This window comes from Esox lucius, chromosome 14 (genome assembly GCF_011004845.1).
Source record: "Esox lucius isolate fEsoLuc1 chromosome 14, fEsoLuc1.pri, whole genome shotgun sequence".
In the NCBI taxonomy this organism is placed as follows: Eukaryota; Metazoa; Chordata; class Actinopteri; order Esociformes; family Esocidae; genus Esox; species Esox lucius.
This window is the reverse complement of record NC_047582.1, coordinates 33,989,380-34,061,468: the sequence shown is the minus strand read 5'-3', so window position 1 is coordinate 34,061,468 and position 72,089 is coordinate 33,989,380. Positions and strand designations below refer to the sequence as shown.

Here is a 72,089-nt window from a genome sequence, read left to right as displayed (position 1 = left end):
GGACTGTCACCAGGCAGATGTCCTTCGACCTGAGCAAGCTGCTTGTGACGGAGGACTGGTTCAGTGACATCAGCCCCCAGACCATGAGAAGACTCCTCAACATCGTCTCTGTCACAGGTGGGACACTGACACACACACACACACAGGCACACACACACACAGACGCACGCACACACGCACACAGACACACGCACACAGACACACACACACACAGAGACACACACACAGTAATGACTCTGTTTACCACTGCGCTTAGCATTGACATTGGTGTTGGTTTTTGTTCTGACCATGCTGTTGTTACCGTCTGCAGGTCGTCTGCTGAGGGCCAATCAGATTACATTTAACTGGGACAGACTGGCGTCATGGATCAACCTGACAGAGACGTGGCCCTACAGGACGTCCTGGCTCATCCTGTTCCTGGAGGAGACAGACGGAATCCCAGACCAGGCTGCCCTCAAGACCATCTACGAGAGGTAATGTAGTCCCCTTAAAACTAAACCTGATACTATACTAGAAGTAATGTAGTCTTAAAACTGCACTCAATACAGTATCAGAACTAATAGTCTTAAAACTACGCCCAGTATTATATCAGAGGTAATGTAGTCCCCTTAAAACTACAGCAATATTATATTAGATTCAATGTAGTCTAATAACTACACCTAATACTATATCAGAGGTAATGTAGTCTTAAAACTATACCTAATACTATATCAGAGGTAATGTAGTCTTAAAACTATACCTAATACTATATCAGAGGTTATGTAGTCTTGAAACAACACCCAATACTATATCAGAGGTAATGTAGTCTTAAAACTAAACCCGATACTATATCAGATGTAATGTAGTTACACCCAAGAGTATATCAAAGGCAATGTAGTGCACTTAAATTTACACCCAACACTTTATCAGGGGTGATCTTAAAACTTCACCTAATACTATCTATCAGAGGTGATGTAGAGTACCCTTAGAACTACACCCAATGCTGTTCATTAGAGGTAATGTAGAGTCTCCTTAGAACTACACCCAATACTATCTATCAGACGTGATGTTGAGTCTCCTTAAAACTACACCCAGTACAATCTATCAGAGGTAATGTAGAGAGTCCCCTAAAACTACACCCAATACTATTTGTCAGAGGTAATGTAGAGTCTCCTTAAAACACATTTTTAATAAAGATTCTTTATGTTGCATTTATTTTTTGTGAGTAATCTTTAAATAATTGTTTAACAGGAATCTTTAAATCTACATAGCAATCACTGTCCTGACCTGTCTTCATATTTCACATATCTATTCAATCTGTGTTCTCATGTTTCAGGATCTCCAAGAACATTCCCACCACTAAAGACGTTGAGCCCCTGTTGGAGATCGACGGGGACGTGCGAAGCTTCGAGGTGTTCCTCTCCTCTCGCACACCAGTCCTGAACGCCCGCGACATCAAAACCTTCCTTCCTTGTACTGTCAACCTGGACCCCAAACTACGAGAGATCATCGCAGGTAATGGAGAACATAGTGATGGAGAACATAGTCATGGAGAACATAGTGATGGAGAACATAGTGATGGAGAACATAGTGATGGAGAACAAAGTGATGGAGAACATAGTGATGGAGAACATAGTGATGGAGAACATAGTGATGGAGAACAAAGTGATGGAGAACAAAAAAATATTTGATCCCCTGCTGATTTTGTTCATTTGCCCACTAACAAAGTCTATAATTTTAATGGTAGGTTTATTTGAACAGTGAGAGACAGAATAACAAAACATCTTTCTGATTGACAGGGGATCAAATACTTATTTCACTCATTAAAATGCAAATCAATTTATAAAATTTTTAGTGGACAAACGTACAAAATCAGCAGGGGATCAAATCCTTTCTTTCCGCTCACTGTAACTGTGTTAGTTTCTCACCAAATGATCAGATTCCATCAGAGTCAGTGTGATACGTCTTAGATTTATTCCAGATGGCATCCTGGTCTTTTCCAATTGAATTACAGTTGTCTATGATTTGGATACAGTTTGGATTTAGCGGATGAATGACTGATTTGAATTATTTTAATTTCTTTCCGTCTGCTTCCCCTTGTCTTCTTTAGAAGGGCATGCCTCAGGTGAGGGGTTGAATAGCTAGCCGTGTCTGTGATTCAAATAATTAGTCTGTTTAAAACCTTTAGCGGTAACCTTTTCGAGTTAAGATGTATGTGTGCCATGTCCAGAGGCAGATCCAACTGTTTTCATAAAGAGGCAGACCACTTTCTTAAACTGGATTAAATGTCAACCGTGTCAACCGTGTCGACCGTGTCGACCGTGTCAACCGTGTCTTGTCCATCTCCAGACGTGAGGGCCGCCAGGGAACAGATGAGCATGGGAGCGATGACCTATCCCAGCATGCCGTGCCAGGAGGCCGCTCCCCGCCCGGCCTCCATGTACAGCCAGCAGTCGGGCATGTCGGGCTGCTCCCCGTCCGCCTCCTTCAACGGGCCCTTCAACCCTGCGGGAGTCGGACCTCCTCCACCCCACAGCAGCTACTACAGCGGCCTGGCCGGGCCCCAGCACCCCTTCTACAACAGGGTGGGTTTCAGGGAGGGAGCGCTCAGCCGCGGGTCCCTTCTCAGTCCTCCTGGGCCGTCCCTTCTCAGTCCTCCTGGGCCGTCCCTTCTCAGTCCTCCTGGGCCGTCCCTCTTCAGTCCTCCTGGGCCGTCCCTCTTCAGTCCTCCTGGGCCGTGTCTTCTCAGGCTGAGTTGTAGGTGGTCTGAATCGAAGCCTCGGTCATGTCAGTAGCTGATTCGGTTATGCGTTGCCCACTGAGCGATTCCCAGGTGGTGGAACAAAGGGATTTGGACCTTGACGCGTCACCTCACTATTCACACCAGGCATTTAGTCACCTTTTTATTTATTATATATTTTGGTTTGTCATCTGTATGTTATTTATAGTTTTGCATTGTTTCAGTTTTCCCAATTCATGTGACCCAAAACGTGTACAGTACATACATACACAAACAGACACATGAACAGATACCTACATGCACACTTACACACAAACACGCTCTACACACGTATGTACACCGCGTTCCAAATTTTTATGCAAATTATATTTTACACTGATTTTCCAAAATAGTAAATGCAAATGACAGTCAGTGTAATTTCCAAGTTGTCAACTGTCAAATTTCATTGAACAAATCACCCAATGAAAACAGTATGTTTTCCACAATTTTTTTTTTTTAAATGCACTGTTCCAAATGATCATGCACAACCGAGTTGCAAAACATTTTATAGGTTGTAAAGAACTGAAAATGGTCATCTGTTGAACTTGCAGCATTAGGAGGTCATATTTACTGAAATCAAAAGGATGGGGGCCACATCATGAGTTTCTCTCCTTTTATAGCAGCCAATGACACAGAGGTATTCTCTGCAGCATGAAATCGTACATTGTCATGCATGAAGATGATTTTGCTACGGAAGGCACAAGAAAGTGGTCATTCAGAAACTCCATACTTTGCCGAGGTCATTTACACACCTACAGGGACCCTAAAGGGGCCTACCCGCTCTCTCCCCATGATTCCAGCCCAAAACATGACCCCGCCACCTCCTTGCTGCCGTCACAGCCTTATTGGGACATGGTGGACATCCACCAACCATCCACTTCTCCATCCACCAACCATCCACTACTCCATCCACCAACCATCCACTACTCCATCCATCTGGACCATCCACCAACCATCCACTACTCCATCCATCTGGACCATCCACCAACCATCCGCTACTCCATCCATCTGGACCATCCACCAACCATCCACTACTCCATCCATCTGGACCATCCACCAACCATCCACTACTCCATCCATCTGGACCATCCACTACTCCATCCATCTGGACCATCCACCAACCATCCGCTACTCCATCCATCTGGACCATCCACCAACCATCCACTACTCCATCCATCTGGACCATCCACCAACCATCCACTACTCCATCCATCTGGACCATCCACCAACCATCCGCTACTCCATCCATCTGGACCATCCACCAACCATCCACTACTCCATCCATCTGGACCATCCACCAACCATCCACTACTCCATCCATCTGGACCATCCACCAACCATCCACTACTCCATCCATCTGGACCATCCACCAACCATCCTCTGGAGGATCCTACACCTTGATGTTCACGGGACTCCGGATGCACCAGCAGCTTCAAATACCTGTTTGCTGCTTTGTAATGGCAGTTTAGCAGCTGCTCTCTTAATCCAAGGAATTTGTCTGGCAATAACCTTCCTCATTGTACCTTTACCTGCACGAACCCATCTGTGCTCTGGATCAGCCACAAATCTCTTTACAGTAAAATGATCCCGCTTAAGTTTTGGTGAAATATCTAATGTTTTCATACCTCGTCCAAGGCATTGCACTATTTGACGCTTTTCCACAGCAGAGATAGATCCCTTTTCTTTCCCATATTGCCTGGAATCTGTGGCCTGCTTAATAATGTGGAACATCCTTCTTAAGCAGTGTGCTTTTAATTGGGCTCACCTGGCAAACTAATTATCACAGGTGTCTGAGATTGATTTCAGTGATCCAGAGAGCCCGGGGACACAATACCATCCGTGAGTTTGATTGAAAAACTAAATGTTTAATGTTTATGACGCTTAATTCCAATTTGCATAATAATTTGGAACGCGAGGTCCAATTAATTATGTGTTCATTTAAATGGGGCTATTTTCATTAAAGCACACCTGTGTAGGCATCATACCATCACATAACCAGACTCCCCAATCATTGCTCGGCTGGTTTCATACTGTTGTGTTTTTTTTATTAAATGTGTTTCCTTTCTCCCTGACATCCATGGCCATCCAGCCATACTTTCCCCACCATGTTTACCAGCTGCCGCGCCAATACATGGCCAGTTTCCCCGTTCATGCACCTCCGCCACGCCCATTCCCACTTAAAACTGGCTATCTCCGGGATCCAAGCAGTGGACTTGTAAGTATTAGACTTTAGCACCGGTGTGTAGAACATAGACGTAGTGCACCTAGAAACTATTCATTATTATTATGTCATTGACAAGTACATTACTATCCTGTCATATTCTATTAACCATACGATTTACATTGCGTGAACGTAAAAATAAAAAAATCTTATTTGTGTTCTAACGGAGAAGGCGGTTCCACTAGAAACACACACACCCTGTTGCAAAAACATGCTTCCGCTCTCTCTTTCTCTTTGCGTGTCAGACCCCTCCTCCTCAAACACATTCATAGTCACACTGAAACATTGGCTTTCCTACCACAGCCCCACAGCTGCCAAGACACTGAGCACTCTTTAAATATACAACATATTATAATTATCCTCACATTGAAGCCAAATGCCCTCCCTGTTTATGTTGTTTTTGTCTCACACTTTCCCACTCTCTCTGTCTCTCCATGTCTTTGAAAGTCTGTTGTCCTTAATGTCTCGTTCACCTCTGACGATGATGATGTAATCTGTCTGTCTTCTTAATGTTCTCTCCCATCTCTGTTAAAGGCCCTAATCTTTGTCCGCCCCTTCCTCTTATGTTCTCCTCTACCACTCTTCTCCTCCTCTCCCAGCAGTTTAAGGTAGCGTCTTTGACAAAGAAGCAGGTACTGAACACCCCTTGGGTCTTGTCCCTAACACCGACTTTGTACTCCTTCCACTAATGCTGCCCTCCTCTAACACCCACAAACTAACTACCTTCAGAAGTAATCTGATCTCTGACCTTCGCTTTCCCAGCATGCACCTTGGGAACATAGCCTGCCCTTTCAAATGGGAACTGGGAATTAGAAAAGAATGCTACACAGGACACGTGTATTTGCAGACAGTATGAGCCCCCGATTAATGTCTGTGAAACCTGGGGGTGAGCAGCGCCACCGTATAATATGACATCGTAGACTTTTCTAGATTTTTTGCTGCTCCTGAACCTGCTCCTCAAGTCACACCTCTCATATCATCATCGCTATTCTGGAAAATAGTGGTGACTACAAGGCATATTAGCTCTTCACTCAAGAGTGATACAATTAACTGTTACAATAACATGACAATAAGGCTCTATTCACTGCTCATTAGTACATGACATTCAGGCTCTATTCACTGCTCAGTATAACGTGACATTCAGGCTGTATTTACCGCTCAGTATAACATTTCATTCAGGCTCCATTCACCGCTCAGTATAACATGACATTCAGGCTGTATTTACCGCTCAGTATAACATGACATTCAGGCTGTATTTACCGCTCAGTATAACATGACATTCAGGCTGTATTTACCGCTCAGTATAACATGACATTCAGGCTGTATTTACCGCTCAGTATAACATGACATTCAGGCTGTATTTACCGCTCAGTATAACATGACATTCAGGCTGTATTTACCGCTCAGTATAACATGACATTCAGGCTGTATTTACCGCTCAGTATAACATGACATTCAGGCTTCATTTACCGCTCATTATAACATGGCGTTCATGCTCTATTCCCTGCTCAACATATCATAACATTCAGGCTCTTCACAAAAACAATTAAGTGTCGTGGGTTCTACAAAAGCGGTAGCTACGTGTCCAGTGTAGCTTCTAGAAATCTCCAGTAGTGTTTTGAGTGTGGCTATTTTGTGGCTCCCTCATTATGATACTGACTGATGCAAATCCTAAACGCCTTGTTAAACCATTGATCTGCTTATAGCTCTGCTGTCCTTGACGTTGCATTACTGATTTAGACCCCGTTTACAAGTACACACATTTTGTAACTTTGTAATACACACCATACATTAGTAACCCATTCTATTTAATCAGTTTATTTTTCGGTCTCAATAAGCATGTCAAATGTTGTATAATATCTGGTGCCTATAGCTGATGTCCTCTACTTACCGGAAACCGTCACACACCTGCTATGAAGACAGCGGTCCCTGTCAGAGTCGGTGGCCTTGGATGTGTAGCCTGTGGTTTCATAAAGACCCGAAACCAACCGTTGTGAATAGTGGATTAGTAATAATGTGCTTCGCTGTGCATTTTCTCCTCAGCCAGAGTGGCTTTCTTCCTGGTGTGTATCACTAAAACAAGCCTTTCCTCCATTCACCTGAGCAGTGTCACTTTTAACTGACAGAAATTGCTAGAGGGCACATCCTCATTCAAGTCAGTGCGGTGGTCCGAGGGGCTGTTTGTTCTAGTGATTTTATGTCTATGATCTAGCAATAGTTATTTATCAGTGATTGTTGGACATGCAATTTCCTGCCCCATCCAAGGTTTTTAAGTTCCGTAACAGTATTCCCCAATCGACTGACAGCTTGGGACTAGCGCCGCAGCCACCTGTTAACCTGGGGTCCGCTGTCATTCCAATGTGATGAGATCGCTCCACTCTCAACAACAATGCGTTGCAGTCCAGGTCCAAGTCTATGGGGGGTTTCACCAATTTTTTTTAGCTGTGGATTCTATTTCATTGCGTTTCTACTCATGCGGGGAGAGGTTGTGTACTGCTGAGGCTAGCACCCAATGTCACCCGAGACAGAGGATTAACCAGCAGGTCGCTGGTCACACTGCATTTGATTGTGGTTGACCCTCCGTCTGGTCGTTTGTGTTCTGGGCCCGCCCGTGTCTGACAGGGTCCGGCATCCGTGGTGTCTGCTGCCCCGGCCGTGCTGCTGAGCTCCATGAACACCGACGCAGTGTGCGAACGCGTCAAACAGATCGATGGCATCGACCAGAGCATGCTGACCCAGTACGCAGCCACCATCAAGAAGGTGAGCTTCAGCGAGGGAAGTCTCTGGCTGGGTTGTCTCTGCTATCAGCTAACCTGCCGCCTCTTCCTCCCAGGCCAATGTGAATGGTCGAGTCCTGACCCAGTGCAACATCGATGAACTGAAGAACGAAATGAAAATGAACTTTGGAGATTGGCAGCTGTTCAGGGGAACGGTGGGTTCTACACCTGGTCTCGCTGTCTTTCCATCTGCTGTATATTTGACACCAGCTTCACCTGCTGCTGCTTTGGTACATAAATCAGTCGTCTGTTCTCCGTCTTGTCCCCCTTCTTGCGCCTCCCCTTTCCTCTACCCATTCCTCCTCCACTGCCTGCTCCTCCCACTTTCTACCTCCTGCTCCTCCCTTCTCCGTCTTCCTCCTATTCCTTCTCCTCCTTTTAGGTGTTGGAGATGCGTCACGTGGAGAGCCAGGTCCTTCACGAGGAGGCGCCCAGCGAGGTGGGCAGCAGTGTGGCCGGCCACGGGGAACTGAGGCGGGAGGTGGCGCCGCCCCACGCTGGCACTGCCAGCCTCGACGTCAACTCGCCCATGTACAGCTTCAACCTGAGCTTCGAGGAGCTCAGCAACGTGGGTCTGGACGAGCCCCCCCGACACAGCAACAACACATGGATGGTGAGAGGGGTCTACGGGGCGATGCGTTAGGGGGGACCAGGAAGACTGGAACTGAGCTGTCACGCCTTGTGTGCTGAACCAGTATGTACAGGACTGTGAAGGCGAGTGTTTAATTACAATAACGCAGCACGGCGCACAACCTCCGGAAACCAGGTGATTACGGATGGGGTTGAAGGACACTGGGAACTTTCAATAAACTCCTTGGCTGTCCCTAAATCCTGCTTGAACGATTCCCAGACTCGGGGGGGGGGGTGTAAGACAAAAACATATAATCCTCCAAGCAGGGTTTCGGGGGAAAGCCAGGGACGTTCTCAGAATGTCTTAGCCCCCAGCTCAGGGCCTCGGCCCGCCTCTCAGCCTTGTGTCTCATGTCTCTGTTCTCCCCAGGCCCCCACCCACCGCACCCCCAGCATGTCCAGCCTCAACTCCCAGGAGTCGTCCAACGACATCGTCAAGCTGACGGAGAAGCAGCAGTCGGAGTACCGCAGCGCCTACCAGGAATACATCGCCCAGATGGCCACGCTGGAGGTGGCCGGAGGCGGAGGGGAGAAGCCGGTGCAGCCCCACCCCAACCAGTTCATGACCCCTTCAGAGGACAAAGCCAAGGACAAGGCCGTCATCAAGAGGGGCACCGCCAAGCCCGCCGCCGTAGACGCCCCGGACTTCACTGCGGCAGAATCGCCCCTGGACCCAATCACGGAGGAGGATGAGAAGCAGGACCCCCACGGCTCCTCCCGGACCCTGCTTGGGCGCAAGGCGTCCGGGTCCAGTGACAGGGGCAGCGGCCTGTTCCAGGGCGCCGCAGACCTCAAGATGAAGGCCGCCGGCGGTCTGCGCTACCAGAAGCTGACCAGCGACGACGAGGACTCTGAGAACTCCGACGCTCCGCTGCTGGGCGACGGGAAGAAGCCGGGCGAGCCCAGAGCGTCCTCCGGGACCGGAACCCTGGTCCTGGCTAAGGGGAAGGAGTACCTGTCCGACGCCCTGCTGGATAAGAAGGACTCGTCCGACTCCGGCGTGCGCTCCAACGAGAGCTCGCCCAACCATTCCCTTCAGGACGAGGAGGCCGACCTGTCCCAGCTGGAGAGGGCCAACCTGATCGAGCTGGACCGGGATGACAGCCAGGGCGTGGCGGCCAGGAAGAGGGGGCTGCCCAACAGTCTGAGTGGTCTCCAGGACCCGAACGTGACTCGCATGTCCATCTGTTCCGAAGACCGCTTCAGCCTGCTGGCGAGCAGCCCCGAAGAGAGCTGGCCCGCGTCCAAGAGCTACAACCTCAACCGCACGCCCAGCAACACCACCCTCAACAACAACACCAACGTTCAGCACCAGCGCACCGGACAGAGGGCCCCGGTCGGCTCCACCGACACCACCTGCTCCACCCCCACCTCCTCGTCCATCAGCGAGGTCATCCTCTCCCCGGGGTCGACCACGAGGCCCGGGCCGCACAACGAGAATGTCCGCGTGGTGCACCTGAAGAGGGGGCTGAACCCCGGGGACCCCCCGGAGATCACAACCGTGTCGTCTGACACGGTCACCTTCGGAGAGGAGCGTGAGAGCATCCTGTGAGGCCCGACAGCCTCGCCGTGCCCCACGAGGAAGGGACACCCCCTCAGAGGGAACTCCAGCAAGATGGGCAGATCGTTCACGTCTGAAAATGCATGCGCTGCTGAGTAACGTAGTTAGGCTAAATGTGTAGATAGATGACGATGTGAGAATCAGATGGTCCTTGGTGCGAACTGAGAAGCTGGGTCGTGCTACCTCACACTCCTACAGTAGAGTGAAACGGAATGAGAGCGCCAAGGTCTCGTAAGTTGTATTGTGTATTCGCGTTGTCTTGAAGTCAAGTGAAGTGACCCCTACTAACAGTCTTAATGGTGACTTGTGGAACTGACGGTAGCTAGTTTTTTACAGTGTAATTAAACACTAACGACACACCGTGACTGACGGACAGCTGTCTAGAAGTCGTCTTGCACTAGAACAAGCATGATAGCCTGAGTGTCCATTCGTTTGTGCAATCCCATCATCTCCTTGTCATTGGTTTCACAATGAGTAATGGACTTGGCCAGAGAACAGGCAGATCTTGGACCAGGCTACAACCATTTGCCTCAACAGTATTTATGTTAGTAGCTTCTGTCTGTGTCTGCTAGTGATTTATTGAGCTTGTAGGTTGGTAGAATAGAAGATTGTGTATGTATGCGCATGCGTGTGTGTGTGTGTGTGTTTGTGAGAGGCTAAATGCAGATGAACATGTGAGCCAAATGAACAAAATTGTGTGTAGGATTTGTCTTTGTCCTGTGGCAGTAAATGTCATGGAGGAGAGTCAACTCAACAGTCCTGCTCATTTCAGCAGACCCAGGGCTTTTAGCTAAGGCTTATTTTAACAATATGAGCCCTATGTGTTGTGAGTACACTTCAATGGAATAGTATGCCGTTTGGAATACAATTCTCCCTCCATTTAGGGTAAAAGGGATGGACGTTGACTCTTAGATGTGGTATTAATAGCGTTTAAACTAAGAAAGACTTACATAAGAGAAGTATCTCCAGAACATTATTGATAGCAGCTAAAGTCTGCACTTGACTCTGCCGCTTGATGTATGGGACAGCATGTCCTGCTTTGTAATTAATATTGGTTGTAAAGTGATTTGCTGTATTAGTTTGTCGTGAACGGACTTCTACCACAGCACTCGTAGAAGCCAGGAAAAAACTCGTGATTTGTGAATCCACTGTCAATGAATATATAAACTGAAATTAAGCAAAATAGAAGCATTTTACAGGCATCGGATTCACAAATGGAGCCCTGAAGATTATTGTTGCATGCGTAACTAACAAGCAAAATCCACACGCAAATTAGTTAAAAGTTCAGACAGACTGCTGTCCTGTGTTTTTGCTTGCACCTTGATGTTGTTTAGTGTCCACCGCCTCGCCGGAGGACAAACATGTAGAGAAAAAAAATAACATGAGTGATATTCTGTCTATGAAAAGACGTTAGGTGCCGTCAGACCTGGTCTGACTGAAAAATAAAATCTGAATGTCAGTGGCTTGCGGAGTCTGTTCTTTTGTATGTACCCACATAACCCTGCGTTCGGACTGACATCTGCATGTCACAACTGATAGGCGTAAACCAGTATTCTCATATTTTCACACAGCAGTTTTTCCTTAACATACGCCAGCAGGCGGCGTGCTCTCCACAAAAACATAGTACTAGTAAGCGCTATATTATATAATATGTATAAAAGATGCTATTTAGCAGATGCTTTCTATGCTAAGCGTCTGACAGTCATGCAGGCATTCGTTGATATCTGGTTTGCTTGGCACAGGGAATTGAACCTAACGACATGAGTGCTGTGAATGAAAGAATTGCTCGTGTGGATGGTTCCCAGCTCACCATCCTGGCTAACAACCGGAGAAGATTAAGAAACTGTCTTCAGTACATTACGCTTTGTTATATTGTTATCCAAACCTAGTCTCTTGAGATTTAAATAGCAAGTTAATGGGATGCCCAACCTTTTTTAATGTGGGGGAATGCAAGTACAACGTCAGAGACTGAAATTGGGTAATGTAAATCAATATGGATATTAACATTGTTGTACAGCATAAGGAATTCAATTTATTATCGTATAAAAGTGCAATTTACAACATGTCTTTGAAAAAAATGCAGCACAATAAAACGAATATTATCTGCAACAGAACTGGCGATATACAGAGAGGGTGTATGTCTTAATCTTTATATACATAAGTGAGTGCCTATTAGTCTGTGGTAACAGCAAATGTCCCCGTTTTTTTCATGTGCCTCCTTAACAAAAAGGCAAACTGCTGTTGTGGAAAGATAACTTGCTTCATTACTCTTCATTCCGTCTGTCGGTCGTTGTGTTATTATTGTCAGCGAGGTATCATTCTTTCGTTGGATGAAACGATATCAGGCCAGTAAATGGATAACATTTTAAAACAAGATATATTTCCTTTCAGGAAAATAAAACGTGACAACTCAATAGCAAATCCAGCCAGCCAGTGGGGGGGAGCACGACGTCCTGTTTCAAACACCTGTAAAAGATGGTGTAGAGAAAATAGGTTGATCATGTTGAAAGAGATGCCATGCTAACGCAAAAACTGGGAAGTGGACAGCCACACACTGGCGCCTGCGAGGAAGCCATCGTTTGTTTTACGCTAACCATGCACTGAATGTGCGCCATATTCCTTCCGCAGAGCACTTTAAATCATGGCCCACAGGGTACTCATTGAAAAAAATAGTTTGCTATTTGGAACGCAAGCTGTAGAAAGAAATAATGGGCAATCTCCAAGCAGAAGGAGGCGAGGAATAGGCAACATCCTGACAACCTCTAAGTACAACGTGGGAATGGATCTATGCTAGAACTATAATGACTCTGGCTGGCGCCGGCTTCCTTACAGACAGCTATCTACAGACCAGTAGTTTTCAGGAACCCACAACCACCCACTGGAGCAGCCAGCCTGTCTATTATGTGGCCATAGACTATTATTTCATGATACAGTAGATTATTCCATGTAGAGCGGTTTCATATGGTCAACAACATACATTTACGTCATTTAGCAGACGCTCCCATTCTGAGCGGCATAGCAGTAGCCTACTGAGTACGCAGATTACTGGCCCCTCGTGGGAACCGAACCGACAATCCTGGCGTTGCAAGCGCCTAGCCAATTTAACAGTCGATACTCTACTCTCTAGAACACCCGATTGTCTCAGTGCTTAATAGTTTTTAACCATTCCAGCTAAATAAAATAATAAAAATGCACGGTTTTAAATTGAAAGAAAGACTTACCCAGGCAGCAGAGGAGGGTTTAGCTGTCATTAGTCCCTGTGAGCTGGTCACTTGACTGTGAAAACACAAAAGGCAACCACTGTTCAATTTGCCCCATTACAGATCGAGGTATCTGACACTGCCGTCAGTAGGTACAGTGGTCACTGTATAAGGCAGCGTGTCCGTTTAACAGTAAGTAGCCTAACGATCATACAGGTGAAATACAAAAGCGGTATGTGAATAATGTTGATTCAGTGTTTATTCTACAATATTTTCCTGTCAGAAGATGTAAGCAAAAGTTAAATACAAAAGTTAATTAAACAAGGTTAAACAAACCCTTTGTGGGTTTGGAGTAGCTATAGCTTTCAGCCCTAGACATCGTGCGGTTACACAGATAAACTAGACCAGGTTTGGTTTAATTCTGTTTTTATTATATAAAAAAAGTACACAGAAAACAACGCACATGATTAAGAACAGTCGAGTTTAGACAAAAATAATACAACTGTTATTTCCAGTGCTTGACCTCGGTGGGACTCGTTTACTGGCACTGCTTTATTCTGCTGATTGAGCTCCTGATCCTCTTACTGATTAAGTTAGATGCCTTGCGGAACTCCTACACACCTTGTGGAACTCCTACACGTAAGTGCAAACAGTACACACACCCAAAACGAGTTCCGGGGTATTTCCGTTCCAGGTCAAGCAATTAATTTTTGCACTGTGGCCCTCAGAGGTAGCTTACAATGTTTCAGGTTTTCTAAACCATCCTAAACAAAAGGCCATTATTGGTCAAATACACTTGTTAAATTATTACCTGAAAAGTGAGGAGGTTGATGTCTGTGTTGATGGTTGCTAGGGGATTCCTGGGTGACGCTGCGTGTCCCAACCGCCGCGGATGATACTGGCAACTGGAGACGTTTGAGCTAGAGTCCAGTGCGATCTGCAGGTCTAAGATATAGTCTATAACATGCTGCAATATCTCAATTTTACTGACGTTTTTATTTTGTGGCAGGCTGGGAACTAGTTCCTTTAGCATATTGTAGCAGTCGTTCATATTGTACAGCAGACTCAGAGTATCATCCATCGGACTCTTGCTCCGGTTGACGCCGAGTGTATGTTCCGACGAGTTGGAGATGTGGTTCCTCATAGACCGCTTCGTGTTTATTGCTTTCATGATGACGATTGACACATTCAATTAACTAGTGTAAGCACGGCTAGTTTTCGCGGAATACGATCATTGCACCCGCTGTCAATTCTTATAAATGATCTGGAGAGGGCTTCTCGCGCATCAGGGCAAACTGGACGTAGATTGGCTACCGGAAAGTACCAATCACTGTCCCAAGCAACCGCATTGGTTGAAATTGGGCACAGTTTTTTTCTGTATATTTTTCCGCATTCTTGAGAAGTTATGTGAAGGCGCGAACTGAAGTGATGTTCTTCTCTGTTAGATGTGAGATGAAGTTTTCGAGTCTATGTTAAAGTCTATTTCTGATTGTATAGGTGATATAAATGAAGTCAAACATGTTTGCCAAATAGACCCGCATTATTACGCAAAACGATTTACGTTAGGTGTAGATGTTTTTCGTCTTAAGCACGCAAGATTTCCACTCCAAAACACTTCTATTAAATTATCCAGCTTCCAGCTATTGTTAGCTTTTATTACCTTCCCTATACTAAATTGCAGTGTTCGGTTTTGAAGATCCTAGCTAGAGCTACATCATCTGGAGTGGGTTTATGCTAGGCTACTTCACCATGCGTTTGAGCGCAGCCCGTTTTTTCCCCCTACTGTACCAAGCTGAACTCAATCGGATGATGGTTTGGCACAACAGAGCCCAAAACACACACTGCCGTAGCTGTAGCAAGTTGCCATGGTCCGCCGCAAGCTCCCACTTCTACCGACTCGCTGGCGCCAGAGCTGTAACAGCATTCCATTACAGCAGCCCTCCAAGCCAGCCGGGGCGGCGCCGCTGATGCGGCTGCTATGACGACCGGGAGCTGTCAGTCAGCGTCAGCGTGCGGTCTCACGGGATTAAGTGACTTCGGGTTGGGATGGATCTCATCACGGGTCCCGTGGTGTCCGGAGTGAGCAGGTATGATCTCTGTTGCATATACGTGGAACATAAACTTAATACTATAACTACACTCTAAAAAGAAAGTAAAAAAAAAATCAAAAAGGCATTAAAAAAATTTAAATACTGGCTTATGACCAGTCTTGTTTTGTTTTCATGCAGAATGCGTGTGATCTTTTTCTCCGAACTGAACAACGTTAATTAAGACACGAGCCGTTTGCATTATCCGTGACTTTTTCATTGAATGCAACAATGAAAAACTTGTGAAATTGCATCATCAGTGAGTAATGAATGAAATACAAAATTTTGTTTTCCTTGAAATTAACTACTCTTTCAGGGTAATATAAGACACTGGACAAATGAGACCCATAAATAAATAAACAGTGTAAAACATTTGAATTGATTACGACCTGATAAGATCAATAGATTACATCAATTTCAAAATGTGTCAATCTGCTCTTCTCCACCCTTTTACCAGGTCAAACCACGATCACCCTCTCAAGTCTTTTTGAAAAATCCTCTTATCTCCATTTTTATTTCAAAGAACTCTGAAATAAATGTGTCTGAAAGAACCTTCTGTGGTTGCCATATTTATGGTACATTTCCAGGTCAACAAGGTTAACAGAGTAACATCTGTGTAAAATTTCAAACTGGAAGCATTTTTAATGGGAGGGTTAATCATTGTTGAGTTTTAATAATATCATGTAGAAGCCTATCAGCCTATCAGATTAGAGGCATTGCCTGTTGGGGGTGTAGCTATTAGAGAAGTGATGTAACTACTTAAAAGCCCACTAAGATTATATGAAGTAGATTTTGGCTTATTGATCTAAAAATTGTATTTAAAGCCCTTTGTGATCTCACTACACAACAGCAGAAACATTCTAATTGTATTATAAAGGGCACTGGGAAAATAAGTTATTTTGAAATGGTGTACTCCACAAATAGTGTCTTATTTCCGTCTGTTTCATGTTTATAGATTTGCCCTCGTTAATTTTATGTTGATTATTTTGATTGAGTTGTTTTGCAGTGTTGCAAGTCCCAAAGATGGGATAAAACTCTGGAGAAAACACAAATAAATGTAACCATCACTTGAAGAATAAACAGGTTGATATGGACCTGAATAGCTGGCCACAGTTTTACTTGACAGGAAAGCTATGCATCCATAGCAAACTAGCTTGCTAGCGAGGAACCCATATGTGTCTTTCCGGTTCCACTAGCCTAGGAAACATATACAAAGAGCGTCTTTTCGCATTGTTAAAGGTATACCAAGGACAGGATAGGCTAAACAAATGTGGATTCCAAACAACACATTGTATAACTTCAGCCTGATAACCAAGCTAGCGAGCTAGTTGTTATCTAGTTAGTCGCTAAGGCTATCTATTTGTAAATACATTGTTTTTGCTATTCCCCTTGTAGACGCTAGAGGGAGGAACTTACAAACTCCTCCTTTAATCCCAATTGTTCCATGAACATCTTAATATTAGATTCTGTAGAGAGTGCAGTCGTCACGGGTGCACTGATCAGGCTAGATAATATCTGCGATCAAATGGCAAGCTATTCCCTTACTACAAAGGAATGACTCCATTCTCTTCGATAGCACTTAAGGAATAGGGTACAATTTGGGACATTTTCAATCTGACTGTCTTGTCCCCTGGGTAACTGTAATTTCATACTGTATGATGTTTTTGGTAATCAGCGTGTTAGTTAGCAGTTCTCAATATGCTCTTCTTGGTTCAATGCCATCACTGAATCATTTCATGATTTCTCCTGGGGAGAATCTCAAGGAGTCACGCTGTCAGAGATCCACTTTTGCTTGACTGTTAAGGGCTCAATTCAACCAAATTTAGCAGATCGTATTTACACACTTTCCAGTGTTCAAATGAAGTTGCAGTCTGTTCTTGAGTAATATACACCGATCTATACAAATACTACCAGACTGGTCTTACTGTATAAAACCTACAACTACTACCAGACTGGTCTTGGTACTGTATAAAACCTACAACTACTACCAGACTGGTCTTGGTACTGTATAAAACCTACAACTACTACCAGACTGGTCTTGGTACTGTATAAAACCTACACCTACTACCAGACTGGTCTTGGTACTGTATAAAACCTATATCTACTACCAGACTGGTCTTGGTACTGTATATAAACCTACAACTACTACCAGACTGGTCTTGGTACTGTATAAAACCTACAAATACTACCAGACTGGTCTTGGTACTGTATAAAACCTACACCTACTACCAGACTGGTCTTGGTACTGTATAAAACCTACAACTACTACCAGACTGGTCTTGGTACTGTATAAAACCTACATCTACTACCAGACTGGTCTTGGTCCTGTATAAAACCTACAGGTATTCTTTCACTGGTATTCATTCACTTTTCAGAATTAGAAGTGTGTGGTCACAGGATGAATATAGTAATTAAGGACAGTGTAAACATTGCTGTGGTGGATTGGAATGAAGTTGTTGGGCTTGCAGTCTCCCTCTCTCTCTCTCTCTGTCTCTCTCTCTCTCTCTCTCTCTCTCTCTGTCTCTCTCTCTGTCTCTCTCTCTGTCTCTATCTCCATATCTATCTCTCTCTCTCTGAGCTGAGGGTAGAAGAGGCCTCAGGCATAACGTCATTGGACCAGTGTAATTTGAATTGCTGTCTCAAGGCCATTGTGTTTTAACTTCAAAAGGGGAGATGGGAGAGATAACCAACATTAAAGGTTAGACTTGGCGTCTCTTTCCTTTATCCAAGACCTCCTCTCACCTGACCTTTGGTGAGTTCTGGTGAACAAATTATGTGAACAGCATCCTATTCCCTTTATAGCACACTCCTTCTGGCCAGGGAAATGTGGACCTGTTTCAACATTAGTGCAAATCTCGTACAGACCCTGTTTGCTCACATATTCCTGGTGGAAACACAACACAGTGTCACAATGGGGTCAGGCCCCTCGCTGGGTACTGTGAAGAATGTAAAAGGTAGCATTCATTTTGGGAACCAAGGCAGTGGTGGAGGTAGAGGCGGAGCATCAGGGAACCAAGGCAGTGGTGGAGGTAGAGGCGGAGCATTAGGGAACCAAGGCAGTGGTGGAGGTAGAGGCGGAGCATCAGGGAACCAAGGTAGTGGTGGAGGTAGAGGCGGAGCATCAGGGAACCAAGGCAGTGGTGGAGGTAGAGGCGGAGCATCAGGGAACCAAGGCAGTGGTGGAGGTAGAGGCGGAGCATCAGGGAACCAAGGTAGTGGTGGAGGTAGAGGCGGAGCATCAGGGAACCAAGGTAGTGGTGGAGGTAGAGGCGGAGCATCAGGGAACCAAGGCAATGCCTTCTTTTTTTACATCCAGGCCCCACGGTTGCCTTCATCTCTTTAACAACGCGCCTGTCCCTGAACGCGCTCCTGCCTCTCTGCTTTGCGGGTTAATGGAGCGCTCGGCTGCATTGGGACCAGGCCGTGGGAGCCATGTCAGGTGAGGAGTGTTGCCTGGGTCAGTGAGCACTTTACGGGGGTGGCAGACCCAGAGGGAGAACACCTGCCTGTTCCTACCCCTCCGCTCCCCTTTTCCCCTGCCCGTCTTCACTCACCTCATCAGCGCGTCCCACTCCTCCTCTGTCCTCCCAAACCTTCAGCCCTTCCCTCCTGCTCCTCCAACCTCAGCTGCTGACTCCGCCAGGCGGACATCTGCCCACCTCCGGGAAATGCAGCAGTCACTAATGTCATCCTTTGACGCCCAGACCTCCCTCTTCCTCTTCCAGGGAGGAGAAGTACACCCTGTCATCCAGGGAGGAGGAGGGGTACAAGGTGTACCCCTCCTCCTCCCTGGATGACAAGGTGTACCCCTCCTCCTCCCTGGATGGCAGGGTGTACTCCTCCTCCCTGGATGACAGGGTGTACTCCTCCTCCCTGGATGGCAGGGTGTACTCCAACCTCTGGATGACAGGGTGTACTCCTCCTCCCTGGATGGCAGGGTGTACTCCAACCTCTGGATGACAGGGTGTACTCCTCCTCCCTGGATGACGGGGTGTACTCCAACCTCTGGATGACAGGGTGTACTCCTCCTCTCTGGATGACAGGGTGTACTCCTCCTCCCTGGATGACAGGGTGTACTCCTCCTCTCTGGATGACAGGGTGTACTCCTCCTCCCTGGATGACAGGGTGTACTCCTCCTCCCTGGATGACAGGGTGTACTCCTCCTCCCTGGATGACAGGGTGTACTCCTCCTCCCTGGATGACAGGGTGTACTCCTCCTCTCTGGATGACAGGGTGTACTCCTCCTCTCTGGATGACAGGGTGTACTCCTCCTCTCTGGATGACAGGGTGTACTCCTCCTCTCTGGATGACAGGGTGTACTCCTCCTCTCTGGATGACAGGGTGTACTCAAATCCCTGGATGACAGGGTGACCTATTTAAAAAACTGAGCACAAGTGTGGATGTGACAATATAAAAGCTGGGGCCCTTTGAATTTGACTACTAATTAATGGTGCTTTGAGAGGCTTTCATTAGGCTGAAGGGCTCTATTGAGGCCCTGGCACCTCTCATTCACACCAAGGCCATGGGGGCCTTTGTACTTTGTATTCTCACACGGAACCATTATATTTCACGCAGAATCATGGAACAGTTATTTCGCACTGTTCCATGATTGGAACAGTTATATTGCACATGGAAAAGATATATCTCACACGGAACAGTTATATTTCACACAGAGCCATTACATCTCTCATGGAACCCTTACATCTCACACAGAACCATTACATCTCACACAAAACTGTTACATCTCACACAGAACCGTTACATCTCACACGTAACTGTTACATCTCACATGGAACCTTTACATTGCACACAAAACTGTTATCTCACACGAAACTGTTACATCTCACACGTAACCGTTACATCCCACACGTAACCGTTACATCCCACACGTAACCTTTACATCCCACACAGAACTGTTACATCTCACACGTAACTGTTATATCTCACACGGAACCGTTACATCTCACACGTAACCGTTACATCCCACACGTAACCGTTACATCCCACACGTAACCTTTACATCCCACACAGAACTGTTACATCTCACACGTAACTGTTACATCTCACATGGAACCGTTACATTGCACACGAAACTGTTATATCTCACACGGAACTGTTACATCTCACACGTAACCGTTACATCCCACACGTAACCATTACATCCCACACGTAACCTTTACATCTCACGCGTAACCGTTACATCCCACATGTAACCGTTACATCTCACACAGAACTGTTATATCTCCACTGTTAAGGAAAGTGTCAGATTATTGTTGTGAGAAATAACCATTGTTAAAAACATACATGTGCATTAATGTCAAGATGAAGCTGGAGAGTTTGCCTGACAAATCAAGCATTGTGTTTTTGTTGTGTGGCTGTGTGGTTTCTCATATTAGACTCAGTTTATCATCTTCAAGCTGTTCTGTCAGAGAGGTCAGTGCTGGACCTTTCTGGAAAGTGGTGCCAGTCTAAACCAGTGTTGATGAATTGCTTGAAAAGCTACCATGCCTCCAGTAGATGACTGTGCTCTTCTGGTAAAATAAAATAAAACAAAAAAAGAAGGAATGCATTTCTGTAGAATGCCAATCCACTACAGATGCCGTGACTTCAGTTGAGCCAGGTTCATACAGTAGGAAAATAATCCTGCATCAACATGTTAGTGTAATATAATTTATTTAGGGCAAATCAAGTCTGATATGTTTTCCTTAGGGTTAATTCAAGTCTGATATAAGTGGAACTCCAAAACGTGATCGAATTAAAACATTGCATCTGTAGCCGCCATTGTTCGTTAACGGTCACGTCTGCGTAAATGATGAGTGTCTGATTATAACCGCGAGGCAACGCCACAGGTGGCGGGATGCTAGCCGCATGCGTACCGTCCTCTTATATGTTTTACGAGACGTGTTATACAAGCAGCTGGAGACTGCGAGAGGAGCGCGGGGCTGGTAAAAAGATGCACCAGCGATAAAAACCCAACTGTAAAGGTAATGAGTAAATTGCATTTTTCATGGAGTGCTGTATAATATGGTAATTGCTGCAGCACTGTGGCAATATGCCAGATTGGGCGGGGGGGGGCGGGTGGGGGTGGGTAGTAATAAAAACATTATAATATAGAGGATTGGACAGGAGGGGGCCACGCCAAGGCATGGGGAAAAGCCACAAGGCATCGTCAAACGCTTTCACTGTGCCTCAAATGATCATCCCAGCCAACAAACATTGCTTTTGTTTTGCCTTCGCTGAAACGCCACTGTTTTTGTTTCTATTTTGTTTTTCATTACTCCGACAGTGGCTTTTAAACAAGCTAGGGGTGTTATGGCTTATTGCCTACTGTGAGTCAGACCAGTGGCTGCTGAACAGCTCAATATTAGCTTTTAGTGTTTCCAGCTGCCGGGATGATGAGTGTCAGAGGAGAGATGCTACAGATCCTCGGGAGTTTGACACTAATTGCATCTTCCACCCATAATCATTCCAGAGAAACAACCCACCACTCTCGTGTCCAAATGACTCCCTATTCCCTATGTAGTGTACTAATAGAGCACACACCAGGGGAATATGGTCCCGTTTGGGACGCAGACTAATCTGTAGTCTCCCTCTTTATTGGATTCCTCCCCCACCCCCAAAACATATTACTGTTGAGAAAGTGTTCTGCCTGACGCTGTCTAGGCCACAGTCTCTACATCTTTTCATGAATATACTTTATTACAAGGCCTAAATAATTACATGAATATACTTCACAACTACACCTACATCATTACATTAATATTCTTCACAACTAGGCCCACATCATTACAGAAATATATTTCACAATATATTCTAAGGTTTGGAAAATTATCTTCCTTCCTTAACCAGCCCAAAAATAGACAGACAGAATGAAAAACAGACAGGCATTCAGCCAGAGTGACAGAGGAACAGACGTGAGCAGACAGACGTTCAGGCAGAGAAACAGACATGTCAACAGACAGACGTTCAGGCAGAGAAACAGACATGTGAGCAGACAGACGTTCAGGCAGAGAAACAGACGTGTGAACAGACGTTCAGGCAGAGAAACAGACATGTCAACAGACAGACATTCAGGCAGAGAAACAGACATGTCAACAGACAGACGTTCAGGCAGAGAAACAGACGTGAGCAGACAGACGTTCAGGCAGAGAAACAGACATGTCAACAGACAGACGTTCAGGCAGAGAAACAGACATGTGAACAGACAGACGTTCAGGCAGAGAAACAGACATGTGAACAGACAGACGTTCAGGCAGAGAAACAGACATGTGAGCAGACAGACGTTCAGGCAGAGAAACAGACATGTCAACAGACAGACGTTCAGGCAGAGAAACAGACATGTGAGCAGACAGACGTTCAGGCAGAGAAACAGACATGTGAGCAGACAGACGTTCAGGCAGAGAAACAGACATGTGAGCAGACAGACGTTCAGGCAGAGAAACAGACATGTCAACAGACAGACGTTCAGGCAGAGAAACAGGCATGTGAGCAGACAGACGTTCAGGCAGAGAAACAGACATGTGAGCAGACAGACGTTCAGGCAGAGAAACAGACATGTGAGCAGACAGACGTTCAGGCAGAGAAACAGACATGTCAACAGACAGACGTTCAGGCAGAGAAACAGACATGTGAACAGACAGACGTTCAGGCAGAGAAACAGGCATGTGGGCAGACAGACGTTCAGGCAGAGAAACAGACATGTGAGCAGACAGACGTTCAGGCAGAGAAACAGACATGTGAGCAGACAGACGTTCAGGCAGAGAAACAGACATGTGGGTAGAGAGACGTTCAGGCAGAGAAACAGACATGTGAGCAGACAGACGTTCAGGCAGAGAGACACATGGTTATTATTCTCTCAGGGCAGGACCCTGAAACAATGTATATGTAACTTTCCTGTCAGCCATGTTACCACCCCCACCTCAGTGATTGCCTGTGGAATTTGTTCTTTGTTTGTATTTCCAAGACGGTCTCCTCACAGGCTGCAAGGAATCGCGGGCGAACCGTTCTGTATCCATTTCCATGGGTGAGGACATCCGTGGCCGGGCCACTGCATTGACTCTGGGTTCTCAGTCCCAAATGGTAGCCCTTTCTCTACATGGTGTACTACTTTTGACTAGAGCTCTGAGTGTCCTGGTCCAAGTGGCACACTGCACGGGGTACAGAGTTTGATTGGGGATTCAGACTGGGGTAGAGCATAATCCCTCTGCTTCCGTTCGGAGGATATCTCTGCAGGATGAACGGAACACTGTCACAAGGTTTTCTATCAGGATTTTGGTGTTAGGAAGACATGACCGGGGGGATTGGGAATACATACCAGCCCTGGCATTTAGCACACTGGCCCATAACCCCCCTTAGGTAACAGACAAAGATATAAATATATATATATATATGGTGGATATAGAAAGTCACCACCCCTTTTCAAAATGTTTGCCTTTTGATGCCTTACAGCCAGAAATTAAAACATATTTGCGTCTTTATTTACACACGGTAACCCACAATATCCAAGTGGAAAAAAGAGTTTTTTAAAAAGTATTACAATAAAAACAGTTAAATACCATATTTGGATGAGTGAACACTCCCCTGAGTTAATACACATTTTCAGAGTTCTTTTATATTTTATTTTCACATAGATATTATGTGGTACTGTGTCTAAATACAGATGGAAACAGTCTGATTTTAAAAGTTTTCATTTCAGGCTGTAAGGCAACAAATAGTGAGGATTTTGAAAGAGGGTGGTGACTTTATATATACATATGTATATTTAAAGAAAGGAACAATGGCTTACTGCAAGCAGCCAATGCAAGACACTGTCACTTTACCTGACCGGCCCATTTTGCATTTGCCTGTAATTCCAGATGGTCTGTCCCTGCTCACCACTCAATCTGTTCCACAGAAAAATACATTTATTTGTGACCAGTGACACCCTATTCCCTATCGAATCGCATACACTTTCACCAGAGCCATGATCAAAAACGGTACACTATATAGAGAGCAGGCTGGCAATTGAGACCCAGCTTGTATGGCCTTTTCTGCCAGAGCACAAAGGCTACTGTGAAGGCCACACTCCGATCACGACCCAGCAAAAATGCACATCCCAAATGGAAGTTTCCTCATTTTGGCACGCTTCTTTTTACCGGGGGCTATAGGGCCCATCATTAGTGTGCCCAGGGCCCCTTTAAAAAATATGGCCCTTATATTGAGAATAGGGTGCCATTTGAGACACTTTGCTCCGGGCCTCCCCCACCAGATCATCCATGACAGTGTTCAGACGGTTCCTTTTCCGCTGCCAAACCTTATCCACCCCAGCCTATTGTTTGTCTTCACTATCTCAGGCTGATGGCTTTAGTTGTTTCTTGCACGCTCCTGCATTTTTGTCTCTGGAGTGCTGGAGTGCTGGACGGGAGTCGTTCTTTTCTGGTTATTTTGCGTTGGAGCTATTGATATTACATTTTTAGTGTGAGTTAAGATTAATCAAAAGGTTAGGTTAAGGTTTAGCTCATCGCTGAGTGTGGTTTAGGATTAAGGTTAGGTGTAGTGTTTGCGTTCTGTTTTTGTTCAGATTGTTTTCCCGTATTTTATGAAGTTACAAAAAAAGACATTTTGGACATTTACACATTTACACATTTTATTGAGTTACAACATCAGATTTAATCAGGAGTTTATGCCACTGATAAACACATACAACCTATGTCAAAGTGAAAAATAAAATCTGCAAATTGTTCTTAGTTAAATACAAATATAAAACAGAAGAAATTGAGCCACTATAGTACCTCTGGGACACTTTTTGGCTTGCAGAAGTGCTGGCTAAAATATTTATCTGACTGTACTTTTCATCTCTCTCTTTCTTTCTCTTTCAACATCCCCCTTGTCTCCCTCTCTTTGTTTTTGTTTCTCTCTGTTTTGTTTCTCTCTTTCTCCTTCTTTCTCCATCTCTCTATTTCACAATTTTCCTTTCTCCATCGCTCTCTTTCTCTTTCTTTCATCATCTGTCTTTCTCAGGTAAGATGCAGTTCTGCCATTTGCTCCTGAACAATCAATAAGCGTCCCAAACTGCACTCTATTCACTATGTAGTCCACTCATTTAGACTAGGCTCCATTGGAAATAGGGTGTCATTTGCAATGCCCCCTGGGCGCCAATTTGGGTAGCAGGCACCTAGAGTTTATTAACTTGCTGAATGGTGTCTAGACATGTGAATTAAGGACTGATCTGAACTGGCTGGCATCAAGGCACTCTTGGAAATGAGCAGCAGACAGTCAATGTCTTGTATAGCGATGGTGTCTTAGCTCTATCAGTTAGCATCGTCTACCAAAGCAGGGAAAAATTCTCCCTCTGTTGGGATCATCCCACTCTATATTTGGTGTCTGCGTTTGTACTACTTAGTCAGAATGCGGTTTCTCCAGGGCATAGGCCCCCTGTTCAAGATGATTATGGACCAGACTGATTATCCTGGGGAGAATCTCTTCCTGACACGGCGACACTGTGTTTAAGAGTCCCCCTCTCGATAGTCCACTATCAATAGCATGTCATGTCAGGTCATGTCAGGTCATGTCATGTGTTTGACAGTAAGCAAACAGCACCTGACATTTAACTAAATATCTTAATATTGATTATAAATGATCAGCTTAATCATACTGTAAAAGTATGAGTGAAATCAATCCTTATATTTACATGAAATTGGTGAACGTAAAAAACCCTGTGTGAAATTAGTCACACTGGTCTTATTGTATGACTGGCTTCCACGCTTTCGATTAAACTACTCAAAGGGGGACTGAAAAACAATCAGGTGTTCCCCTTTAGCAGGTCTACTGTGTGCCAGGTTTCGTCTGGCGCCAAAGCTGCGTGTGCTGTGCCCACTTCAACATCCCCAGGCTTGACGGGAAAGGTGTACATGGTCTACGTTTTGATCATCTAGAGTAACAGCAATGGAGCTCTTTCCACCGGCAGCCATAATGGCTTTTCAACAGAGGATTTGCAGAGGGTGCCACATTCCCTCTGGGTCCATGCATTTTCCCAGTGCCTGAAGGGACGGTATGAGAAGATGTCTCCGAAACAACACCTCTGTACCTATGGAACTATAGCCTCAGGGGGCTAGGGGCCTGAGAGAAAGTGTGTGGCTGTCACTGAGAACGAGAAGCAGAGACAATTACTTAGTACCAGAAAACATGTCCTGAGAGACGGGGGGGAGTGGGGGAGTGGGGGAGGGGGGAGGGGGGAGGGGGGGCGTAGACAGAAGGAGAGAGGCGAGTGGTGTTTTTGATTGCATGGTGGGGTGATGGAGGAAGGGGGAGGGGTCCACTGGAGTAAAGCTCAGCTGTGGAGGCGAGGAGGTGAAATGGAGGATTGTGTCTGAGGCAGTGGGAGTCCTGTCCTGTTGGGAAATGGAGGGAAAGGGAAGAATTGTCATGAGAGGAGACTCAGGTGAAGGAAACATCTGAGATGTTTTGGGATGTGCTTCTCTGTCTGAAGAAAGATTGTAGCTTGGTGGTCTTTGCTTTGATTCGATTCGCCTCCTTATTTGTTACTTATGTCAATTAAATTTTGTGCCTCAAGACAAACGATGTTTGGTGCAAAAGCATCACATGTAGAACCGACATAATGCAGTTTCTAAACAGACTACAGTGAAAATGTGAGATTGCAATTCTTTAGACAACATGTGTTTATTATTTATGTATGTAGATAGATTAACTGTATCGTTAAATATACATTTCTCACAGACTCTGCGCGTAAACCACTCAGTTTGGGTTTATACTCTGACTGCTTGTGTGTGTGACGGAATTAGCATGGAGGCTCTGTGACGATGGTGGCCCCTTCATCAGACTGGTTCACACAGAAATGGAAACAGAAATTAATCATGCCCTACCTGAATATGCTGAATGTATTTTTTGGGGTGTTAATACTGATTAAACGGAGACTGACTGAAACCAACACTTTAGTATTGTTTTATTTTATTTCAGTCATTATATGTTCACGCAACGCTCCTGAAAAAGAGTGACATTTTGAAACAACACAGTAGTGTACTATGTAGGGAATAGGGTTATGATATAAAGTAGTGTACTATGTTGGGAATAGGGTTATGATATAAAGTAGTGTACTCTGTTGGGAATAGGGTTATGATATAAAGTAGTGTACTATGTAGGGGAATAGGGTTATGATATAAAGTAGTGTACTATGTTGGGAATAGGGTTATGATATAAAGTAGTGTACTCTGTTGGGAATAGGGTTATGATATAAAGTAGTGTACTATGTAGGGGAATAGGGTTATGATATAAAGTAGTGTACTATGTTGGGAATAGGGTTATGGTATAAACTAGTGTACTATGTAGGGAATAGGGTTATGATATAAAGTAGTGTACTATGTAGGGGAATAGGGTTATGTTATAAAGTAGTGTACTATGTTGGGAATAGGGTTATGGTATAAACTAGTGTACTATGTAGTGAATAGGGTTATGATATAAAGTAGTGTACTATGTAGGGAATAGGGTTATGATATGAAGTAGTGTACTATGTAGGGGAATAGGGTTATGATATAAAGTAGTGTACTATGTAGTGAATAGGGTTATGATATAAAGTAGTGTACTATGTAGTGAATAGGGTTATGATATAAAGTAGTGTACTATGTACTGAATAGGGTTATGATATAAAGTAGTGTACTATGTAGTGAATAGGGTTATGATATAAACTAGTGTACTATGTAGGGAATAGGGTTATGGTATAAACTAGTGTACTATGTAGGGAATAGGGTTATGGTATAAACTAGTGTACTATGTAGGGAATAGGGTTATGGTATAAACTAGTGTACTATGTAGGGAATAGGGTTATGATATAAAGTAGTGTACTATGTAGGGAATAGGGTAGCATTGGGATGCACTTCTAGACACTTTAGGACTCTGCAGGTCAAGAGCCAGTGACAGGCTGGGCAGACCGACGCTGGGATATATGATGGTAAAACACCGGCATGTTATATCAGAGTCAGGAGTGGGGGAGAATTTACTCGCTCTGTCTCTCTCTGTCACTCTCTCTCTGTCTGTTGCTTTCTTTGCTTGTCTGTTGCTCTCTCTCTCTGACATCATATTATATATCAATATGCTTCCACCAATATAATATATCAGGCTTTGAGTAGATTTAGTGTATTCTGTCCCTAATGCTGTTTACAACTGCCCGAAACATAACATCAGGTACAATTCTGGTTATGTGAACTACAGAGGTTTCTGATTCTATATTTCTCAATCGCTCTCTTTCTTTCTTCCTTCCTTTCTTTCGCATCATCCTGCTGAAAGAGGCCACTGCGTCAGGGAATGCCATTGCCTTGGGCGCCCCCAAAACCCTGCCGCCGGTATGTGGTTTGTCCCCCCTGTCACCACTGTTGATAGGTACTCACCACTGTTGATAGGTACTCACCACTGTCGGTAGGTACTCACCACTGTCGGTAGGTACTCACCACTGTCGGTAGGTACTCACCACTGCTGACCGGGTCTACGCCAAAGGCCTTGCTGTTTCAGAGATGCTGTGACCTAGTCATTCGGCCGTAAAACAATTTGACCCTTGCCAAAGTCACTCAAGTCTTTACTCCTGCCCATTTCTCCAGATTGTTCGTTTACCATCTAATCTACCTGGACCTTGACATGTGTCCTTGTTAGGAGATGTTCAATGTTATTCGCTTCATCTGGTCATCATGTTTTGGCCATAATCCGCGTATTTCAGTCAAGGAAAAGTGTTCTGGTTGGGCTTAATACACCAGTCATTGGTAGGGCCCCTAATATGATCTTTAAAGTCATAAGTAAAAATGTTTTCATATTAATTACTATACTTTTGGGTCAAAACCCATTTGTGCCGTTAAATAAAGTACGAAATCCCCAGAAAAGCACTAAAAACACATATTGTCCACTGTGAGTAAATATCTTCGTTGCAGAAACCTGTTTATGTCCAAACTGAGGTTCTCCGGAGACATTTTGTCCTAGTGAGTCATTTAGTTTTTGTGGTAATGACAATTTAAAGTCCAGTCACACTGAATTGTGTGGGCTCCAATCACTTTAAAAAATACAGAATCTCACAATGATTAATAACTTCTTATCGTCTGTTTGGGGTTTTGATAGTGACAAGCATTCGGCAGAAAATATAATTGACGCTGATTTAGAGAAGCTGAGGGGAAATTGCTAAAATAGCTTACGGCAAATGAAGGGCACATGAATAATGAATAACGACAAATTCAATTCCACTTCAGGGATGCAATTACACCAAAATCCTGAGTATAGAAGGAGATCTATCCAGATGTCTGCTGGTATCAACTATTGTGACTCTGTTCTGCGTGAGAAAGAAATCTGATCTGACATTCAAAACAAAAATGCATCCAAGCCTACAAAAAGGTGTGGTATAATCCTTGCAATGATTCATGAACAGCTGGCTCAAATTATGATTCCACATCTGTATGTGACATCCAGTATATTGCATGGCCATATGGTTAATGACTGTGGGAATTCTCTGTTCTGAAGATGTGTGAAGATCCAAGACCAAAAACTGAAACATGGATTCATGCACACACCATTGAACTTACTGCATTGTTCAAGGCCTTCAGAATGGATGAATTGGTTGAGAACTAGTTGACAAAAGGAACAGTGTTGAAATTCCACATAGAATTTCTAAATTCAGTCTAAGTGGACTGGTTTGTTGCCTTACCGTGAATAACAGGTTTTTGATTGACTTGTTCATTTTGTTCTTGACTCCCATTAATCTGCTGTGTAGCAGGGCTTCCACGTGCTCATCGCAAGAGGGCTCGTTCAGCATGGTGGAACCTTTCAACCAGAGCAAAGTACAATGTCATTATGATAACTGATGTTTTTTGTTTTTTTTGTTAAGTTCAGGCTATTCTCCATCATTATCGCGCTGTTTGCTCTCAAGGCGCCTGGAACCAGGAGTGGGAGATCATGTATTTTGTTCACAAACGCAATTATGCTTAATTATATAAAAAATGCACTCCATAACCAAACCAACGACCAAAACAATTAACGAGGAAAACAACAACAGAACCTGGTGTTTCGACAATGTGATGGATAGCTGGGAAAATATCTGTCGGAAAAATGTCTAAATTGCCCCTGGGAAACTGCCATCAGTCATACAGTTGAGGCGTGACTGCTGTGAGCCCCTGAGGAGATCTATTTTTCTTACCATGAGCTTCAAAATATGACAAGACAAGATTGGTGAGAGAGACAAAGACAGAGAAGAGGGAGAAGTGAGTGAGAGAGAAGCAAAATCTCAGTGTTTGTCAGTTGTTTCTTACAATCAGTAGCAGTTACACGGTTGTTTCTACTTGGCCACAAGACCTGGAGCGACGACACATGTCTCAGTGAAGTGTGTTTTCATCAGCACGGTCAGTGGTTCTATGACACTCCATGGAAATGTGAAGACCTAGTGTCTCCTGTGAGGGATGCGTGTTGTCAGAGAGTGTTGTCAGTGTTTTATCTGAGACTGTTTTGTTAGAGAGTGTTGTCAGAGTGTTTTATCAGAGAGTGTTGTGAGAGATTGTTGTCAGGGAATGTTGTCAGAGTGTGTTTTCAAAGTCTGTTGTCAGAGAGTGTTTTGTCAGAGTGTGTTGTCAGAGAGTGTTTTGTCAGAGTGTTTTGTCAGAGTGTGTTGTCAGAGAGTGTTTTGTCAGAGTGTGTTGTCAGAGAGTGTTGCCAGAGAGTGTTGCCAGAGATTGTTGTCAGAGAGTGTTGTCAGAGTGTGTTGTCAGAGAGTGTTGCCAGAGAGTGTTGTCAGAGTGTGTTGTCAGAGAGTGTTGTCAGAGTGTGTTGTCAGAGTGTGTTGTCAGAGTGTGTTGTCAGAGTGTGTTGTCAGAGAGTGTTTTGTCAGAGTGTGTTGCCAGAGAGTGTTGCCAGAGTGTGTTGCCAGATTGTGTTGTCAGAGAGTGTTGCCAGAGAATGTGTCCTGTGAGCTTCCTTGTGGAATCCATCGCTCAGTGTCACGTAGGATATAATCAATGTGTCCTTTGTCCATAAAGTTACCCCATTTGCAAGACAAACAACAAATGTGTGTCGGCTCCGAACTGTACCACATTCCCTATATAGTCCCTATAGGCTGTGGTCTAAAATAGTGCACTAGAGAGGGAACATGGTTCCATTTGGGAAGCACCCATAATAAGAACATCTCTTTGTAAGCCATAACAGTAAAACTCCACTGTTTACATTAAAACATTTGAATACATTCCTACAGATGCCATTTCTTAATTTGATCGCCCTGTTGTGGCAGGGCTGTAGCCACACTGTATCCAAACTCAATGTGAAGAGAACGTTTCTCATTTCCACTTCAGAATGTCCGAGTGGAACTGGCCCTAACATTAAATGTAACAAGACCCACAAAACCCCGTTCCACGTAACTATGTTGGTCTTGACAGTCGTAACAGGGAACGTGGCGTGAAGCTTGGCTCAAATAAAATGCTGCACCTGTAGGGGCAGCTGTGGACCAGAGAGCTAGCTGTATGTCCAAAGGTTTTGCATGGATTGATAATAGTTGTCTGTAACACTGACAGTCTGAATGGACACTCAAGATTGAGAGGCTGATAAGATGCAAAGTCTCTTCTCTGTTCTCTTTTGTTGTACAGGCGATGGCGGAAACCTACACAGATCCCTGCTGCTTTGCCTAAGGTCATGAGATTTTGAGGGAGGGACAGCTGCGAGCAGGGGGACACACCTGAGGTGAGGCACAGTCTGGACCCGGGAGGACGAGACAGACACAGAAGGACAGCATTGCTAGTGAGCGTTTAGCTTGTCGCTCAAGAGCCACGGAGGGATGTTGTCATGAAAACCAAACTGAGTACGACATTGTCTTCAGGGGACAAAATTGCTGAATTCCTAATTTAGTACCAACGGTTGATGAAGTTCTGTGCAACTGTTGGATGCGGAACATACCGTGTCATTACTGACAATTGCTTTACTGAAGTCGTAGTTAACCTTGTTCCAATCCATTCACTAATGCACTTTTATACATCAGATGATAGATAATTGATGAAAGACAAAATGGACGTCTGACTTTGAGGGTCTGAAAGGTTGTCTTGATTGTTTTTTGATTTATATGGATATCAGTTAAACCCCATCTGTTGTGTTGCTGTAGTCTCTTCTATGTCCTCTAGAACACTAAGAGCGTTTTTTTCTTTTTAAAACGACTTTTTATTAAGACAGATATCTTTTAAGACTTAATGGTTGATGAGCAAAACAACTTATATGCAGTCTGAGAGGTACTGGACATTAACAAAGAAAAGTACTTACATGCAGTCTGAGAGGTACTGAACATTAACAAAGAAAAGTAATTATGTTCAGTCTGAGAGGTACTGTACATTAACAAAGAGAAGTACTGTTCAGGTTGAAATGGCTGGTCCATAGATTTGAAGCCGTGATGGTGAACAGTATTCATATCAATAAAGAAGTATTATTACACTACAAAATGACCATAGCCAAGCCCAAACAGAGGTTATTTTTGAACATTAAAATAATTTATTATCTTGATAACATCAAGACACGATCACTCTTATTTATTCGTAGGAATACTTTGGAACATATTTCTTAAAATATATTTTTTTGTTTTTGGTGATTAACTCTTTCTTGATTAAAAAAAGAAACATTGGGGGCAATAAAACAATCTCTCTCATCTGTTTCCAAACCTGGGCCTATATCAGGGGTATCAGAAGACTGCTGGTTTTTAATGTCCATCCTGGGAGTTTATGGCACACACCTGGGTGAACATGCAGGGTGGAACTGGCTTTGATGTCTGGAGACGAGTCCTAAAAGATAAACAGAAGAATGGAAGAAAACGTAAGACAGGCCTGGTAGGCTATAAATGGACTCTGCTACCTGGCTGTTAACATCTCTATGTAGACCTCCTCCATCTCCTCTCCATCCTACCTGGCTGTTAACATCTCTATGTAGACCTCCTCCATCTCCTCTCCATCCTACCTGGCTGTTAAAATCTATGTAGACCTCCTCCATCTCCTCTCCATCCTACCTGGCTGTTAACATCTCTGTGTAGACCTCCTCCATCTCCTCTCCATCCTACCTGGCTGTTAACATCTATGTAGACCTCCTCCATCTCCTATGACCTTTTGGTCAGGTGTTTTATCTTAAAAGAAACACTCGAGCAAAGTTCCAACATCCCATTCATTTAATTTTTTGGGGGGTGGAGGGGGTGTCTCTGTGTATGATGAGCTTCTGCTGTTAACTGACTTTGTTAGAGTTGTTAGGGCTGTTACTGGCAATGCTTCTGTTTCCCGTTCTAATTATGCCACATGTTAATAGGCAGGAACCCATGATGTGGATCTCGCTCTCTGCCGCTGAAGCAATTAGTTTGGCCCCTCTGGAAAAAAAAGAAAATCAGATAGCAACCTACTGGGCTGAAGAATGGGCTCACTTGAGTTCTGCGTCAGAGTGACTTTATGAATCCAGAGTAAAAGCACAGCGTTGAATTGAATCATAATACTGAAAGCCAGTTACGGAGTGTTCACAGGACACATGCTGCACTTCTGACAAACAATCAATGCTTTGAAGTCTGAATAACCTTGGTGTCGGTCAATCTCTTTCTCTGTAATGAGGACTTTATCCAGGGAGGATTTAAGAGAGGAGGGAGGACAGGAGGGAGGAGAGGTGGAGAGGAGAGGAGGGAGGAGAGGTGGGAGGAGGGAGGAGAGGAGGGAGGAGAGGAGAGGAGGGAGGAGGGAGGAGGGAGGAGAGGTGGCAGGATTGAGAGGTAGAAGGGAGGAAAGTTGGGGGAGTATGACAGCACCAGGGCCTGTTCTTCTCTCCAGATGCTGGCTAGACTAAGTGGAGCCACTGCCCTCTGGTATGTGAAACCCCAGGTATAGCCTCACATTGATCACCTGTGTACATGATTAACACACACACACACACAAATATTCTGCATGGAACCAAAAAGGGTTCTAACTAGAACCAAATAGGCTTTTTCAAAGAGTTCCAATCAGATTTTTAAAAATCTGATTTCCATTGTAGGACATTCCATCACATTCCCATTGTAGGACATTCCATCACATTCCCATTGTAGGATACTGCATCACATTCCCATTGTAGGATACTGCATCACATTCCCATTGTAGGATACTACATCACATTCCCATTGTAGGACATTCCATCACATTCCCATTGTAGGATACTGCATCACATTCCCATTGTAGGATACTGCATCACATTCCCATTGTAGGATACTGCGTCACATGATGAGGTTACATCTTGTATCCTCATCCCCAGGATGTAACCTCATCTATGATTCCATTAGGTGGTATAATTCGGCAGCATGACATTTCTTTTCATTGTTATGCAGATGATATGCAGTTGTATTTGTCGGTTAAGCCAAATGACTTGAGCAAGTTGTGTGTTCTACATAATTGCTTGGAAGATGTTACAAACTGGATGTCCATTAATGTTCTTCAGTTACATGCTGATAAAACCAAAGTATTAATTATCAGCCCTCTATCTATTTCAGATTGAGTCCGGTTGGCTCTACGATCGCTAGCAAAAAATATTGTGACTTTGGCCAGAATTTGGGGAGTTTTCTTCAATCCAGACATACATTTTGAATATAACACAAAAAAACTGGTGCAGTCATGCTTTTACCAACTTAGAAACATTGCCAAAATAAGATCAGTTTTATCTTTTGAGGACACTGAGAAAATTCTAAACTTTCATTTCTTCTCGCCTAGACTACTGTAATGCTTTGTTTACATGCCTCAACAATAAGTCCCTAGGTAAACTCCAAGCTGTACAGAATTCAGCTGCCAGACTTCATACAAGCACTAAATCAGGTCTAATATAACCCCAGTGCTGGCAGCTCTACATTGGTTACCGGTGAAGTTCAGAGTAGATTTTAAAATTCTACTGATTACTTTTATGGCACCTGATTACATTAGTGACATGCTCAAACCATACTGCACTCTTAGGCCACTCAGATCAGCTGAAAAAGGACTTCTGGCTGTTTAGAGTCAAGACTGAAAACATAAGGAACCAGGCTTTTGCTATACGGTCTCTAGACTCTGGAACAGCCTACCACAGAATGTTAGAGATGCTATGTCAGTGCTTTCTTTTAAATCTTACCAAAAAAAACTGGCCTTCACCAATATTTTATCATTGTGATTTATTATATTTTGATTATTATCTTTACTTTCATGAGCTTTGGGTCATGACCGAAAGGACAAGATCCCGGATACAGGCGGCCGAAATGAGCTTTCTCCGCAGGGTGGCTGGGCGTTCCCTTAGAGATAGGGTGAGAAGCTCGGTCACCCGGGAGGAGCTCGGAGTAGAGCCGCTGCTCCTCCACATCGAGAGGGGTCAGCTGAGGTGGCTTGGGCATCTGTTTCGGATGCCTCCGGAACGCCTTCCAGGGAAGGTGTTCCGGTCCCGTCCCACCGGGAGGAGACCCCGGGGAAGACCTAGGACACGCTGGAGGGACTATGTCTCCCGGCTGGCCTGGGAACGCCTCGGTGTCCCCCCGGAAGAGCTGGAGGAAGTGTCTGGGGAGAGGGAAGGCATCCCTGCTTAGACTGCTGACCCCGCGACCCGGCCCCGGATGAAGCGGAAGAAGATGATGATGATGATGATGATCTTTACTTTCTTTACTTTTTTAAATAATATATATGTTTGGATATATATTTATATTATTATTTTATATTTTTATTGTGTGTAAAGCACTTCGTGTAATTGTACTAGAAAAGTGCTATATAAGTGATTATTATTATTATTACTATTATTATTATATTATCCACAGGATATAACCTCTTCCCCAGGCTATAATCTCGCCCTATGGCTACAACCTTATCCCCAGTCTATAACCTCAAACCCTAGCTATAACCTCGTTCTAAGGCTATTACCTTGTCACCAGGCTAACCTCAACCCCTGGCTATAACCTTGTTCTAAGACTATAACCGTGTCCCGAGGCTATAACCTAATCTCCAGGCTGCAGTTGTGCTCATAAGTTTGCATACCCTGGTAGAAATTGTGAAATGTTGGCAATGATTTTGAAAATCTGACTGATCATGCAATCTCTTTTATTTTACTTAAGGAGAGTGATCATATGAAGCCATTTATTGTTACATAGTTGTTTGGCTCCTTTTTAAATCATAATGATAACAGAAATCACCCAAATGACCCTAATCAAAAGTTTACATACCCTTGAATGTTTGGCCTTGTTACAGACACACAAGGTGACACACACAGGTTAAAATGGCAATTAAAGGTGAATTTTACACACCTGTGGCTTTTTAAATTGCAATTAGTGTATAAATAGTCAATGGGGTTGTTAGCTCTCACGTGGATGCAATGAGCAGGCTAGATACTGAGCCATGGGGAGCAGAAAATAACTGTCAAAAGACATACGTAAAGATTTCAGCCAAAACTGCCAGAAGAATTGTTCGGGATACAAAAAAAATAACACAGGTAATCTCAGGAGAAATACAGGCTGCTCTGGAAAAAGACGGTGTGGAAAAAGACGGTGTTTCAAGGAGCACAATATGACGATACTAGAACAAAAATGAGCTGCAAGGTCGAGTTGCCAGAAAGAAGCCTTTACTGCGCCAATGCCACAAAAAAGCCTGGTCACAATATGCCCGACAACACCTTGACACGCCTCACAGCTTCTGGCACACTGTAATTTGGAGTGACAAGACCAAAATAGAGCTTTATGGTCACAATCATAAACGCTATGTTTGGAGAGGGGTCAACAAGGCCTATAGAAAACAGAATACCATCCCCACTGTGAAGCATGGTGGTGGCTCACTGATGTTTTGGGGGGGGTGTGAGCTCTAAAGGCACTGGGAATCTTGTGAAAATTTATGGCAAGATGAATGAAGCATGTTATCAGAAAATCCTGGCAGACAATTTGCATTCTTCTGCACGAAAGCTGTGCATGGGACACTCTTGGACTTTCCAGCATGACAATGACACTAAGCACAAGGCCAAGTTGACCCTCCAGTTGTAACAGCAGAAAAAGGTGAAGGTTCTGGTGTGGCCATCACAGTCTCCTGACCTTAATACCATCGAGCCACTCTGGGGAGATCTCAAACGTTCATGCAAGACGACCAAAGACTTTGCATGACCTGGAGGCATTTTGCCAAGACGAATGGGCAGCTATACCACCTGCAAGAATTCAGGGCCTCATAAACAACTATTACAAAAGACTGCATGCTGTCAAAAGACTGCCCATTCGTCTTGCATTGCCCCCTTTTGATGCAAAAGGGGGCAATACACAATATTAAGAACTAAGGGTATGCAGACTTTTGAACAGGGGTCAGTTATTATTTCTTTGTTGCCCTATTTTGTTTTATAATTGTGCTATTCTGTTATGGCCTACCGTTGAATATGAATCCCATAAGCAATAAAATAAATTAGTTTTGCCTGCTCACTCATGTTTTCTTTAATAATGGTACATATATTACCAATTCTCCAAGGGTATGCAAACTTCTGGGCACAACTGTGTAATCTCAACTGTTTCCCTGCCTACTTCGCTGCTGGATTGAGTTATACGTGTCAATACACTTTCGTTGTGTAATGGAATCACTGGCAGCGCAGTCGTCAACCCTTTCACACTGCCAAGCTTCAATTCCAGGTTGGTTTTAGGTCAGCGCATCACATGGGGAGATTTACTAGGCAACAGTGAGAGTAAAGGGGGCAGTGCGAGAAGAAGTGAGAGCCTGATTTGCTAAAGTGCCATTTCCTGCTGCTTAGCGTTTAGTCTATTTTCATTAGTGTAACAAGACCATAAACATGTCCCTTCTTCATCTTCATAAAGAAAACAGTTGGCTGGCACAAGAAGGCAGGATCTGGATGACTACGTTATTCCCTGGCACGGACAGAGGAGTGTTTCCTCTGTTGACGTGACAGGGCAGCTGTTTTGTTAGATGTTTTCCAGTTCATTTTCCAGGCAATAGACGCCCGCTACCCAATGGGAGGAACACATTTGGTTGATCTTTTTTTCAATAATAAATCCACTCCTTAGTCAGGAAGGTGTAGATGAGCTAGCTAGCCAAAACCCTGTATTTCATTTAAACAACATGTTGCAGTGGTGGTTGGCTTCATTAATCAAAAGAAAGTGAATGCATTCTGGAAGGGCATTCCTGAATGAGAATTAAATTTGTAAGGAAGTTAATTATTTATATTTTATTTATAAAGCCATTTTTACAACAGCAATTGTCACAAACTACTTTTACAGAGACACCTGGCCTTAAACCCCAAGGAGCAAACAACAGTAGTATAAATAAATAAATAAAATAGGCCTTTGAGTAGGCTACTTATTTGTAATACCATTTTTGGACCTGGCCCATTCAGCTAATGCTAAGGCTGTAGGTGCAGTCAACGTCAGCTAGTTAGCTTTGTGGCAACGGGGTTAGCAGGCTTACTTGTTTGTAAGACTGTGTTATTGTGGAAATTTTGTTTATTTACTATGTTGTTAAACTATTCTGTTCAGTTCTGCATTATTAAGGTGTGGATACAGTGCATGCCCATGTTAACTGCATGGTCCATTTCATCCCCCGCTGAAAAGAAAGTGGCTAACTTCTCCATTATCACTCTCGTTCCAAGGCATAACTAATATAGCTTGCTTGCAAATAAAATGTAAGTAAATAAACAGCTGCTCTTCAAGCCCCCTCCCAGGCTAACCCGTCACGTCTACCCTCAGCCTGGCTGCACTACTTGCTTACGGTAGTTTTTCTTTCTTGTTAAACAGCGTGTTAGCGAGGGAGATCGTGGTGTGATAATGCTTTCACTACTTGCCTACGGTAGTTTTTCTTTCTTGATAAACAGCGTGTTAGCGAGGGAGATCGTGGTGTGATAATGCTTTCACTACTTGCCTACGGTAGTTTTTCTTTGTTGATAAACAGCGTGTTAGCAAGGGAGATCGTGGTGTGATAATGCCTTCACTACTTGCTTACGGTAGTTTTTCTTTCTTGTTAAACAGCGTGTTAGCGAGGGAGATCGTGGTGTGATAATGCCTTCACTACTTGCCTACGGTAGTTTTTCTTTCTTGATAAACAGCGTGTTAGCGAGGGAGATCGTGGTGTGATAATGCTTTCACTACTTGCCTACGGTAGTTTTTCTTTCTTGATAAACAGCGTGTTAGCGAGGGAGATCGTGGTGTGATAATGCCTTCACTACTTGCCTACGGTAGTTTTTCTTTCTTGTTAAACAGCGTGTTAGCGAGGGAGATCGTGGTGTGATAATGCTTTCACTACTTGCCTACGGTAGTTTTTCTTTCTTGTTAAACAGCGTGTTAGCGAGGGAGATCGTGGTGTGATAATGCCTTCACTACTTGCCTACGGTAGTTTTTCTTTCTTGTTAAACAGCGTGTTAGCGAGGGAGATCGTGGTGTGATAATGCTTTCACTACTTGCCTACGGTAGTTTTTCTTTCTTGTTAAACAGCGTGTTAGCGAGGGAGATCGTGGTGTGATAATGCCTTCACTACTTGCCTACGGTAGTTTTTCTTTCTTGTTAAACAGCGTGTTAGCGAGGGAGATCGTGGTGTGATAATGCCTTCACTACTTGCCTACGGTAGTTTTTCTTTCTTGTTAAACAGCGTGTTAGCGAGGGAGATCGTGGTGTGATCATGTGTTCACCGTGCACTGGGCACTTAGAGTCTCAAAGCTCTTTTTCACGAATGGTGTGCCAACTGTTTTTCGTTATCCCCATGGCACTCTCTACGATGCAAGGGAATAACTCGCGGCCTACAGAGGGATCACTTAGAAACACTCACGACGAGACAGATCTGAACGTAGAATACTGACGTGCAGAGAGACAGGCAGGTAGACAGGTGATCAGGCGGACACACAGCAGGACCGGCCAGACCCATGGGCTCCAGATCAAACAGGCCTGGGAGAGAGGGGCAGATGTTGCAGTCGGATGGCAGTGTGTCAGGCTGGGAAGGCCCCGGGCTAGAAGCTGCCGCAGCTGGGGACAGCAGGGCCCAGGACCTGGCTGGCTGGCTGGTAGTAGTCTGTCTTCCCATGGCTGGACTGTCTCCAGGGCCCCTCGGCCTCTCAGTGGCCTGCCCAGGTACCCTGCCACCTCGCCTGGAGATGGAATGGGGTTACGGGGAGATGGAGGGATGAAAGGCAGCTCCACAGATGTCCCCCCCCCCCCCATCCCCCGCCGGGGTTCACTGGGCCAGCCAGGAAATGTCATGTTCGGCATCTGGTGTGACCCCCCCACCCCAACCGACCCCCTCTCCGTGTCCTCTCATGAAACAGCCCAACACACACACACCCAACCGACCCCCTCTCCGTGTCCTCTTGTGAAACAGCCCAACAAGGCTTACTTTAAAGACACACAGACACACGCCAACTGACACATTGTAAAGACCCATGCACACTAACTAGCACATTTTAAAGACACACAGACACACGCCAACTGACACATTGTAAAGACCCATGCACACTAACTAGCACATTTTAAAGACACACAGACACACGCCAACTGACACATTGTAAAGACCCATGCACACTAACTAGCACATTTTAAAGACACACAGACACACGCCAACTGACACATTGTAAAGACCCATGCACACTAACTAGCACAATTTAAAGACACACAGACACACACCAACTGACACATTGTAAAGACCCATGCACACTAACTAGCACATTTTAAAGACACACAGACACACGCCAACTGACACATTGTAAAGACCCATGCACACTAACTAGCACATTTTACAGACACACAGACACACGCCAACTGACACATTGTAAAGACCCATGCACACTAACTAGCACAATTTAAAGACACACAGACACACGCCAACTGACACATTGTAAAGGCCCATGCACACTAACTAGCACATTTTAAAGACACACAGACACACGCCAACTGACACATTGTAAAGACCCATGCACACTAACTAGCACATTTTACAGACACACAGACACACGCCAACTGACACATTGTAAAGACCCATGCACACTAACTAGCACAATTTAAAGACACACAGACACACGCCAACTGACACATTGTAAAGGCCCATGCACACTAACTAGCACATTTTAAAGACACACAGACACACGCCAACTGACACATTGTAAAGGCCCATGCACACTAACTAGCACATTTTACAGACACACAGACACACGCCAACTGACACATTGTAAAGACCCATGCACACCAACTAGCACATTTTAAAGACACACATAGACAATAACTGACAAATTATTTCTTCTCATTCACGGGCGTGAAAAATCATCTTCATCCATGGTTAAATGAACATAGTGTATTGGATCCTGTCACAAGTTTTCACATGAACCCAATTGTTGGTTCCTGCGCTGGACAGTAGAGCAGTAATGCAGTGGACTATTGTAATGTAGTTAAATGAGATGTACAGTATTACCGTATACTGTAGACCAGTGGTCAAAATGACAAAACCATTGGAATCAAAAGCAGCATTCTTAAACTGTACAGTATTATTATTCATTGTTGTAGTAGTGGCTGTAGTTGTAGTAATAGGAGTGGCAGTAGTATTAGTAGCAGTAATAATAGTAGTAGTAATATCAGTAGTAGTGGTGGTAGTAGTAGTACTGTAATAGTAGTAGTAGTAATAGCAGTAGCAGTGGTAGTAGTAGTAGAAGTGGTAGTAGTAATAGCAGTAGTAACAGTGGTAGTAGTAATAATAGTGGTATTTGTAATAGTGGTAGTAGTAATGGTAATAGTAGTAGTGGTAGTAACTGTAGTAATAGTAGTAGCATTCATAGTAATAGTAGTAGTGGTAGTAACTGTAGTAATAATAGTAGAAGTGGTAGTAGTGGTTGAGGTGAGTTGTCATGCAAATTAGTTCCAGGAAAATCATTTTCCATTAGTTTCTCTATGAGGCAGGTTTGTAGCCATAAAAGGGTCTGACTGGGAGCGATCAAAGAGCCCTTGCAGGGTTGCAAATGCTTCCCAGGCGCAATGCTACTGCAGGACGTGGCTAGTTTGAACTTTTGTTCACAAGCGCGGCTATCCAAAATATGACATTTAGGCACAGCAGCTGCACAAGCCTTTTCAGTAAGACATTTTAGCAGTAGGTAAAAAAGATATGGAAGCCTCCATCCACGGAACCCGGACAACCATTACAATAAAATAATTCAGAATTCATCCACGGAACCCGGACAACAATTACAATAAACTAATTCAAAATTCATCCACGGAACCCGGACAACCATTACAATAAAATAATTCAAAATTCATCCACGGAACCCGGACAACCATTACAATAATCTAATTCAAAATTGATCCACGGAACCCGGACAACCATTACAATAAAACAATTCAAAATTCATCCATGGAACCTGGACAACCATTACAATAAACTAATTCAAAATTAATCCATGGAACCTGGACAACCATTACAATAAAGTTGTATACTATAGTGTACTGAAGCGTAACAAACAGTGCGACAATAAGCTTGCTGTCAATCTTCCCCATGGGAATTAGAATGGTGTTAGTCTCATTTAGTGAAGGAGTGTATTGTGATTGAGTGTAGGGTAATGTAGTGTAGTTTGATTTAGTATCGTGTGATGCGTTCTACTGTGATGTGGTCTACTGTGATGTAGTGTAATGTAATATAGTGTAATGTAACGAAGTGTGTTGTAGTCCAGTGTGATGTACAACCCTGTTGCAAAAGAAGTTGGGACGCTGTGTAAAATATAAAGAAAAACAGAATGCAATGATGTGCAAATCATTTAAACCCTACATTCAATAGAAAATAATACAAATTTAACATATCAAATGGTGAAACAGTGAAATGTCCACATGTGCTACTAAGCTGAAAAATATCTAAGGGCACAGAGATACATTTATGAGCACAATTCAGTTGTATAGGTACAGTTTTGTCTCTGTGTTGACAATAAACAATTATGGACAATGACAGCGAGGCTGAACATTTTTTACAGGGGTCTCCAACTTTTTTGAGTATGAGAGCTAGTTTTAAAAATGTTTAGCATGTCGTGAAGCATATTTTATGCTTTCAAACATGCTCATTCTTCTCTCCACTGAGACCTTTCCCAGGGTATCTTAGAGGAGAAAGTAATGTTTTTTCTGTCAACCTGGGTATAAATTACAGTTTCAGTTTTATTGTTTAAGGATTCTCATCAACTAATATAACAAATGCTCAAAGAAAAAACGAAAAGCAGCCCATTTCAATGATTCAATCACAATGTAAAATGTAGGCGAGGCATATGATATTTATATAGTGAAAATGTCCTTGAATACCGAATCTGGCCCCTGATTGGGCTTGCAGCCAAAGAGTCTGATCTTTGATACACATAGCCTACTACTGCTATTTAAACGAAAAACCAGGGGAGGAAAAAGAACAAAGTAAAAGTACACAGCAATGTTCAGCAGACTTGGGAAATTCCTAAGTTAGAGCAAAATTACCAGAGAAACAGAATTCACAAATAACCAGTGACATTGGGCACTCTTCCTTTTTATTTAATTGATCACTGGTTTGTTTTGAACTCCCTTTAAACCTGGTTACTTAGATCGTAATTATATACTTCCCTAAAGTGGTGAACACAGCCGAACCCAGTTGAATACTTGTTCCATCTCTGCAAATAACAAATGGATCCAGATTGTGTCATAACTGTTTACGTTGACGATGTAGCATCTTACTGCTCCTTTGAGTTTAAGTTTACGGATTGCACGCTGACTCATCAGTTGAAAAGTATCTAAATTCGTTAACTACAGACAGTGCAAGATACATACTGATCATACATTAGCCAGATATCGTGATAGGTTTTGATCACAGTATCTGATACCTGTGTGATTTTTATTGTGATTTTGTCGCGATAAAGCAACTGCATTTAATTCAGAACCGTTTCGCGAGCTAATGACGTTACCGCAGCTGGGAGGGTGTAAATGAAGCGCTCGAAACAGCAAATAAGAGCTTGAATTGTTTCGACCGCGCGCGATTCGCTGCTAATGCTCTTAATTAAAAAAAAACGTAGAATTGCGTTCATCTCACTTCAGTAGTTCCAGCATTGGAGTAAGCTTGTCTACAGTTTGCTCGCTGATTTACACGGTGCGTTATGGTATGACAGTTATTTGTGTGATTAACTATTAATTTAAATATCCGAAACACTACAACCACGTTGGTTTATTGGGGTAAAACTATTGTTCAACAGGCACGTGCGAAAACCTACTTTTCCGCGCACATACATTTTTGGTCGCCTACGCGATAGTGTCGCACTGTACAGCCTTGGTATTGTTTACTGTGATGTAGTTTGGTGCATTGTGATGTAATTTTGTGTCATGCAATTTAGTGTAGTGCATTGTAATGTAGTGTAGGTCGCGGAGGAGACGCGGGGCTCATCATTAGGGCGGCAGCTGCTTAGGCCAGATTCTCCACAGTGCGCCTCACCCACGGGGAGAGAGAGACAGCATCTGTCCGCCATTCCCCACGGGTACAACCCTCCTGCTTCTGCAGCAGCCGGGCCAGTCGCTCAGCCTTGCCAGCCGGGCCAAATCAGGCTGCAACGGTATCAAGGTCACCTCTACCACCCCTTCACCTAACTGAAAAAGAACAGTCCTGTCGCCGTTTCTCAAAGTATTGAACGCAAATTAAACGCATCTGTGACAAATGTATTTTGACACATATCAAATGAGTGTTCACTCATTTATAAGTTTAAATAAAAATCGTTTTATTGAAACTTTTAATTAATACAATACTGTACTACTTTTTCCCTGACAGATTGGCGGGGTGTGGGAGGGTGTTTTGTCTTTGATACATAACTCTTTAGTGTGTCTGTGCTATGTGCAGCTCTGCTACTATGATGCAGACAGCGACAGAAATTAGATGAGAAGCGCATCTCTCTCCCTCTCTTCTGAGTCTCCCTTGAGTCTCCATCTGGCAATGCCACGCTGGTACCAGACAGCAACCTGCACGGCATTCAGACAGAGAGACAGCTGGACTGAACTCAGGAACTAAACTCTTTCATGTCAGCTGCTGTTCGTGTAGACATGGAAACACATATAAAACATTTTCCATTTCAGAGAGCGAAGGGAGGTGCTGGATGAAGATCCCCGAAAAAAAATGACTCGGTGGGTGTGATACATCCACACCGCTTTCTGTCGACGGCTTCACAACGACCGCCAGCTGAAGCCTAGATGGCCACAGTAGTTCGAATGAAGAGGAGACGATGGCGGATGAAGAGGAGACGATGGCGGATGAGGAGGAGAGGCTGGCGGATGAAGGGACCAGTGAGGCTGCATGGCTCCATCTGGAGCCTGGCTGGTAATTATGGGTAAGGGAAGCGCCCTCAGCCTGGTGCCATCTGCCAGGGGGGCGACTGGGGGAGACTGTGGGTAGCTGGGGGAGGCAGGGGGAGACTTGACGGAGGGGGCGGAGGGGAGGCAGAGGGAAGTGGTGCCGTTCACCGGGCCTCTGAGGAGAGCGAGGTCGGGGTTCTGACAGAAGGACTGGCACCTGTTGCCGGAGCCTCTGGGCCAGGCCGTCTCTACACCGCCTCAGTCCAGCCAACCGGAAACACCGCTGACCACGCCAGCCCAGACCGGCAGCACGGCTACTGCCTGCCCCGCCCCGCCCCGCCCCATGGAGGTATGAATGGGGTCATGCGACATTAAATGCTGTTTAGTTGCTCCAAATATTTATTTTTGTTTATCATTTATTTCCCCCAAAACGTTTGCATGAAGACCCACTTGATGAGGAGGGTTTGAATGTCTCTGGGCATCAAGGTGTATTTTCAGTGTGCCCCCTTTATGAACGAAACACGGGAACACAATTTTGCAACGCAGAAACTGTATCTCGTTTACTGTGATTGTAGGATGAATAGGGCTTTGGTTCTTGGTATGAATAGGGCTTTCAATCAAACTACTGAACACCAATGACCAGTACAACATCTCTACCGCACATCCCGAGTCTGGCGCCCTTGGAGAACAACATCCACGTCAATTCTCAGTCTTGCCTTTGGTTTGAGTGCTGCGCTGGCTCGATTCAATCTGCGGCCCTTGAGTGTCCCGGAGGGAGTGCAGTTCAAAGGACAAGGTGGCCCAGTTTGGGATTGGACTCCGTGTCACCGGTCGAGGGTGCTCCCTCTGGATCTGCTGTGTGTCAGCTCGTTGGAAAACGACCTTTTCACCTGTAACGCTTCATCGTTGCGCGTATAGTTTGTCACGTTGTGACTCACTGACACGCACGCCGCAGTGCTCGTTTCGTGCACAGTTCTCAGGTTCTGTAATGCGGCTGCATCAACAGATTGGCAGAATACAAAATGCATCGCAGGGCTCTGTAGTGGAGATAAAATGCTGTGCTTTGATCCCCTGTTCACTTAGCCCCCCCCCCCCACCACCACCACCACCACACAGTCACCCACCTCTAACATACATGTCAGAGTCTATGACAATCACACACCTGGTTGGACTACCTCTCCTCTGGCCCTTTGCAGCTGTGAAGGTTAAGCCGGAATAGAATCATTCAATCTCATAGCAGTGGTGTTGCAGGGTCTTTATATATGAAAGTTGTGGGTTCCCCCATACCGATGGAGAGAGCTGTTCTGTAAGGTTAGGTTTATTCATGTATTTATTTTTATCTAACGCTAACCCTACTGATGCGTAGAAACATTAGCTCAGCCTCTTACTCCCTCCTGTCATCTGGTCTCACTGTTCCAGTCCAGAGATTGAAATCAAGATGCTGTGATCACGCCATCCGTTTCACTTCAACATCTGACCTCTGATGGTAGGTTTTGGTTGCGTGGTTCCCCGTGGGTGAGCATTGCACGGCCACCTTCTTTCCAGGGAGTGCAGCCTGGACATCTGGCCATGGTGGTCGCGGGAGAGGCAAACTGACTGATTAGGTTCGGCGATGAACTGTTGCCGTGGAAGGCATCTGCCCACCTGGTCGTGGCTGTGCCGTGCCAGACCATGCATGGGCCGGGACGGCGGTGCCAGAGGCTTCCCCCGTGCCTGATTCAGGCCACCCCCACCCCCCCACACAAATAGATCAGAAAATACTCTGTTCTGCTAAATTATGAATGCCAAGTAAAAATAAGATGATTTTGGGATTAGATCTTTTTAAGGGCTGATGAAATTGGTCAAAAGAGCAATTATCTGTCAATGGACACATTTTCTAGAAAGGTCCTTCTGTCAGTGCATCTGACCCATCAACGGCTTGTCACATTTAACTCACTTTGCTTTTATTCACAATATAGGCGGCATTTCAAACCAATGGGCAAGATGTAAACCTCTAGATGGGAACTAAACAGAGAACTAATGTACATAAATGCTACAGTAACAGTTGTTGCTAGGGAATCCGTTTTAAACTGAACACTTTACGAGTGCAATATAATATATTTTTTTTAAACACAAAAACCCCTTAATACAAAATGCCAGTACAGGTAGGTCTGATCAAGGGATCAGTTTGGCTCTAAAAAATGTGTCCAACTATTTGATAAGCCTATTAGCCTATTCCCCACATACACAAACACACACCTACTCACTGCTCTGATAATTCAGCAAAGCTGTACTGACCCAATTGCTGCTTTAAAACTGGGCCAGGAAGTGTTGGGCCCATATTTGGAGTTTGAAACATTACCATGAAATTTACCGAAAAATTAAAGCAGTACATTTCCAAATAAAAATGATATGGTGAAAATACAAGAGCATTAACCTCTTCCACCAACTTTCCACCTGTGTTGCAGCAACTGAGCCCAGGTAAAAGGTTATAACTTCCTAAAAATCACAGGTGTTTACAGACACAGAATACAAACTTGAATAACAAGGTGGAAGCAATACAACAACAGCAGTTATAACAATGCATTTGGAAGTGTACAAAACCAAGAAGAACATTTTTGTAAAAATGAGAAGAAAAAAAAGAAAATCACCCTCATATTTTGAAGTAAATGTACCCCCCCCTTCCCTTATGTTGAATTTGGTTATATACTGTTTATACTCTGGGTCAATTTCACCCAGGTCAGTAAACAGGAAATACAGTCTCCCTTATTGATATGTAGCGGAGCAACATTTCAGAAGCTCTTTTCTCCGGCTTGATAAACTGAACTCTGCATGTCAATGGTCATAATTCCATCACATTGTCAGTGATTATAACATGTCAACCTTGCTCAGGCCGAGTGTCATGGTAAAACATCCTGGTTATCACAGTGGTCTCACCATCTCATTCCAGGAAGTAGTTTGAGTCAGACCATTCGAGATTTAGGGTTCAAAGGTAAAAGGCCAAATTGGCCTCTAAGCACTATAGGGAAATTAGACATCTTGTGAGATCAGGCTGTTTGAACCATTAATGTGTAGAAAGCCATTTCTGTGAGACAAAATGATACACAGACGAATATCAAAAGGTCAAATTGGGCGTAAAATAGGAAGACGTGTACCTTGGAGACTAGTTGAACCGTCACGACAAAACCAATCACTTAAACTAGCATTTATCTATTCAATTTCAAATTCAGTTCCCAGGTGAACTTGACCCAGCACATAAGGGAAGGGTTAAAAGGCATTGTACGGCAACTTGGCAACAGCAACTCAAGTTAAATAAGAGTTGAGCTAATAAAGGGCTAAAGTTTTTCACCGATAATAAAGATAATTGGCATAGGTTGAAGTTAATTTATTTGGGGTTAAAAGGTTGAATGTTTTTTGTCAAAGATTAAATCTTGCTACGGGGCCAAATCTTTTTTAATTCTGTGAATCCAGGATATAAATTGAAATCCAGATGTTTTATTTTTTTTAATTTTTTTTATAAAGAATCATGAGGAATGAGAAATTAGGAATTTCAAATTTACTTGTTGAATTCATTGAATTCAAGTGAAATTGACCCCAAACCTGCTTGCTACATCTAGGCTTTCTGAATGCCATTTATTGAACTGTGTTCATAGAAATAGGGAGATCTCTTGCGGTAAAAATAAAATTCATCCAGTTTAAGATTCAAATGAAAATGAAGAGGGTTTGCAAAATCAGAAAATTTCCTCTGGAGAATAAGCTGTAAATTATTAATCGGGTTAGGGTTGACAGAGTATATTCAACAATATTGTAGACATGCTACCTGTAAAATACGCTGAACAACATGTGACAAACTCTCTGTCAAATTCCTTTATATTTGTTTTGTGTTTTCGAATACTAGAAAGATATGTTTAAAATAGTATAACACTGCCATTTTGACATTAAACTTAATTAACCCATACAACAGTCCTAAAATGTTAAACAGGCCAACTTAAACGTTTTAAGTATTATAACCCTTTGTTAATTATTTGAAACCCAGACTTGTAGAGGAACCTGAAGCTTGAGGGAAGGGAAAAGGGGTGGTGCTTCAATAACCACCAACCAAACTAGACCTGGAGGAGCCATTTCCCTAAATGACGGCTAACAGCCAAGTCTGCATCCACCAAATCATATCAGTAGTCCCCCCAGACAAGTGCCCAGACAGCAGTACAAGACAAAATACCCCTAACCTTAAACCAGACAGAGAGAAAACCACTGACCCAAAACAACTCCCCCTTCCTGCGACCCAAACCCGGCCCAACGCAACTGGCGCCACGTCCGGTCTCATCTCACCAAAACAGTCCCAGAGAGTTTGAGCCCTTCAGACCAAAACGTGCCGGCCGGGCCTAAAGTCAGTGCTCCTCATCCGCCTGTACTGCTCCGCCCTGATGGCCAATCAGACGGCCCCATGGACGAGTGGGTGGGACAAATGCATCATGAGTGGATGACCGACCAACCACCAACCAACAGGCCCGGTGCCCCTGTCTGTTAGGGGCGCTGGCGTAAATCTGTGCCCATGCCGGCGCTGGTTAGGTGGGCAGGGGGTCATCATCTTCCCCTTTGCTACATTTACATTTGCAGCACAGGACAAAAGGCGTGGCCAGGAGCAGGAAGGGAGAGGCCACCAGCAGGAGCAGGCCGAAGCCAGCGAAGATCCCCACCACCTGAAGAGGAGAGAGAGTTGGATGAGTGCTTTTACTCTGAACCCATTTTAACATTTAACCAAGCCCCTTATATGACAAGTTGTAACGGGATTCATCAGGTGCTTGTTTTAACCTAGACAACATAACACCACCAGTGATCAACAGACAGTTCAGTTATGCACAGACAACATGCATGAAGAAAATCTGACATTTGCATTAGCAGTTGTACATAATTTCCACAAGGGGGCAGTACTCCCTCAAAAGTAAATCTACAATGTGACAGATGGGGAGGGCATCCATAAAGTGACATCATAGCCTTTTCCTCTTTGACCATTACATATATTTCACTTGGTTTCAGTTACTTTCAATCATCAGGAATCATGCCATTACAATCCAAATTGTATTGGTAGTGTTCACTGAATTGATCCTCCCCTAGCTACACAGAGGACCTGGGGCTCCTCCCCTAGCTACACAGAGGACCTGGGGCTCCTCCCCTAGCTACACAGAGGACCTGGGGCTCCTCCCCTAGCTACACAGAGGACCTGGGGCTCCTCCCCTAGCTACACAGAGGACCTGGGGCTCCTCCCCTAGCTACACAGAGGACCTGGGGCTCCTCCCCTAGCTACACAGAGGACCTGGGGCTCCTCCCCTAGCTACACAGAGGACCTGGGGCTCCTCCCCTAGCTACACAGAGGACCTGGGGCTCCTCCCCTAGCTACACAGAGGACCTGGAGCTGGTAAGGAAGCTGGGGAGGCAGTTTCCAGACAAAATAAAGGATCTGGCTATTTTTATGATGTTATGCCTAAGACTAGAAACGCTTTTTTATGTAATATAGTACCTGTGTCCGGTGCCAGATGACAGAAGCTCTGGAGTGCCCCAGTTTGTTTCTGCACGGTCCTTTGTCATAGTGGATCAGAAGAAAGTCATCCTAGAGGAAGAGGAATAACCAGTGTCAGGGCTAAAAGGGTACACACTTGCCAGAATCACAAGTAACTCTACATAAAAATGACTATTAGTCAGAATGGTAATGGGCTTTATCTATTACTTTCTGTGTGAGTTGTTATTCATTGGTGTTGGGCATGGCGTTTCATTAAGCTCAGCTGTTAACCACAGTATGCAGATTCCACACAGATCATAAGAAAACCACAGCATTGTTCTGTCCTTGCTTCAGGGAGGTGTAGGGAACTGGACGTTCTCCTGTAGGCCTGGTTTCATGTGGCTGGGTCTCAAAGACTGAGTTCAAAGCCGGAGATAAAGCAGTGTTGATGGAACCGGGGAGTGAGCGCACGGATCAATGCATTTCAACAGATTTGGTTTAGGGATTTGAACTGGTAACCTGCTGCTTTGACTGATAAGCTATACACCTCCCTGTGTGTGTGTGTGTTTTCTACTCACGTCCAGAGACTCCAGGCAGTACCAGCAGAAGGCGTGTTTGCAGTTCTTACACATCATCTGGGCACAGCCTTCGTCCCGCTCAATGTACACCTTACACTTCGGACAGCGCTTGATGGGCGCATCGTCGTCTTCCTCATCGTTCTTGTAGAAGGAACTGAAAAGGCAAGAGACAAACCGTGTCAGAAAACAGACAGGGCAGCAGATAACATACTGCCCAAAATGCCAAATTGACAGTCCACCCCCGGTTTATGAAGTCGCCCTGTTCTGCCCGCGCTGAGTCGCCCTGTTCTGCCCGCGCTGAGTCGCCCTGTTCTGCCCGCGCTGAGACGCCCTGTTCTGCCCGCGCTGAGACGCCCTGTTCTGCCCGCGCTGAGACGCCCTGTTCTGCCCGCGCTGAGACGCCCTGTTCTGCCCGCGCTGAGACGCCCTGTTCTGCCCGCGCTGAGTCGCCCTGTTCTGCCCGTGCTGAGTCGCCCTGTTCTGCCCGCGCTGAGTTGCCCAGAATCTTAGTGGTAGCTGTAGTAACAGTAGAAATAGTGATATTATGATTAGTATTCATGTTTCACGCTACCTGGTCTCCCCAGGGAGGAAGGTGATAATGGGCATGTTGTCCTGGCAGGCCTGTCCTTTATGCCAACCGGACCGGCAGGCCGAGCAGAACTCCAGCCGGCACACAGAGCACTGAACAAGCTGTGGCAGAGCCACCTCCGCCTCCTTCAGCTGGCACACGGCCTGGCAGGACGAAGACGGGCACCAGGTCCGGCATGGGTCGAGCAGCACCTCTGCGGAACACACAAGGACAGGGGAGCAGTTGGGACAGCTGTGATCAGGTGGGCCGTGTGTTTCAGTCTGACGTGAACGGGTGGCCTGCGTGTGTTTCAGTCTGACGTGAACGGGTGGCCCGCGTGTTTCAGTCTGACGTGAACGGGTGGCCTGCGTGTGTTTCAGTCTGACGTGAACGGGTGGCCTGCGTGTGTTTCAGTCTGACGTGAACGGGTGGCCTGCGTGTGTTTCAGTCTGACGTGAACGGGTGGCCTGCGTGTGTTTCAGTCTGACGTGAACGGGTGGCCTGCGTGTGTTTCAGCCTGACGTGAACGGGTGGCCTGCGTGTTTCAGTCTGACGTGTCTGTTTCTGATATATGGACAATGCTACAATACAAATATACAGTATACTGGTCCACCAATCACGAAGCAGTGATTTAAGTAGGGAATCCTGTAGTAGTTATTCTATTTCTATGATTGGGGGAACGGGTGGAAATGAAACACCGAGTTGAAGGCTCCTACTGAAGCTCTTCTCAGTTTTCCATCTTTAGCATCTAGAAGCTTTTCCGTCACATAATATAACAAATTGCCCCGGTTTGATCTCACTCAGATCACAATTATGCCAAGTTTCTTGAATTTGTCTTGTGGTCACGAGTAAAAAATAAATAAAAAGAAACCCTCTGCTGGATGAACGAGGCTGGTGTGTGACTGGGTGTTTTCAATAACATTAGAAAGTGTCCGTCCGTCATTATTCATGATGTATTGGGATGGTTTTTCTGAAGATGTTGCCAATTAAAACCAACACAAATCCAATGAATTGGGTGGATTGATTTCCTGCCTGTTGGGCCCTGTCCGGGGCCTCCCCTGGGTAGGGCCACAGTGTTGCCGGACCCCCCCGTCTCAGTTCCAAGGTGTTACACGCTGCTATATTGTGCTGGGGGATATGAGGAATGCACTTTCTAACTTTTCTCAGTCTCCTCAAGCTTGAAGTTTTAGGAGGAGATGAGGTCCTGGTCCACACCTGCGGAGCACCTGGTTTGGGGGGCCCGTTGCTGTCCCTGTCCTTGTCCATCTGGTCATACTTTTGACCTAGTCTAGAATCAAATAGACTCTGGATTTAGCCCAGAGAAATGTATAAATTATTCCAATTGGACTCTTAATATCTCACCCGGCACATCCAGAAGAGGACTGGTCACCCCTCTGAGCCTGGGTCCTCTCTAGGTTTCTTCCTAAAATTCGGCCTTCTTAGGGAGTTTTTCATAGCCGCTGAAATCAAACACTACTGTTGTTTGCTCCTTGGGGTTTAAGGCTGGGTGTCTCTGTAAAGCACTTTGTGACAACTGCTGTTGTAAAAAGGGCTTTATAAATAAATGTAAAAAATAATAATAATAATTCAACTGAATAGGATTAGTTAAGATGGAGAGCAAATGCTCCCAGTCCTGCAGTGTCTTCTCTCTAAAATAATTAGAACAGTAGTATATAAAGTAGTATAAACAGTAGTTCATGTAAGTTTTCAATGAATCCGAATTCAACGTGAAATTCTCTCTGTTGCATTTCGGTTAGAAAAATATTATTTCTTGTTTTTTGTAAGTTGAATCAGTTTGTAGTATACAGCTTGTGCCATTTATGGTCATTGTCAGGGATCAAGGTGCAGAGGTCAGGGTTGATACCTGTCCATTGTTTACTTCTAAAGCCAGGAATAGGTTAAATCACAACAAGAACCTTAAAATTCTCAGGGGCCATCTTGAACTCCAACCAGTATAATCTTGCCATCCTGAAGTCTGTGATCGGAATTATCCTGCAATCTAGAAGGCTGTGACAAGTGGGCTTGCTTTTCTACTGTCCTGGTATTACCCCAATCGCTACACAAGAAAGGACTCATTTGTTATGTCAGCGAAAACATCTGGACCTAAGATCCGGATTGGCAGAGGGCTAGACTGATTATTTAATGTCTTTTGGTTGCTCCGCCATTTCTGGGTTCATCACCGTCCTATCCCTTTGGGGTCGATCCCCATCCACGCTGCCAAAACTCTTCCCCGTTCTGGCACCTCAATGCAGGAACCAGCCTTCCTTGGAGGCTAGGATTGCAGAGTCTCTGCCCACCTTTTAAAAAGATTCTAAAACTCACATTTTCATAGAGTACTTGAAATAGTCCCACCGCCACAACCCGTCTGTTGTCTTTTGTTAACCTTATGTTTTTGTTTATTATTTCTATGGTCTTCTTTCCAGCACTGACCTTTGACCTTAGCTGATAACTAATTCATTGATTAGAATGCACCTACTACTACAGTGCGGTTGTTCCACCCAGCCCTTTTGAAATGTCTGGACTGTAAATCTCTCTGGATAACAGCGTCAGCTAAATGACTAAAATGTAAAACAATTTAAAATGCTTATATTATGTAAGCCCTGACATCTTGGTCAAAGGATTTACTGGGAATCCTAGAAATGTGTTGTTGATCCCAAATCGTTGCAGAAATCGCTGTTTAAAATGGTGTTGTACAGCCAAGCATCAGCCTCTACCCTACAATTGAACATCCCATTTCGGGTCAATCGCCACGTGCAAGGGCAAATCAGAAGATTTAGGATTTGAACTGTTGACCGACCTAATGCTTACTGGCGCTGCATCGACGCATTCGCAGCGCCTCACTCCCTGAAGAGGCGTTGGTCGGAGCTGACCATTTACTCACCTCTCTCAAACTGCTGCCTCCTGTACCTCTGCATCGTCTCCACTGACACCATGCATTCAATCTGCAACACAGGGAAACGCAAGGACTCACAATGTGGCCTGTGCAGAACAACCGGAGGGCTAGGGCGGGATTCGCCCTTCGACTGGGGACAGTGTTAAGACTCGTCATGGCATTTGGTTTGGTGAAAAGGCGGACGGACCTCTGGTCTTATTAACGTTGAACCACAGAAGCACTTGTTTCTTTACAAGGCACTCCTACATTTAAATTTTTTTTAAAGTGCTGCTATGTTTTCATATTGTATTATGTTTTTACATTTTACATGAGAATGTGTTCTTCTGTCACTTATCGTGTACAAGGTGGAATTGTACAAAATAGGTTTTTCATAAAAACATGCAGTCAAAAAGCCACATTTGCCCAGCAGCAGCTTCCTGAGTAACATCAGATTCCCGATTTTGGTTCTGGTCCCAAGTAAGGCCCTACATAGGGAATCAGGTGTCAGGCTTGGCACCGGGAGCTCATGGGAAGCATGACAGGACCGACGTACCTCGTTCTCCAGCAGGTGACCTTGTTTCGGGCATGCAGAGTCTGGACAGCTAATAGCAGTTTCAAGGCCCTCTTTGATCAAAAGTTCTACATACTGCTTCAGGCACTGCAAGGGAGAAGTTAAAGGGACAGTCCACCCAAATTAGGAAAATGACAAGTTGGCAAACAATTCTAGTTTAAGCAGTCAGAAAGATTTTCTTTCCCCTATTCTTAAAAATAGAGATCTAAGATTACTTATGCATGTCGCTCTGTCCCTGAGTAAATAGAGGGTTAGGGCTGTGCTTGGTTAGCATTTTGTGTTGATTCCCACAGCAAACTAGTACAAAAACAAAGTTATGCTACTGTACGCCGCTTTAGATTACGATTCTGCTCAATGAAGGGAAAAACATAAAACAGTGAAACAATGTCCAGGTCCAAGTCAGATGTGACGGGTGTTTCTACTGACCAGGCTGCAGAAGACACACTGGCATTGGCTGATGGTGGTCATCTGCTCCAGGGGGAACTCCCCCAGGCACAGCTTGCAGGACATCAGCGGGTCCAGGGACAGGTCCCATGTGGGGTGGTACCGTGCTGATGGGGTGGACGTCATCACATCTGGCACGGGCAACCTGGAACGCGAAAGGGCCGTGTGGTCAGACGGACGGAAAACAACACCAGAACCGTGGCAAGCAAGTGGAAACACAACAAAGGCTTGCCCTTTAAATAGTTCGCAATCAATTATTTAAGTCAAACTCTTTATAAAAGCATCTTGTCAAAAAGCAAATGAATGCGCAATCTTGTTCTTAAACATAATAAACACTAACTCCAGGTTGCATGTCTGAAGACAATACTGGGGTCATAAAAACAACACGTCACCTGCTGATTGTGAACAGCGAACAGTTTCAAGTGTGGAGCCCATATTTTCTACAGCCTCCTCTGCAGCTCGTTAACTGTAAACACTCAAGAGCCTGTCGAAGGCACTCCTCACGCTGCTAGGCAACGGACAGACAGAAAGGCAGGCTGAGTGACATCACCACTCTACGTGAAGAGTCGAACTGTTCAGAAAAGCCTCTCTCAGTACACCACATGCACAGTTGCACGGTCCCTTTATTCAACTGGGGCTGGAATTCACAAACCAGTTTGACTAACACAGTGAATACAAAATACACTACATAATGGAAAACAAACAAGCAAAGTGCCGAGCAATACAGGCCAAAACTGACATTATGCCATGGCAAACTGGTTTCCTGATTAAAACCTAGGAAAAAGCTTGACAAAGAAAAGACTTAGTGAGCACAGCCGAGAACGGCAGACTCAAGGAAACCTGGCATCCTGTACAGGAAGGTGTAATTTCCCCCAATTTGAGACCATTATTCAAGGTCTCAATGACCACTCTGACAGAAACAGGCTACCCACCCAGAGAGCTGAGTATCAGCAGCACATGGCTGACTCCCACAAAATGAGAGATGGACCCGCTAACGTTTTATGCTGTTGTTATAGTGAGTGCATGAGACAAATACAGACAGAGGGAGAGACTTCTACACAGAGTCTCCAGGCACCATGGCTATAATATACCACCACCCCCCCCCCCGCCGCCAAATAGGCCCGTTTTACACTGTGTACTTTAGCCAAGTGCTTTAGCCAAGCTACTATGGCAGAAGAACCAAAGAGGTTCTGAAAGCCGGGCCCCGTTCAAGCCACAATGGCCCACATTCCCACTAATGAACAAAGACAAAGTGGTGCTTATCTTTCACTTACCACAGAGCTGTGATGTCATGTTCCACTGTTCCCAGGCTCCTACACAGACAGGGATTTCTCTTTCCTACAGTAACATGATTCAGTTGGATTCATGGGTAGTGTGTGTCCTCACATGTGTGTTAGTGTGAGAATATCGGTTTCACCACCACCGAAATCCCCCCCCCCACCCCTCCGTTCTAACATTAGAAACACGGGTGAGTGTGTGACCGCGTCTGAATCTCCGGAACTATAAAAAGGACCCTGTTGATGACCCAGGGACACCGAGTGCCTCGCAATGTGTCACAACAACACGCTTCTAGGGGCCGCGCGCACGTCCACGGGACACACACGTCCACTCCAGTCCAAACACAGAACCGAAGTGGGAGGTAGACATCACTCCAAATAACGTGTATATAAGCGGAATATTTCCCAAATGGCACCCCGTTCTCTACACGCTCCTTCTGTCCTGTGCCCTGGGAACAAGGGTGGCGCACTGTGAGGGTGGCGCGCTGTGAGGGTGGCGCGCCGTGAGGGTGGCGCGCCGTGAGGGTGGCGCGCCGTGAGGGTGGCGCGCCGTGAGGGTGGCGCACCGTGAGGGTGGCGCACCGTGAGGGTGGCGCACTGTGAGGGAAACAGGGCGTCATTTGGATGCGACCACCACCTTTGTGGAACCGGCCACCACCTCGCTCTCGTTTCATCTCCATGATCACATGAATGAATTCTGCCCCCGCACAGATCCCAGGCTCGGCCCGAATGTCGGAATACACCACCATAAGACTCACGTCTTTCAGCAAAGTCTTCGTTGTCATTGGAAACAGGTTCAACAGAACTCAACGGAAAAACTGATTGATTAAGTTATTGTCTGCACGGTGAACCAAACCGCCTGGTTATCGTATTCACTCATCCCATCTCCCGCACTGACCATCCATCCATCCCTGTGTAGGGAGAATGCTGGACAGAAATACTTAAAGTAGAATTATTCATTCTAGATAAGCACTATATTTGCTCAAATAATTAGATATTGAGATTCAACACTTCGCAACACAACCACAGAAACAGTCTGCATGTGTATTTTCTAGAACACAAAACCTGGGATTAGTACATCCATCTTTGGACTTAAATGACAGCTATTGAGTCTTGAATAGGAATATGACTTGAACCGATCAGCCATAACATTATGACCACTGACAGGTGAAGTGAATAACACTGATACACCCATCAGCCATAACATTATGACCACTGACAGGTGAAGTGAATAACACTGATACACCCATCAGCCATAACATTATGACCACTGACATTATCATTGGCACCTGTCAGTGGGTGGGATATATTAGGCAGCAAATGAACATTCTGTCCCCAAAGCTGATGTGTTAGAAGGAGGAAAAGTGGGCAAGTGTAAGGATCTGAGTGACTCTGACAAGGGCCAAATTGGCTTGATGACTGGGTCAGAGCATCTCCAAAACTGCAGGCTTTGTGAAGTGTTCCCGGTCTGTGGTGGTCAGTACCTCAAAAGTGGTCCAAGGAAAGAAAAGCGGTGAACCGGCGACAGGGTCATTCATGGGAGGCCAAGGCTCATTGATGCATGAAAACGTTAATGCCGGTACTGATAGAAAGGTATCAGAACACACAGTGCATCTCAGTTTGTTGCGTACGGGGCACAATTTGTTTTCGGAGAACATACAGAGACCTATATCAATACACCCTGGCCTTCCCGTTTTGGAAAACCGAATGCATCATATCAATCTGAATGCTACATCTGTTGCCTTGTTCACTTTCATGGTAGCCAGAAGAGGCTTCCTTTAAAAAAAAAATCTGAAACTCTCAAAACTTAATAAGTTCAAAAAATAAATTGTCTCCACATTCCAGGATTAGGCTAGATAATCTGATAAAAGAACGGCAAACCTTTCCTTAAAATCAGCCAGCCAGCATCAATCTACGTCATGCACAGTTCTCTGTGAAAACTGAAGTGACAGCGGTCAATAAAAGCAGGCGCGTCAGGATTGCTGCTTTCATTTCAGCCCCTTCAAGCATTCGGCTATAATTGCATAATGCGGTTATTGAAGGCTAACATAAGCTCTTTATATATAATCATCCATCTAGGTTAGCCCCAACTGATCTGGTTATCCATAGATTAACATCAGAAGATGTTAGGTTTGATTCATTGTTTGTTGGCCTGGTGAGTATGCCTGAGTGCGTAGGGTTTGATCGTGACCACAGAATGGAACAGTTGCCCTTTGACCTCTACAGAGTCCTACGCAGGGTGTCAGGTGCACTTCAGGTGTCAGGGTTCTGGTGTTCTCCCAGCAACAGGTGAGGTCAATCTTACCCAGTAGACCAGAGCAACTTTGTCACAATGGGCCTGCATGCGTTCTATGTAAAACTAAACCTGAATAAAGTTTCACCCGATGGGAAGCGATCTCAAGGCCCTTCCACAGCACACATTCTGACAAGGCCTTTGATTTGCTTGCCAGAAGTCCACAGAGGAGACTGAACCCTTGGCTTCTGAATATAGCCATCTCTTGGCCTGTCACAGAAATGTAGGTCTCAAAAAGTGCCTAGAACAGAATTACAAAACAAAAACGCCTTCAAGGAAGAAAGGAATTGTGTATGTCGTGTGTAAACAGGAGTAGAGGTGGGGAGAGAACAGCAAGATTCACAAAGGGAAAGAATAGTCTGTTCCATTGAGACAAGAGAAGATTCTCCTGGCTGAGAAGCAGGCAAACCGACAAGAAGAGCCTGGCTGAGAAGCAGGCAAACCGACAAGAAGAGCCTGGCTGAGAAGCAGGCAAACCGACAAGAAGAGCCTGGCTGAGACGCCGGCAAACCAACAAGAAGAGCCTGGCTGAGACGCCGGCAAACCGACAAGAAGAGCCTGGCTGAGAAGCAGGCAAACCGACAAGAAGAGCCTGGCTGAGACGCTGGCAATTAGACAAGAATCCCAGGAATTTAGATACAGAGGGAGGGGCACAGTTATTCCCACGTAATATTTTTATTCTCTCACTTTCTTTGGCACTGTAAACTGTATTCCATGCCAATGAATCCCTCTACAACAAATCTGAATGGTATGAAGGAGTTGAGGACAGAGAAAGGCGTATGCATTTACAGTAAATCATCTAATCAGCCACATCAGTAGAGGGAACAGGATTGACAGAGGAGCACAAAATGGTGGGTCTCCGAAGGCTGGAGTCAGTCTAACACCAGGAAGTTGGGTTCGCACCCATGGGAGAGAAGGCTAAGAGAAGCTAAGCTCGACCACTGTCTCAAACCATAAGATTTCAGGTGAAATCTCATCTTCAGTCTGAGGGCAACTAAACCTTTTTAAAAAGACCAAGCAAAGTACAGTGAAGTGAGATCTCTCCTCTTTGTGAAGTCTTTTCTCCTCAGAAAGGGAGACATGGAGCGGACATTCAAGCCTTCTGTGCTGTATCACCCCCTTTCTCCTCAGAAAGGGAGACATGGAGCGGACATTCAAGCCTTCTGTGCTGTATCACCCCCTTTCTCCTCAGAAAGGGAGACATGGAGCGGACATTCAAGCCTTCTGTGCTGTATCACCCCCTTTCTCCTCAGAAATTCTGGCTAGAATACAGTCAGGAGATGGTTTGGATGTGGTTTGTCTTCTGTTTGCCTATGTGACTGTGAGAGAAAGAGAAAAGATGTGTAGAAACAGATTGAGAGCCAGAGCTAGGGCAGGAGAAAGCAAGCGTACGAGAGAAAGCAAGAGGGAGGAAAATAGACAACTGCATGGATTACATCATCACCTGCCGCTCCATCTGCTCTGCCTGGATGGGGCCAGAGACACAGGCTTTAATAGATGGCTCTGGACAGGGCTTCGTTACACACTACCAACACACTGAATACCACAGGAAGCCAGACACGGAAAGAGATAACATTTTAGATCAATCTCACTGGCCTTTTTAACCTTGGTTCAACGACTGCTAGTTATCATTCTGGTGGGAATTCAAGTAATACACAGGATTGATCAACTATGACATTAAAGGCTGATTCATCAGTGAATCTTAGGCAACTGCAAACAAACACTGCGTGACCAAACAGCCCACCAGGGGGTGCTGATGCTCATTAATACACGACTCGACCACACAAGAATGATTTCCCACTTCAAAAATGCAACTCTGAAAAAGACCACTCTGGAAAACAATGACGCAAATGTTTAAGATGGATCTCATTGTGTAGATCCCGGTTCCGCCGTCATAATGCCTCCTAAGTGTTCCTTTCTGGTGATCATGCGTCACATACTCCAGGCGGCCCAGGTCTGCTTTGCAAATTTTTATTAAATTTTTTTGCTTTAATTTAATTTGTTCCCACACTTGAGACGACATTGGACATGTAGGACTGTCCACACGTAAAGCCCGACCATATGGCACCTTTTTAGTGATTAACCAATAATTAATCAGATGATTATTATTATTTATCATCATCAATAGTGGTTCTACTCCAAGTACAAACTGTATCATTTTTATTTTAGGCAACTTGTGAAAAAAGAATAGATCATTGTACAGGTGTAACTATGGTAGGCTGTTTGAAAACAATCTAAAAACAACTATTTCGTCTGTTTCGGTAGAGACCAAGCAAATGAGCTTAACAGGAATGACTAGATGTTTACAGCAAAATCCAGTTCTTGGACTAAGCTATTTGAAAACAACATGCATTCTGAATGAAAATACACTGGAAACCACAACACTATGCAACATTTATCTAAGTTAAACAAACTTGAAATAATTTAATAGGAAACAAAATCTATTTACCTTGCCCTACATCTAGCATGTGGTGGCTCTACTGTATTGGTTTATAATACTTAAGCAGTTCAAAATGTTGCCTCCACAAAGAGGTTGCCAGCTTTGTCACGGAGCACACATTTCTAATTCATGAGATAAATTTATCAACAAACTCATCTGCAAGGATTATCTAATTTAAGCAACCAAGCACAAATTCACAAGTAATAATCCAGAGAAGTAATCTGCCCAGAAAACTGGTTTATCGTATCTGCCATTCTGTCTTTACTGTTATGAGAAAGGCCACATGGTGGGTGTGTCCTGAGTTGAAGCACAAAATACGAGGGAGAGTCAGAAAAAGCACTTAAATCCTTTGGGATCCCTCCAGCACATTAAGTCTCTCCTGGGACTGTTTTATCTCCAAAACCAATGTCTGAAACAGACTTGGAGGAGTTTGTCTTGGCAGCGTGGGTATGTAAACATGTTGTGAAGACATTCTGGGGCAACCCAGTCCACACACTTGGAGGGCGCATCAGCAACTTGTAATAGCGTGTTAGTTCAAGAGGAGTTTGACAAAAATGTTAAGTGAATGGCATTACCAAACCACTTATCGGCTGGACTGCTGGCAGAGTGGATCTAGAATTTTAGTTCCAGTCACACTTTGACAAGAAATGAAAGCTGGGTCCAAACGGCAGCACGGCAGGCCGTGTATGTGCAGTGGATATAAAAAGTCTAAACCTCCGTTAAAATGCCAGGTTTTTGTGATGTAAAAGAATGAGACAAAGAACTTTTTCCACTTTTAATGTGACTTATAATGTCAACAATTCAATTGAAAAAACTATTTATATCCACGGTACATGGACTGTGGCACCTCGGAGGCATTTCGGTTCCGGCGTAGTTGTACATCTGCGGTAACACGACGGCTTTTCAGTTGCAGACACAAATCCTCTGGAGTGAACTGCCAAGGTACCAGAATTACCACAGTAAAAGTAAAGTAATGAAGCATCTGAAGTGGGACTCACGCCTGTCACTAGGCAACCAGAACTGTCAAAGAAATAATCTTATACTACATTAGCAACCTACCTGCCTACTGCCTGGGTGCCGACCGCTCTCAGATAAAGCACATTACACTTTAACAGTGTATTTATACCATGACAACAATGTATTTCGTAGAAAATAAAATGGCTCTTACATTCATATCAAAAACAAATGTCTGAAAAGACCTGTCAAGGATCAGTCGCCTTTACCGCCAAGTTCCTGTAGCTGCAGTCTAGGGTGGAGAAATGGTTACGACCGTATTTTGTGTCATTGGAGGGAGAAGAGCCATTACGATTCTTCGGCCTCCTGCATAAGTTCCAAGTGTTGAAGATTGAAAAAAAAGTGGGAGTGTGCCAAGGACGGAAGAGACCCTGGAGTGTGGGAGGTCAGATGGGTTTTACCTGCCTTCTTTATCCCAGATTCAAGAGCTGTGTGTTCTCCTCTCCAAATATACAAACCAAGGCTAATGAATGGTTAGAAGAGGCCAATCAGTGCCAGCTGCTAACAAGGGGAGAAACGAACAGACGCACAATGTGACAAATGACAAGGCGACACCGTGGGATTATTTCTGTATATCAGCCATTTTGCACCATGACTATTTTGTTGATTGTGGCAGAACAATTCAGTTTTGTGGTACTGTAGGGCTGCAATAAGTTCATGAGACTTATATTGTACAGCTTACATTTTTCCAGGAAAGACTGGTATCCTTAGTCTGCAAAACTTGGTATAATCTATTGTTAACATATTGTACATTCAGGAACAGAAAACTGTATTGAGATCAGTTGTTTTATTAAAATGGTCAGAACGTTGTCCCAGTTTGCTCCTCCACAGCCCCTCACTGCCTGGCCACTGGGCTTCTCCTCTCAGTGGATGGCCACTGGGGAGAGGAAATGACAACCGGATACATTAGATTTATTATTCTGGTGGGCCATCCAGCCCAAATACTAAAATAGGGTCCCCAGTTTATTGGACCATAACATAAATACACACATAAGCAAACTCTATTCAGATTTTATTAGGTCCTTTGAGAAGTGAAACATTGTATCAGAAAGCACCAATCATGTGATCACTAATCTCCCTTGATCCCACCAACCAAGCATTCATCTAATCTCCTAAGTGTTTGTGTCCAGCTAGCTAAGTGGATCATGCCATTCACATGAAATGACATCCAGTCTGCCAATTCAATTGGGCCCACAGGTAGATACTTAAAAAAAAAAAACATGAAATCCAAATGGATCTGATCAGGAGAAGTCCAAGATCTAGATTCTAGCCACAGCTTGTCAAGAACACACAGCAGGAAGTGAGTTAGCGATTGGAGGGAAGATGAACACCAACTGGTTGGAAGGTCTACAATCACTGCAGTGAGCCACGGTCTTAAAGGAGTTTGTAATTATGCCAAAACGAAAAATGGGCCATGTCCAGATGAGCTCGTAGAGGCTTATGCATTTAGGCCCATTTTGATTTCATGTTGAAACACAAAATGTAGAAAAATCCAAGAGGGCGCATACTTCTGAGACCCATTGTATAATATTCCTACATTCTATCCTATGTCATCGATATGAAAGCTCAACTGTCAATAATTTAAGATTCCCAAAAGGATTGATGGATAATGGACTTAAAAAAAATATCAAAATCTTGAGGGGGAGGATGACCTTTCCAGCGCACCCCCCTGGACCTCACCGAAAAACAGAAAGCTGCCTAGATGACGGAGTCCCCCCTCCCTATTAAACCAAGTCGCCCCTCCCTACTAAACCAAGTTGCCCCTCCCTTTTTTATCAAGTCGCCCCTCCCTACTAAACCAAGTTGCCCCTCCTTTTTTTACCAAGTCGCCCCTCCCTACTAAACCAAATCGCCCCTCCTTATTCGTTCGCTTGAAATCGAGTAATGAACTGGATTAAACCAAGTCACCCCTCCCTATTTGTTTGCTTGAATTTAACTTGCTAAAGTATCTTTCTAAGTTACCTAACCATTGCATGCCACCCCTCCCGCCTGCATTCCCTCTCTGCCGGTTATTCCAAGTCCATATTCATCTAGGTATTAGAGAGCCATATATATTTGAGTATCATCGGCATAGCTATGGTAGTTAATGTTATTGTTTTGCAGAATTCGGCCCAGAGGTAGCATATAGAGATGGAACCTTACCGGTCCGAGAACTGATCCCTGTGGAACTCCACATGTCATAGCCACCCTATCAGATTCATGATTACCTTACTATGGTGAGGTCAGAAGCCTGACTGAAATTTGTCTAAGAGACAACTTGTGTTCACAAAATTGCTGAGTTGACTGAAGACAACCTTCTCAATGATCTTGGCTATAAAAGGGAGACTTGATACCGGTCTATAGTTGTTCATTATAAATGCATCCAGTGTTCTCTTTTTTTAAGAGGCTTAATGACAGCTGGTTTTAGAGACATTGGGAAAATGTTTGATGGCAGAGACCCATTAACTATTTGCTGCAGATCCACTGTTATGGAGTTGACCAGGCAAGCCTAGTTCAGCCAGCCTGCAATAAAAAGTGGTGACCGTTGTTGTCCTCCCTGAATTCAAACGGGGGTGTCCCACCTAAGAGGCAGTGTCTTTAACCACCATGCCACAGAGCTATACAGGAGCCAAATAATTGGTATAGTATTTCAACATTAGATCATTTTGTCACGCATTAATACCACAGAGCTTGAATATGTCCCTAGACACCATCAATCAGTGTTAAACTGACTAACGTTTCTTATTAAGTTTACCCCCACCACAAATAGCATCTATGAACTATATGACTTTTGCCACTGGCCGTTTTAACAGCTAATTAGCCATTCGTGAATGACATTCATACAGTATCAATATAGGTGGCGATAACAGACTAAGTGAAAAGACGAGAGAATCGTTTAGCCAGCAAAGTGTTTGTCTATCCTGAACAAATCCTAATATCCTCCTGAACTGTTTTATTTTAAGTTTCCTATAATGTAGCAACCTTTTCTCCACTTCCATATCCGCTTTCCAACATTCTCTTTTCAGGGCGTTTACCATCATGGTGCTTCTCCATGATGCTTTCTGTTTGCTCACAGTTTTCTTTACCTTTACCAGTGCAACATGATCCATGACATTCAATATTTTGGTGCTGAAATGATCCAGGGGTACATCAATTGACTCCGCACTTATTGTTGGTGAGATAGATATTGCCTCCATAACTGAGCATTGGTTCTTCTTAACATACCTTTTCTTAACAGAAACAAAGTTAACTTGAACATCCAGGGTGATCAGTGACTCAAAAAAGACACAGAAATGATCAGACAGGGCAAAGTCTTTAACCATGACTGTCTCGTTGTGCTGTCTCGGGTGCTGTCTCGTTTAGAACAGTAGCACTAGCACTAGTTAGCCAGGTTTCAGTGAGAAACATTAAGTGAAAGGGGGTAGGGATTTTATCAACAGTACCGGTTGGGAGAGATCAGCAGGTCAGGTCGGTTGGGTTGGTCACATATGGATACTCATATCTCCCAAATGTCAAGTTATTCTTAATTTGTTGTACCTCTAACCAGGACACTATAAGCTTGTCTTCCAGTATCACTCTCACTCACACACATACACAGTCAAGATGTGGTTAGTTATACTCATGACATGAATGATATTATTTGAAGAATCTACTGAATTTTTTTAATTAGTTTACACACACATTATAAATGCACTTATGTGACATTTATATAGTCTAGACAATGGCTTTATGATTCAAATATTATAAGCCCATATCACAAGCCCTATGAAGCACGGGTCTTTAGTGTTATCACGGCATGATGACTGAACCCTGCTAAGCCCTTTGCTGTCAGTACATATAAGTGTGTCCTACTGTCAGATGAAACTTATCATGGCGCGAATGAGTGAATGCTAAACTTGACATTAATCGTGAATTTAACCGTGAATATGTAGGCTGGGTGGATTTCTCACTTTCTGCTGCTGTATCAGTCTTCACGGTCAGTCACACAAGCATCTTTAAGCGGCTTAGAGGAATGACTTTAATCACATTCACCATGTTTACTAGTAAAGTATGACACCATGTTTTTATGCCAAATAGCACCCTATTCCCTAATAAGCACACTACTTCTAACAAGAAAAGTATAGCGTATAGGCTTCCTTTGCAATTCACCAGCAGGTCATTTATGATGCAGCTAAAATGAGCACACAGGTCGTTGACAGTAACGTTACCATGACAGACACCAGAGCCCGAACCGAAAGGAACATAAGTCAAACCTCTCAATCTCTCCTGGAAAGACAGCCACCACAGAAAGACAGCCACCACAGAAAGACAGCCACCACAGAAAGACAGCCACCACAGAAAGACAGCCACCACAGAAAGACAGCCACCACAGAAAGACAGCCACCACAGAAAGACAGCCACCACAGAAAGACTGCCACCACAGAAAGACTGCCACCACAGAAAGACTGCCACCACAGAAAGACTGCCACCACAGAAAGACAGCCACCACAGAAAGACTGCCACCACAGAAAGACTGCCACCACAGAAAGACAGCCACCACAGAAAGACTGCCACCACAGAAAGACTGCCACCACAGAAAGACTGCCACCACAGAAAGACTGCCACCACAGAAAGTAGTTGGGAAGAGGTTGTGAAGACTGAACCATGAAGTATCACCACAGTTCTTGATGTTGGAATCCTAGTAAGAAGACATTTCAGTTCAAGGATGCAGAACTCAGAAAAAGGGAGAAACTGTCCCCACAATGGAAGTGTACCCCATTTAAAAGAAATAGTCAGTGAGACACTTCCAACTCTCAATCTTCTAGACGGGGTGGGGGACTCGACTACAAGGCGTGGTGGGGTCACACCTGGCAGTCACAGTGCTCCGGATTGAGGTCTGAAACCCTGACCTGGCAAGTCCGTTTCGCCACTCATGAAAGAAACATTCTTTAGCTCTGCGTCCACTAATCCAGCTGCACTTTGTCGGCCAGCACTGCCCGCTCCTCATAAGACTCAGGATATACTGAAATGAACAATCCCTTATCAAAGACCTAGCTCTCTTCCATGACTAGGCTGGTGGTTCCACAGGCAGGCTTCTCTCCAGCCAGTAGGCCTAGACAGTCTGAGAACTGAATAACAATACAGGTCTCATCAAGAAGGTTCACTTTGTGTGTCCTGAATCGCACTCTATCCCCAATATATTGTTCTTTAAAAACTAAAACTTTCCAAGCGTTCAGTTCACTGTCACTGACACCTTTGTATGATTTGAAACTGAAAATGTAAATGTGTACCAGCTGGTGTTGTGGTGAATGACTGCCTGGAATTATAGGACTGAGGAATGGCAAACTGCTAAATGGAAGACCTGCTGTAAGCGTTTGGCCCGGGCACCAGGGCTAGCCAAAACCCTCAACACAACGGAGGCATTTATAAAACGTGAACTACCACCTGCAGAGGAAATACAAGCAACCGCCACTGCTCAGATCGCTGTATGTAAGCAGAATTATTTGATGTTTCGTATTCCATGGGCTGGGATGTCTTCCGCAAACAGCATGACATGCTTAAATTGGTAAAGGTAGTGTAAGATTACCTCCTGAATCGGATTACGAGGCCATGATGGGAAGTGCAAATGTCGTATGCGTTAAACCTAACTCCACAGAAATCACTCGTTTAAATAACCGACTGCACGAACACCTTCATGTCAACTGGCAACATCACATCAATCAGGTCAACTGACTGCATCACATTCTATTTTTCTGGGAATATAAAAAATCGGTTTACATTCCTTTGATGAAAACAGAGCAGAGAACCTCTCGATAAACGGCTGATTCCCCAAAACATGCTAATCTGTAACATTACATTCTAAATAAATTATGTATTCAGGCTTACCTTGGATTCAGACTATGGTTTGTCAGTTTTTAGGAGTAATAACATGAGCCTCTTTTTCCTCAGACTATCAAACGTCCTTTAGTCGTTCCAGCCAGACATCAGCCTCGCTACGAATGGACAACATGTTGGTCTCTATCTTCAAAGTAATAAGAGAAAACTCCATTGGTTGGTGCGTTTATCAAAATCAGCTGTTCGATGGAAAGACGCCATTGATGTGCGTTTGTAGCAGAGAATCTCAGGAGACGCGGTCTGTTTGCAGTAGGCTATTTTGAAATCTGTGGAAACAAGAGTGCCCTCTGTCGAACACAAAGCTTCATGAGAAGGGTTTTCCCCGATTATAAATTAGGTAATCCCGTTTAGGGTTTGAAAAGGAAAAATACGGCCGATAACTATCTATGGAATATTACTGCCACCTGCTGGTTGGTTTGGGTCGTAGTTTATTATAACATTTCAATACGAGAATTGCAATGCATGTAATGTGTAGATTTAATTTTACTACGTCGCTATAGGTCACACAAAAAATAAAAAGCGCAATCAGTAGTTAAACTGCTTCATTATTGTTAACAGTTGAGTTGGGATTATCAGTTTAGTTTTTTTCCCCTCTTCTTAATAACCTGATAGCTCATACAATTGAAAACATTTGATCTTTGAACCTTTCGAAAAACATACAGCAGATGATTTCTGCAGGCTTTGCACAGACCGTCTTTTTAACCCGGGTACAGAAAAAGTAAACTCCTTAACCGCCGATATTGGTTGCTATGTTAACCTACTTTTTTCGAGCACGTCAGAAAGACAGAGAAACAGAGTTAGAGAGTTAGACAGAGAGAGGGAGAGCGAGAGATGGTTCCACGGGAGATTTTGGCCAACCTCAGGGAGATTTGTCCGACTCCGACCCCAGCTCAACGTGTCAGGGTGCTACACAATCCCGTCCACTTTCGACCAAATGAACAACGCATCAGACCACCCCTACATCAACATCAGGTTTGGGTCTGCATCTGCCCACCGCGGAGGCCCCGTCTCCACCTGCCCACCCTACATGAAGCCAGGTCAAGGAAGGAGACACGCAAAGTCAATGTTGACCCCTCTACAGCATCCATATTAGGAACATTTATCATTCCTCCCCAGAAACTCTGTTCTTCCTCCTACTCAGTCATCACCCCTCCCTTGGTCAAGTATCCGCTCTCGCCTTATCAAACATCACTCCGATTAAGCTTTAATCCTCCTCTTGTCAATCGTCATTCCTCCCCTTGTCAATCGGGGTGATGTTTGACAAGGCGAGAGCGGATACTTGACCAAGGGAGGGGGGACGTTTGACCGGGGGAGGGGTGATGACTGAGTAGGAGGAAGAACAGAGTTTCTGGGGAGGAATGATAATGTTCCTAATATGGATGCTGTACCCCTCGCCCCGTCACCCGCTCCTCCCTCAGACGGTGGGCCTGCGGTTGATTCAGGTCAACCTAAAACCAAAACATGTCGGCTGTGGTAGGGCAGTTGTTCCCCAGGCGCCGTTGCCCTTGGAAACCTGTTCCACAGGGACTAACGAGGCTACCAACCAAACTCTAACTACATAACTGCACTGTACCGCGTCTAAATCTCTGCTCATCTCTCATGTCAAGGCCGTATACATTGGGGGGGACAATATTCCCTCACAATCCCTCCCAATATTTAAATATGCTCAAAATGTCCCCCCCTACCCCATATATTGACATGTGCCATGCTACGACTGGGAACACCCCCCGCCGTCCAAAATAATCATCAGAAAATGTTATCATTAACATAACTAAACTCAACATATTGCTATTATCACTACGGGTTCTGGTATTACAGTCTACTGCAGTTCTGCGTGTGGTTTGTCCAAGTGGTGTTGCCGTACCCCAGCAGAAGTTCTGAGGAGGGTATGTCTGCAGACTGCAAGTCGGGGGCATAACTTAATTTGGGGGTTAATATTAAGTTACGCCCATCGAAGGTTTCCATTGGTGTGGTGTTTTCGATTAAGCATGCGTTTATGAAGGAAGTATTACAGGGTCAATGACGAAGATTTTGGTAAGTGCTTCCAATTGACAACCGCTAGCTATTTATTTAGGGATATTTCGCTAAGATCGCTAAGATCGCTTACCTACTGAAATCTTTGAATCTGAGATTCGAATAGCTTTCCAGAGACAGACAACACGATAACCCTTATAGCTACGTTTAAAGATAGCTAGCTACGCGACGAGGTAGGCTACTTGTTATTATTTCTGCCATGATGTGGCACATGTATTGCGATTATTACCTAAAACCTACCGGTAACGTACCGCAGCGTTCCAGCTTGTAGTGCAGCTGCAACTCTGCTTCAATCGAATCCTGGTTGAGGCGTATTGACAGTGCATGAGGCTCCAGCAGAGGGTGGTGCAAAATTTACACGGCCCGGGGTTTGACAGGTGGATGTCAAACACGGTTGCCTTGTCTTGCACCACACAAGGCTTAAGCCAGGTCTAGTCAATTAGGGTACGTTATAACTAGCTAAAGATGTGTGATGCACCTGTCACTCTATGCAAGCAGGCATGATCTATTTATTTTGTAGCTTAATATACACTATGTTGTCATTATTTAGACATGTGAACAAAAGAATAATTTGTCATGGCCATCTATGCAAAAATTAGTATTTGGCTGTGTTTACCAGTTTTGTGAAGTTGCTAAGGAGCTAAATTACCTAAACAGAGTTCATAACTAACCAGTGACCTTAATTGATTATTTACACCCTTCCTTTTAATTTTATTGATCACTGTTTTTTTTTTTAACTCCCAAAATTTTCTACAATTAAACCAATATAAAACTGAGATTATTGTGTTTGGCAACAAAATTTAAAGAACAAGTATTAGTAAAGAGCTGGATTCTCTGGCCCTTAAAACCAGGGATCAAGTACGTAATCTTGGTGTTCTGATAGATCTCACATTTAACAGTCATATCAAAGCGGTCACCAAAACAGCATTCTATCATCTAAAAAATATAGCCAGAATCAAAGGCTTGATGCCCCAAAAAGACCAAGAGAAGCTCATCTAAGTTTTTATCTCTAGTAGGGTTGACTACTGAAATGGCCTCTTAACTGGACTCCCGAAAAAGACTGTAAAACAGCTGCAGCTCATTCAGAATGGTGCTGCTAGAATGTTAACCAGGACCAAGAGAACAGAGCACATCACTCCGGTTCTTAAATCTTTGCATTGGCTTCCAGTCAGTTACAGTATAGATTTCAAAGTGGTGCTTTTAGTTTATAAATCTCTG

The 72,089-nt window shown here is 44.4% G+C and overlaps 2 protein-coding genes across 10 annotated transcripts in view; one reads left to right on the top strand and one right to left on the bottom strand.

Annotated features, from left to right (window-relative positions):
* The window catches only part of kidins220b (kinase D-interacting substrate 220b), a 31,432-nt gene extending 20,022 nt beyond the window's left edge, over positions 1-11,410 (top strand). For 2 of the 7 annotated variants that reach the window (XM_034296794.1, XM_034296792.1), the window contains exons 21-30: positions 1-117; positions 311-473; positions 1,316-1,494; positions 2,329-2,564; positions 4,848-4,973; positions 5,579-5,611; positions 7,602-7,739; positions 7,813-7,911; positions 8,139-8,369; positions 8,757-11,410. The exon at positions 1-117 is cut by the window's left edge and continues 28 nt beyond it. In XM_034296794.1, coding sequence (XP_034152685.1) covers positions 1-117; positions 311-473; positions 1,316-1,494; positions 2,329-2,564; positions 4,848-4,973; positions 5,579-5,611; positions 7,602-7,739; positions 7,813-7,911; positions 8,139-8,369; positions 8,757-9,938 — 2,504 coding nt within the window. In that variant the 3' untranslated portion in view covers positions 9,939-11,410. The remainder of the gene's footprint in view (positions 118-310; positions 474-1,315; positions 1,495-2,328; positions 2,565-4,847; positions 4,974-5,578; positions 5,612-7,601; positions 7,740-7,812; positions 7,912-8,138; positions 8,370-8,756) is intronic. The other 5 variants (XM_034296798.1, XM_034296797.1, XM_034296793.1 and 2 more) reach the window with 4 other exon arrangements.
* Positions 11,411-47,273: 35,863 nt separating this feature from the next.
* Positions 47,274-69,197, bottom strand: LOC105005691 (probable E3 ubiquitin-protein ligase RNF144A-A). 3 transcript variants are annotated; one of them, XM_010863806.5, is made up of 8 exons: positions 68,829-69,197; positions 55,943-56,105; positions 55,499-55,603; positions 54,955-55,015; positions 52,077-52,287; positions 51,506-51,659; positions 50,949-51,038; positions 47,274-50,130 (listed from the first exon to the last, which is right to left on the bottom strand). In XM_010863806.5, the coding sequence occupies exons 2-8, from the start codon at positions 56,084-56,086 to the stop codon at positions 49,996-49,998; spliced, it is 900 nt and encodes a 299-aa protein (XP_010862108.2). In that variant the 5' UTR covers positions 56,087-56,105; positions 68,829-69,197; the 3' UTR covers positions 47,274-49,995. The 3 variants fall into 3 exon arrangements, with proteins under 3 accessions (XP_010862108.2, XP_010862110.2, XP_034153008.1); XM_010863808.4 differs by lacking the exon at positions 68,829-69,197 and adding an exon at positions 57,235-57,407 and having other exon boundaries at positions 49,996-50,130; XM_034297117.1 differs by lacking the exon at positions 68,829-69,197 and adding an exon at positions 56,353-56,462 and having other exon boundaries at positions 49,996-50,130.
* Between the last annotated feature and the right edge of the window lie 2,892 nt (positions 69,198-72,089).

What these genes read in the sequence shown, in the direction of transcription:
- LOC105005691 (XM_010863806.5), bottom strand. Translation starts at nt 56,086, where the DNA reads ATGACGTCCACCCCATCAGCACGGTACCACCCCACATGGGACCTGTCC. An exon ending in GAGGCAGCAGTTTGAGAGAG is followed by an intron (nt 52,288 to 54,954) that starts GTGAGTAAATGG and finishes TGTGTTCCGCAG; the next exon opens with AGGTGCTGCTCGACCCATGC. An exon ending in TCATCTGGCACCGGACACAG is followed by an intron (nt 50,131 to 50,948) that starts GTACTATATTAC and finishes TCTCCTCTTCAG; the next exon opens with GTGGTGGGGATCTTCGCTGG.